The sequence below is a fragment of the Pinus tabuliformis genome, chromosome 5_1, assembly GCF_031772625.1.
Source record: "Pinus tabuliformis cultivar Carrire ecotype Pingquan chromosome 5_1, CPIR1, whole genome shotgun sequence".
Lineage (NCBI taxonomy): Eukaryota > Viridiplantae > Streptophyta > Pinopsida > Pinales > Pinaceae > Pinus > Pinus tabuliformis.
The window spans coordinates 570,458,787-570,530,875 of NC_142305.1; positions in this window are offsets into that span (position 1 = coordinate 570,458,787).

Below are 72,089 nucleotides of genomic sequence, written 5' to 3' on the forward strand. Positions count from 1 at the left end.
GTTTTCTTCTTTAAATGATTGTAACACCAAAAATATATATGTTGGTGATGATAGATCTCTTAGTGTTGTAGGAAATGGAACTGTTCATATAGAAAATGGTCAATTTAATGATGTATTATGTGTTCCAACCTTATCCTGCAAACTTCTATTTGTATATCAGATAACTCATTCAGGTGAAGGTAAAACCGTTGAATTTTCACCTCACGATGTTGTAATTAAGGACCTATTGTGACCAGCAACAACCCCCCTTCTCATTTAAGTGTCATCCGAAATACTAAATGTGTGGGGACCCTTAGTTAAAATTTAGGAAAAGCAAAAGTAGTGCTTAAATTCCTTTTCCGCAAATAAAGTTACCATCGTAAGCTTAGGAAACTCCTTGGAATACTTAAAACCTAAGTTTATGATAAGGGAAAAATCTTTAAAAAATCGCATCGTAAAATGGTAGTAGGACGCCACCATTCAAGTGCAATCCCGGCATGTGCGAGATTGTGGTATTGAACAAATATCGCGTCGCAATAAGTAAAACTTATAAGAAATACTTCAGAATTTACCGATTTGCGATGACGCCGATCGCAAGATCGCATATCGCAGGAAACAGGTTAACGAAATTTGTCATACATAAAACTTCTGCGATCTGCGATATTGCGATATCGCGATAAAGCGATGGTTGCGATGTTAGGCCAGATCAATGCTGCGATGTTATGTTTGTGCGATTTTACGATATTGCGACGTTGCGATATGCGATGGTGCGATCTGCGATGTTGCGAAGCAAATCGCAAAATCGCTCCATCGCAGATCTTTCGGGCACGATATTCAAGAAAAGCTATTTTCCATAAGCTGACACATGATTATGCGCTTTAAATGCTAATAAAGGAGTTAGTTGTCAGTTATTAATAAAATATGAATGCATGCTTTTCGAAGAATCACTTCACGTAAGGTGGTGTATTTGGTATGTCTGTGGCATTTAAAATTCTCCCATCACCCTTCCTGGTCATTCATTTCTACTTCACTTGTGAATTGTAGGAATGGAGTACGGAGGACGATACAAAGCAATACGCAGGTTGAAATGGGAAAGAAAAACAAAGCCCCGAGCTCCGAAGAAAAGGAAATGGCACCTTTGTATACAGACACGGCTTGTAACAGAGACGCGGGAATAGCTACGTGGGAAGGCATGTACAGGCTACTCGAAGAGGAGAACCCCAGAGTAATGGAAGTTACTACTGTTGCTAGCTCACAGAGTTCTTCTAAAGCAACCCTAATAGAGCTAGCCTGCTCATTCTTACATCGGATAGCAGCGAGGCCAAAAATTCTCCCATACACAGATATGGTCAAGTGGATACTTGATAGCGCAGAAATCAAAAATAGACAGTTCAAGGTTCATGGTCAAGGGCTCAGCGGGTCATTCACTGCACAAGATTTAAAGCTCATGTATCATCTGCCTGAACCACGGGCAACTTATAACATGCAATTCATAGAGAAATTCGTGAAGGAGAACCAGAACATGTCAGAAACCACCAAAGACTGGTCCAGAAAAGACGAACCACTCAAGAAAGATAAACACGGTATGTACAGTACTGGTTCCCTCACCTCCCCATATTGCTTTGCTGCTGCCATGCTCTGTAGAATATTTGGGATGCCAGATATCAATAAATTTTCATCCGAATGGTTACCATTACTAGATGCTGCCACAAATGCTACTATTGTAGATTGGGCCAAAATTTTATCTGATAACCTAATCACGGCTATTGTCAGTTACCGGTCCAAAAGGGCCACGTCTCAAAGGATTTATCCTCCTTTTTACCTAGCTGCATATATTATGGATTCAATATGTTATGTTTCTAAATTCCCTGTTATGGGTTGGAAGTGGACAACTCAAGACCCCTTACCCATCCATGTCTATCATAAGGAATTGTGGGACTCTCAGTTCACTCCATACTTCTCCCAAATTTGTCATGGAATTATGCTGCCCTTGTATAGAATGCTGTATGATAAAGATCATCCGAGGTGCTCACCTGAAGCACAGGTAGACATCCTCCCTGTCACAAGATGGTTCGGAGAGGAATTGTTCACTTATGTTAGGGTATTTGGAAGTACTGCACCCCCTCATGTTCTACCTTTGTATATCCCTGATAAACTCCTAGCTCGGGAAATTGCATATCAAACTTGTGGAGAAGGTGGCCTAACTAAAGACTTAAAGGACAAAAAGAAGGCTATATGGCCACAGTTTCCTATAGCTTGTGGGGCCTTTTCGTTATTTGATGTAGGTCATGCGTTCACTGAAGTACAGAATATGACGTGTTTACAACTATTTAAATTCCCGGGAAGACCATTTGACCCGAATGAGGTTGCCCAGAATTTCACAACTACAGTCAAGATAAAAGTGTTCGTTGGGAAAAAGGATTTATTTGATGATATATTCCAATAGAAAAGCACACTTCAAGAGATTTTGCGCGAAGCCCAATTGCAATTGTCTCCAGAAGACTTTCAAAAGTTCATGGTATACAGAGAAAGAAGATTAGCCAGTATTCCTCTAGAGAAACTACGACTGTCCGCAAGAGAACCAACTCCAAGTGTTAGTCTCAGTGGGAGTTCAAGCACTAACAGATCTAAATCTAAATCGGAACAAGAAATGCCCGAACACTCTAAAAGATCCGGAAATGACCAGGATAGGAGCGAAGAGTCAGCTAAAGATATTGCTCAGTCAATGGAACTTCTACAACAGCAGGTTATTGCCTCCCCGCAAAGAGATCCTCCTCCTCTCATCATTGAAGCACCACCAGTCACGACCGAATTAGACAAGGAATGGGAAACCTTCAACGAACTAATCAATCTTGAAGGATAAGCCCTAAAAACACCTGTGAGCAATACACAGGTAGCACAAGAAGTAGTCACAATAATAGTCAGCGATGTCTCAGATACGGAGCATATTCCTGTTGCCCCATCTTCTGAGCTTATACTCAACATTGAAGAAATTCCCCCTCTGGATATATTTTATAGTCCCCAACATAAAGCAGTGGTAAGAAGACAAAGAAAGAAAAGGAAATTGGAAAATACACTCTCTCAAGCTGCAGAACAATTAGACGTCTTGTGGAAAGATCCCACCAGCAATCCTACTGAAAATCTCACCAAACTATCTCAGATCGCAGGAGCATACGCCTCTGCTACTATTGATAAAGCATCGGAAGTACAACAGTTGTTAAAAGAACGGGAAGATTAGATACAAGTATTGCAACAACAATTGCAACAAGCCAACACCAACAATGAAGCACAGAAACAACTTGAAAGGTTGCAACAAGACTTCCAGCAAATGCAGATAGGATATCAGAAAAGTTTGGATGAGAAAGGAAAGCAGTTACAGGATTTACAAGAGATGCACAAAGACGACCCTAAGCTCATAGAGTTTATTTCGGAATCTATTTCCTTGAATGAACAATTAATGCAGCAGCAAGAAGTGTTGGGCCAAAAGATATCACAGTGGAGTTATTATTGCGAAATGAGTGATAAGATCACTAATCAAGTGGTCGATTTACGAAGTGACTATGATCTGATTGACAAACAGGTGACTGAGTACTTGGCTTGGCAGGATGAAGACGAGGGAAAAAGAGCAGGCGCACCAAGGATAAATGAGAACCATAAAGAGCTGCTCTTTAACAAGTGGGACGATCAAATCAGGGAGGCAGAACAAGCGGCAGAAACAGCAGCCACGCCAGCAAGCAGTCTTATTGATTGTGTAAATGAGAATTTGCACAAGGCAAATTTGATCGCGGAAACCACCCTAGGATATTTACCGAACAAACTACAACTAGAGGCAGAATGGAAACAGAGAGCGCAAGAAAAGGCAAGAGCAATTCAAGCGCTGAACAGGTTAAATTGGGAATATTACTGGGCATACTTGGTAAAGCCGCATAGTCAGTGGATGACCGTGAAGTGTATCATAAATGCGGTCGAAAAGATGGCAACAGCTCTCATCGATTCCGTTTTCTCAGCTCATCTCAAAGCAGAATTCAGCCAGCCGACTCTCCTTAAACCAATGCTGCATACATGCAATTTTAAAGACCAGATACAAAAGTAGTTTAGTTCTGAATTCATTTTCACTTTAAATTTTTCTTAGAAAAAGGGCGGTCATTTAAACCGCATCCTGAATTTTTGTAAATAAGTTATTATTAGATTTAGGAAGTAGTATTTAAACCCTTCTCATGCATTTAGAGAGGGGTCCAGAAATTTATCAAAAACTTGTCCTCGGAACATGCACTTTTGCACCCTCAGAGGAGGTTTTGGTGAATGAATGGATCAAGATTTGTTGATGTTTGCATTTGATATCTGCTACTGATGTTGCACTTCTGTACTCTTAGTGGATGTTAGAGCAAGGAGAGATAAATCATTGTTGCTTGAAGCTTATGAGTAGGACTAGTCATAAATGGTACTTTGATCTCTTGACCATTTCTGCTTATATGTTAAAGTGATATACAGTTTTTAGTTGTTTATGTATTATTGCATGAATGCTTGAGTTATCATTTGGCACTTTTGTACGGTGATAGCTATTTATTTATGCCTAATGTATGAATAGCTCATTATGTGATATGTTTTTCACAACTGTTTTGTCTAACTTTTTATGCAAAATGGTTCATCTCTATTGATTTCTTTTCTTATAATCGCTTAATGATCTTTATTACCAATTGTTATTTGAAATCTCTTTAGGTCGCATAATAGAAGAATTACATACCGGGTTAGTATAGATTTAGATGTGTTGTTTATTAGATTACAAATAGCATAGAATTAGATTAAAGTTTGAATTAGAATATCTTAAATAGGAATTGTTAGATCAGCAACATCAAATTCTACACACACACACTCATAGATTGGGAAACTGGTCCCATTATCCCTAGTCGGACCCGCTATACCAAATGGATAAGGAGCTGCCAACCAAGGTCCGGACCAGGCGGGTATCCCCCTTGTTGTCGACCCTATTTTCTTGGCTTCAACAAGACCTAAGAGATCCTAGATAGATTTTAGCCACTGGCATTGCTGATGATTCTACAAGGTTGTATAAGCTTAGCAACTTTGGGTCATCAAATCTTCCCATGGTATTTGTTGCTCATAATGATGAAGTGAGAAAACTTTGGCATGAGCAATTTAGTCACTTAAACTATCGCTCCCTTCAGAATCTATGTAAAGAAAATATGGTCACAGGTCTTCCAATGGTATCTTGCAGAGATGGTGTTTGCCCCGGATGTGTACTCAAAAAACATCATTGAGATAGTTTTGAAAAACACGCCTCTTGGCATGCCTCAGCCAGTTTACAGCTTGTGCATAGTGATTTATGTGGTCCACTTCCAGTTGTTTCATTCTCTGGTTATAAGTATTTCTTAACTTTCATTGATGATTTCTCCAAATGCACTTGGATATACTTCTTAAAACTCAAGAGTAAAGTATTTAACATGTTTTTGGCATTTAAGGCCTTTGTTGAAAAACAATCTGGCCATCAAATTCTTAAGCTAAGATCTGATAATTGCGGAGAATATGTTAACAACAAATTCATCAACTTTTGCATTGAGAATGGAATTCAAATGCAGCATACTATTCCATATACTCCGCAACAAAATGGTATAGCTGAAAGGAAGAATCACACCTTAAGGGAAATGGCTAATTGTATGCTTCATCTAAAGGACTTAGTCTTATTTTTTGGGCAAAAGCAATTAACTGTGAAAATTACATAATAAATCGCACTCCTACTAAGGTTTTAAAGAATATCACTCCAGAAGAAGCATGGAGCTCAATTAAACCAGATGTAAGTCACTTTCATGTTTTTGGAAGTGAAGCATGGGCCGATATTCCAGATGAGAAACATAAAGCTTTAGAACCTAAGAGTGAAAAATGTATTTTTGTTGGATATTCTGAAGATGTCAAAGATATATACTTATTCCACTTAAGTCCAAAAATGTTATCATTAGAAGAGATGTAAATTTTGCTGAAAATATATCAGCCTACGAGCCTAGTTCGGGGAATGTGCAACCTCTCGCTATCTCTTCTACTTTTAAAAATATTTCTTCTTCAAATGATGAAAGTGAGGATGACAATCCTCCCCCACCTTCTCAGGATCCTTCTTCAGCTCCTCAGCTTCCAAAATGGGTCTGTGCTACTCGGGATGCAGCAGGTGCTCTTGTCAGTGATCCTATAAACCAGCGACGTACACATTCTCAGTTCGATAGAGCCTCTTCTTTACTAGCTCAAGCTTCAGCGAATTATGATCCTGACACCTTTGCAGAAGCTTCAGGCCATCTAGATTAGGACACAACTATGAATGAAGAATATCGTTCATTATTGGAAAATGATACATGGGATCTTGTTCCTCTACCAAAGGGATGAAAATTTGTTAGATGCAAATGGGTTTACAGAACCAAGTATGGACCAGATGGGGAAGTTGATAAACATAGAGCTCGTGTTGTTGCTAAGGGTTTTTCACAAGTTGAATGCATTGACTATACTGAAACCGTCTGCCCTATTGCCAAAATCAACTCTATCCACCTTGTTCTTTCCCTTGCTGCCTCTTTCAAATGGGAAGTACATCAGATAGATGTTAAATCTACCTTCTTGCATGGGGACTTGCATGAAGAAATCTATATGGAACAACCTACTAGCTTTATACAAACAAACTCCAGCCTTGTATTTCAGCTTAAGAAATCCCTTTATGGTCTCAAGCAAGCTCCTCGGGCTTGGTATGCCAAAATGGATAGCTTTATTTTAGAAACTGGCTTTTCTAGGTGTCATTCTGACAATACTGTCTACACCAAGAAAATGGGCAAGTCTCTTATAATTAGTGTTCTTTATGTTGATGATCTTATCCTCATTGGTAGTGATCCCAACCTTATAAACCTTGTGAAGTCCAACCTTCAAAAGACGTTTGAAATGACAGACTTAGGATAGTTGCAATATTTTCTTGGTCTTCAAGTCTTGCAATCCAAGGAAGGTATTTCCCTTTCCTAGTCCAAGTATGCATGTGATCTTCTATGCAGTTTTCATATGGAAGACTGTAAGCCAGTCCGTTCTCCCTTTCAGTCTAGAGCCAAAATTTCAATCACTTGTACTTCCCTTGAAGTTGATGCTACCTTATACCATCAACTTGTAGGAAAAATTTTGTATCCGACCCATGCTCGTCTTGACCTTTCCTTTGATGTTGGCCTTATTGCTCTGTTTATTCAAAACCCACATGAAAGTCATTGGAAAGCAACTAAAAGAATACTTCATTATGTTCGAGGTATATTTCATTTTGGAATTCATTACAGTGCAGAAGCATCTCCTCTATTGGTTGGTTTCACTGATTCTGATTGCGCTGGTGACCTTGATGATCGAAAGTCTACTGCAGGTTATGTGTTCACTCTTGGTTCAAGACCTATTACATGGGTTTGCAAAAAACAAAGTGCCATTTCTCTTTCTTCAGTAGAAGCAGAGTATCATGGTGTCGTAGAAGCTAGTAAGGAAGCCCTGTGGCTTCGTCAAATCCTGTCAAAGTTTAGCTTTCAGCAGCAACATCCAACTACACTCTGGAGTGATAATCAAAGTGCCATTCAACTATGCAAAGATCCAGTCCAACATCAGCGTAGAAAACACATTGAACTGCACATGCACTTCATCGGAAAGCTCATTCACGACCATGTTTGTGAAGTATAATATTGTTCAATAGATGATCAAGTTGCAAACATCTTTACAAAGGCTCTCACAGAGGCGAAGTTTACTCAACTTTGATTTATGGTTGGAGTTCATGAAGTTGTCACTAAGGGGGGATAGGCTCTAATGCCTCCTTCCTTTTCCTATTCTATCATATTTGTACATCCTTCAATCCTATCCCAGGTTGTTCTTAAGGGGGGGTGTTAGGATATTCTGACACATAGGAAATAGTTAAGTATAACTTGGTCTAGTGTAGAGTTAGGTAAAGTGTGTTTGTTTACTATGTACCTTTGTAAGTTACAATCCGACGGTCATGATATGTAGTGATCAGACGGTTCATTCTCTCCTCAGTATTACCGACACTTGATTCGTGGCTTAACACCCAATTGGTCCATGTTCTCTATTTAAAGAGTATGGAAGGTCAATTGTAGGGTAACCATTCATGAGAGAAGCTTTTGTAAATTTTCATTCTTTTATTAATAAATTGCCTGAAGTGGCTGCATTGGCTCAGGCCGTGGATCTTTTCCCTCTTTGATGGTTTTAACCACGTTAATAATACTGGTGTATTGATCTGTGATCTATTTGTGAGCGGTGTCCTTTGGTGTTCTGTCTGAGGAACTTACCCTGTAAATTCCTACATTTGTGCTAATTAATAACTGCAGTTCCGGGTCTTGACAGGCTCTAAATTTAAATTTCTATGGTGGATAAAAAAATACCAGATTCAATCTCCGAATCCTGGTGACACATCACAAGACCCACAAAAAATCCAATCTTACTAAAATAATGCAAGTTGCAACTATGGTTAGAGAGGCCAATGTGTCAAATTTATCTGTGCGTTTAAATTTGGGAAAAACAGTTTCTCGCGCTTATCCAATGGCGGTTACTATTAATTTCTATTGTTGGAAGTCGGATCAGTTACTGTTAGATTTTTATCGTCGCAAGTCTAGTTAATCTAATATTCTGTCTTTTGATTGTAAATTTGATGGAATAAATAAAACCATAGATAGTCCCCACAAAATCAGTTGAGCATTGGATATGATGACACACATGGCAGCTTTTTAGAGAGTGGTGGTTTCGATTCAAACCATGGGTGTGTGAAATATTATCGCATATCCTCACAAAATGGACTCGTCTAACAGGAGACGGAGGAATTGCTTGGACAATCAAAAATGGTCGGAATTCGGCGAAAAAAATTTCAAATTTTTTTGTAAAGGCAGTATTTGAATCATGCTTTTGATGGTGGCAATGGATTCAACACCATCAAAAACGTCTGAAAAACTTAAAATTCTATCTTTTGGCTATAAAATTGACAAAATAAATAAAACCAGAGACACAGCATAGCACAATCTTATTTGACATTACCAATAATGGAACAAAAGGAGAAGTCAAAAAGTCTAGTACTGTAAGTTTAGTGGGAGAGAAATACCACTTAAATCCTTTTTCCAGAGCCACCGTTTATGATTTAACGGGTCAGTTTCTTTAAAAGAGTCATTGGGAAATGGCGAACACTTGAAGACGGTGAGCCTTAGACACTATAACTTAAAATTAAAATGAAAATTTTAGATAATTTATTTTCTTTGATGTACTTTTCTGATGATAGTATCTAATTGAGACAAAAATAGCCAAAACATCTTTGAAATCCTTGAGTGAATCTCCTCTGCAACTCTCAATATTGGTGGAACCTTTGTGAGAACAAAATTAAAAGGCATTATGGAACCATTCTTTGGACATAAATTGTATTTTCAATTTATCCATATTTATCTCCTGTAGTTTCTTTTTTTCCTTAAGGCAATGAATTCCAAGGCATATTGACATTTTCATTAAATTTTTATGCATCAAGCATTTTCATTATCAATTTAACTCCATGGAATAATTTTTTTCCAGGCCAATCAATTCCATGGCATATGAACATTTTCATTAATTTTTTATGCATTAGGCATCTTTATTATCAATTGAACTCAATGGCATACATTTTCACCAGGCCAATCAATTCCATGGGATATTTACATTTTCATTAATTTTTTAAAATTTCATGAAGCCTAATCAATTCCATGGTATATTGATATATTCATTAGATTTAGCAAAAAATATATATATATCGGCCAATAAATTCCATAGCATATTCAGGGAGTTGTCTAAAGAAGCAGAGGAATTGACCGGATGGTCAAAAGTGGCCGGAATTTTGGCAAAAAAATTTCAAAAATTTGTGTAGAAATAGTGCTTGAATCATGTTTTTGATGGTGGAAATGGATTCAGCACCATCAAAAATGTCTAGGACACCTAAAATTTTGAAGTTTAATACCTATAAATTGGATTTACAAAAATCGTCACCGGATTTTCTCTAAATATGCCCGGAAATTCCATAACTTTCTAGGCAATTCCTCCGGCTAGTTAGACTACACCCATATTCTGTGGTAGCATTAAAATAAATCCTATCCTATTTGATCAGATTGAACTCCATGGCATATTCGTGACAGCATCAAAATAAAGCCAATTTTGTTTGACCTTTCAGTTTGTCACCTATAAACCAAAAAAATACTTCCAGGCTTTGTTTATATTGTTTTGTTGCATGCAACATTTTATTGTGGACTATTGATGAAGGAGAATTGCCATTAGTAGAAATAGAACGAATTTGCAATCTTAATCAGATTTATGTTGTTTATATGTGTACCCGCATCTGTCCTTGCAAGTTTCAGTAAGCAAGAATAATTATTACACCAAACATTATGATAATAGGGAAGACCAATTCTTATTTCTTAGTGCTGCTTTTATTGGAAAAAAAAATCTTTCTATACCTGGTTTAAAATTGCAAAATGTAAAATATGTCATAGGATCTGGATATCTTGCTATTATTTTACATAGAAATACTCACACAAATTAAATTAAAGAAAAACATAGGTAGGCAAAGCAAGAAAGCATACTCTCCAAGTCACTAATAAGTTGAGCATTAAGAAAACCCAAGTTACCACTTACCAGTAAGCCTAACATAAAATAGAGGAAAGCCAAGCAAGATAACATACTCTTCAGGTCACTAATAAGTTGAGAATTAAGAAAACCTAAGTTACCAGTCACCAGTAAACCTAACATTCAAGGAGTGAGAAAAAAGCCTAGTTGTAGTTAGATGTTCTACATGTTTCCGTAGTTGCAATAAAAAGGTACCATGACAAAAGAATATATTATGCTATATGCATCTCTGCTGCAAGATTAAAAGCCATAAAGACTACAGAACTTGAATCTTCGCTCAATTCACCAATTTTGAGCACATCTTGATGATGTGCTTGATACATCTGAAGCTTATTCTTGTTATGAGAGTACACCATATACCTAAATTTTTTTTCCTACTTAATTGATATATTTAAGCTTCTTTCCAGTAACAAATTTTACTCATTTGTTTAAACTTTCTCAAAACGTATTGAATATCTTATGCAAATTTATTATGCAATACTCAATGAGTAACTTGTGCAGATTTATTGTCATAAGAAAAGCTACCATTGATTTGTGTTTAGAACTTGCACTCGCTCAGTCTTAGTGGTTCATTTTTGGAACTTACTAGGTTATTGGAGTATTGAATTCACGGCGTAGCGAAGCTCATAGTGAGGAAAATCATCAGAAAAATAGAGGTAGCAAGAAGTGGTTGAGAAAGAACATTTGTAGCATCTGTGCAACTGATTGAAGGTATGGCTTCCTGCAATATTTGTACTTCTATATTCTCTTTGGTTTCCTTTTGTGCAGTTTCCTCGTTGTCACTTTTTTCTTGTGTTGTTGTGTGTGTTTTAGATTTTAAGATGAATATGTCTCATCCTATCAATGTTTATACATTTATTTAGTTTAATTCACTAGGTTTTAATTTGCTTTTGGTTAGCAATGGATAGTATTGTTCATTGACAAGAAGAGATGGTAGGAAGATTGTAGTTCCAATTTCCATCCCCTTGCTTTCAGTCTAGATGATTATGGTGGAAAAGATTGCGTCTCTATTGTAAATCGTCTATGTTTTATTGTTGCATAAACGAATTCATACATTAATGTATCCTTATTTAATATTTAGGAATGAAGAATTTTTTCCATGTCTGTCAAAATCCTGCGGCAAATTGGAAGTCATAGAATGATTTTTAACCTATCTGTTACCACATGAATTGTCACCAAATAGTGCAAGATGTGCATCTAAAAGAAATTTTGTGGAACTTGGAAAATAAACCAATATCACCTTAATTTATCTTCCCACTCTTCGGGATGGTCCAAGATCGCTACAGGGGCTTCCCTGTAAAATATTTCTCTTCTATGGCCTATGGTGCCCAACAACAAAAGGGATTGTTGATCCAAGTCTTACAATCAGACATAATATGATGATGATCTATTCTAGTCAAGCTGAAAATAAATATATTCAATAGAACGGAAAGCAAACTCACCAAGAATGGATCTATATTCATGGCCTACACATTATGTGTAATCACGCTGTTACAAAGTCTTGCTTTATGTGAATTAGAACCATCTCACTTAACTTGTATTTCTTGTCATCAACATCGTTTCTCTTCTCGATAGTTTTCTAAAGTACATGGATTTTGTGATTTCCTCATGATATTCCTTTCTTTAGGTTCCTTCATGCTTTCGTTGTATGTCATAAGCTATTGGTTTGACATATAGAAACTTATATGGCAACTTCATTGTTTTCTTTTGTAGAGCCTCCTTACAAATACATGGGAGTAAGAATGTCAAGTTAGGTGCATGTTCTATTCCACTTTTCTCCTGCTTTTGTTTCATTGTAATTACAACTTCCCTATCCTATTCCAAATTCCCCAATCTTCCAACAACAAGACAATTGCATCTAACTAGCCAATTTCAACAAAATAATTCACAAAATAGTAATATAAACATGCCTAAAATAACTGATGTTGATAGTTACAAACCAAAAAAACAATGTGGCAATGATGTGACTATTGATGATATCTTAAACACCAACAACCTTTTTAGACTCGAATAATTTTCATACAGTGCATGTGATTGTATTTTCAATGCAATTGAAGTCCTTTTGCATTTTCGATATACGTCCACTGAATTGTGAAATGGCACAATCGACCACCTCTTGATGTGCCTTGAACAAGGTCACATAGAAGCACTAGAATCATTCAATTACGAGCTAGAACCTAATATCTTGTATCAGCTTCATGGAATTTGTGACATCGAAACATATTTGCGAAGAATGCATCTTCCGACTTCAAATGTTCCTATTGAGAATGAACGAGGACTATGGAGAGAGACATTTTTCATACCTTGGCTAGTGAAATGGTTGAATTTATCAATAGGAATTTGGTCGTTAACAAAAAAAAAGGTATTTTCTATGCAATTCAAACAAATCAACAAATCCATTGCATATATTGTTCCATGATGAGAACCCATTTAATGGGCACTATGAACCATTCTTATACAAAAAAATAGCTCAATCAATTGTAATATGCAATGAATACCTTTCTCCTGCCTGCAAAGATCTACAAACCTATTGGGAAATAATGAATGATAAAATGCAAGGCCATAGATTGCATAAATCAACAAACACTATATCCATTTGTGGAGATAGCATGCTCTTTGCACATTTTCATTTGATTGCACCTGACTTTTATGTAGAATCCTTAAGACTTTACATTGTGCAATCATTCTACAATTCGATCATGTGCAATGCAAATAGTGCATTGCATTTTCTACAGAAATATCTATCAAAAGATGTCATAAAAACTCAAAAAAAGGTTGAAAATTAGAAAACATATCTTACCAATATGGAAATGCCATATGAAAAATGTTGAATAGAAGGTGGGTCGTTTTGTTTGCAAGGGGAAGCAATATTATTCAAAATAAACATATAGGAATGGTCCTCTGTAACTAGGACAATTGTCAATTACTACCAATGAAACAAGTTTTCAAGTCAAACATACAATATAGTGTCATTTGAAATAGATGCATTTCACACCCATTACGCACCTTTGTCAATAGATGAACATAACAATAGCAGCAATGTACATTGTCAAATTATTCCAATAGAAACAATGTCATTGCACATGCAACGTGGACCTATGTCAAAAAATGCACATATGCATGAAGACAAATTGCAATATGATATTACGCCGATGATAGAAGACAGAAATAATAGGGTCAATGTTGTATATTAAAACAACTATCATGATTACAGACAAAAAAATATAAAAAATTATGCAAAAAAATTCACATAATAAACATAATTGCTTATCCAAGAAAAACCCTATAACAATTTACCTAGCCAACATAGAGAAGACACCTAAGCAAAATGTCCAATATGTAAACAATTGCAGTTTCACAAGAGTATGGAGAGGATTGGAAAATACTTTGAACAAATATATGTCAATTTATCTAAAACACATAGAAATATGCCCAAGAAAGTAATTTGCAAGGTTTGCAAAACAACACTTCGAAATGGAAAATTGCCACAATTTGTTGTACCTAAGAGCATTAGGTGAAACAAACCATTGCAAATTGTAGCCACACTCTGAGAACTTGAAGAAAAGCTTGTTGCATTAAGAATTACATTTGCACAAATAAGATAATGGGGCCACAAAAAATCACAAATGGTTTTAACATGATCGATCATCAATGTTCCTGTCTAAACAGACATTGTTGAAACTGCACTGCCACAATCTAGGGAAAATACAACAACAGTTGTTGTTGCAATGAAAAGACAATTGGAATATAAAATTGCATTTCAAACGGGAAAAGTCCATGTGCATATTGTCAATGTGACAACATTGAAGGAACTATGTTCTCGACACCTTTATATAGTTGAAAACATAGACATAAATAAAAATTGGGATAGAAACCTAAAATCAACTACCTCAAGCACTCCAAATGAAAATAGTGACATTGAAGACAAAGATCAAACAAGTAGTGATTCATAAAATGAAATGCCAACTGAAACATTAGTGCACAGATACATAGGATCCCAATGCATCCATGATTTACAAGACAAGCTGATTGAAATTGCTCCAACTGAAGGCCAACGTCCCCTTGGAATTTTCAGAGACAAATATGCAAAAGAAATGAACTTTCCAACCCTCGTTTTTGGAGACCCATGTGATGCTGACATTGTAGAAAGATTTCGCTGCCAAAAAATTGCACAATGGGAGTTAATGCACCATAGTGGTGACTTCTCTTACCACACAACAAATTTGTTTTTCAAAATGTTGCAAATAATAATTGAAAAATTCCTTGCATGCATTTCAATAAGAATTAGAAAAGGGAAATTAAAAGGAAGAAAGTTACTAGCAAAAGATGTTAAATATAAACCAAACTTGGACAATATTCTTAAAAGTGACATTGGTTACATTGATTTTAAGCACATAAGAATTTCTCCTGATTACCTACAACAAATGAAGAAAAATATATTTTCCATGATACATCAACAAGGCCCTCCAATGTTCTTCATCGCATTTACAAGTGCTAAACATCGATGGGCTCCATTGGTCAATACATTGACCAAATTACATAGCAAGAGGAAAAAAAGAAAACATATTGAAACAATAGAAGACTATAACATCGACTATCTCATAAGAAAGAATCCAGTAACTTGTACTCGTTATTATAGGCATAGAATTAATGCATTAAAAAAAATGATATCTAAAGAAAAAACATTCTTCAGAGAGATAGTTGATTACTACTTTGTAACTAAATTTCAAAATAGAGGAAGCGAACATGAACATGGATTATTATGGGTAAAAAATGCACCAATATATGGAGTCAATAGTAATTCTGACATTCAAAACTTCGTTGACAATTACTTGACTTGTAGCACAGATCACCTTGATCCAGAGCTTGCAAAAATACATGAACACCACCATACAAGAAGTTGCAAAAAGAGGAAAAACTCACATTGCAGATACAACTTCCCAATGCCACCCATGAGAAGCACAAAAGTTCTTGAACCAATTGCGTTGGTAGATGAGACATTAAATGAAAAAGAAAAATTCATATATAACATCTTGGAAAAGAAACAATATAATAGCAACAACACATTTGATGAGTTTTTGGATGAATTGCATTTAACTAAAACTGATTACATCTTGGAAATACAAAGTACATTGAAGCAACCAATGATTTTATTGCAACGAAAACCCTCACACACTTGGAATAATAGCTTTTCCAAGAATATGCCAAAGCTATGGAATGCAAATATTGATGCCCAATTTGTCCTTAATGCATATGCAGTTGCATCATATTGCACTTCTTACATGACAAAAGTTGACAAATTAATGACAAATGCATTTAAAAGGATAAGAAGAGAACATGAAAAGATCAAGCTGAATGCTATTGAAATGATACACTCATTGGCCAATGCTTGCTTAATCTCCAACAGATTTCAGCTCAGCAAGTAGTCCATATAACACTTTCTCTTCCATTGAATCATAGTTCACGAGAATGCATATTCATAAACACAACGACAATGGACGAACATACATTTGTCCTCAAACCATCATTCTTAGTAGAACAGGAAGATGACAACTCCAAAAATGTCATGTATAGTTCCATTATTGATTATTATATCAATCGACCTAATGCTATTAAACATATATGCCTTGTTGAGTTTGCTTCAATTTAAAACAAAAATGGCAAACCCATTTCAAAAAGAAAAAAGCCAATAGTAATACGATTCATGAAATACAAAAAACACATTGACTATGAAAACTATTTTAGAGAAAATATTTTGCTATATGTGCCATTTGAAAAAAGTGAAAGAACATTGATAAAAAAAACTTGCTATCATGGGAAGCTGCTTATATGTTACATGACAACACAATAAAAACAAATGAGTCCAATTTCACTTATAATATCAACCCATTATGGGGTGATTTAGAAAATGCCATTCAAGACATCAAAAATAGCACCATAGATGCCACTGATACAATGAAAAATCAAAGAACCATTGAAAAAATTAGTGAAAAATATGACTTGAAAATAGATTTACAACATTCCCATCACCGTGAAAGAAAAAGACAACTAAATATTGGATTCCAGTTATCAGAGCATCCATTTCTGCTCACAAATCCATAATATTGTAGATTAAGAAGAATGGTCAATAGAGAACAACAAGCAATTACCAAAGACATTGCAATGAAGAAGTGTATGGACATGTACAAAGCACTATATTTATTCTAAATTGGAGGAGATGGAACTGGAAAAACATTCACATCAAAAGTAATCTTCCAAATGCCCATGCGAATTTATGATGCACATCATTCAACTAATCCTTTGAAACCAAAGGGTTTGATACTAGAATATATAGGCAAAGATGCATATAATGCAGGTGGTACAATAGTCCACTCTGCTCTGCTTATGCCTTTTAACAAGCCTGCCCCCACACCGCTTAGCAATGAAACATTCGATGCACTTGGAAAACTTTATGAGGAATTGAGACTAGCTTTCATTGATGAGGTTTCCCTACATCGAATTCGATTCTTATTTTGGATTGATGATCAATTGAAGGATATAAAACATGTCCAAACAAAATATTTCGGAAATGACGATATCATTTTTTATCGTGATCTCTATCAAGCACAACCTATACAAGATTCCTTGACATTCAAACTACCTATTCTCAAGAAACAACCAGTTCCATATGACTTTTGGCAAGAAAATGTAAAGTGCTATGAATTGCATATTACAATGCGTCAAACAGATGAGAAATTCATCTCAATATTGAATAGAATGAGAACAAACACTCAAACAGAAGATGATTTGAAATATTTGAATATAAATTTTGTTAGACATGCACCTATAGACCCCACTTTTCCCTATCTTTTTTTATAAAAATAAAGATGTCACTTTGCACAACTATAAAATGTTGTGAATTGTTCCTGGAGGCGAGATTTTTATCAATGCAATCGATTAAGAATAAGAAAACCATGGTGATTTCCCTTCTCATTTACATATAACAACATTGCCTTCACATATAGTTGTAAAATTAAACATGTTAGTTGAGATATATGCTGGAAATTATGATTCACAAGATGGCCTTGTTAATGGAGCAGATGGAATCATTAAATCCTATACAAAAACAAATGAAATTGATATCATATGGATCAACTTCTTCGATGCAAACATAGGGCATTGCCAAGCAAAAAAATTGGCTCACTTCTATATTCAAGGAATTTCCAAAGATTGGATCCCCATATTGCGAATAGAAAAACCAATAACAGCACAAGCAAAAACAGGCTATATAAAAATACAAAAACAATTTCCTATTCAATTGGCATGTGCTCGAACAATCCATAGATCACAAGGCCTTACTCTAGACAACCTTTCATTTGATCCTACTGGAATATGAACTCATGGATTAGTCTATACAACCTTGTCTCATGTTAGAAACATGCAATCCTTTTTCCTATTAAAACCACTAAAGAAAGAAAATTTCAAAGTCAAGCAGAAAATAGCAGCTGAAATGGACCGTCTACGACAATTTGCAAAATGGGAACTAGATTACAATTATCAATCTTTGCATAGACATTTATGCACATCAATTTTCTCTCTAAACACTCGCAACCTAGAAACTTATATCAATGATGTCCTCAATGACTATGATCTAATGGACATTGATATTCTGTGTTTACATGAAACACATTTGAAACAAGAAATATTGCAAAAAAAGTTCAAAACATTTAATTGTGTATCAAGCCATTATAAATATGGATTTCTCACATGTTTTAAACAAAATATAAGAATTGTTGAGCATATGCAATTTCAAGAAGACAATGTAGAATCATTGATGAAAAATATCATTCTACATGGAATGCAAATTACAATTGTTAATGTTTACGTAACACCCTATGCCACATTGCCCAATATACTAGATATTCTTGAAAAAACATTTTGCAATATATCTATTAGTAAACCAATAATCATCGTAGGAGATTTCAATGTTAACATGCATTAACATAACACTAGAACAAAGATAGTAAAAGACTATATGCATAGACACAACCTCCATTTCCTATTAGATACAAATAGCTATGTGCACACATCACACATTGATCATGTATGGTCTAACATAACAAACAACTACAAGATTTACAAGCAAGATACATATTGGTCAGATCATGACACAATATGTCTCATAATGGACAATGTGCATGCAGATGAATCACAAAACACATCGAGCTCTTTCCATATCTGTAATTAATATCATTTCTTTCCCCTTTTATTGTCATTCAAACTTAACCATTCGTTACTCTTCTTTTGCAAGCATATGTTGTATCCATATCCAAAGAAACTAATGCAATTTCCTTTTGTCTTATACACCTAAAATGGATCAAAGCTCCAAAGAGCAAAAATCCAGAAGGCAAGTACATACGTATATTATTCAAAATATCAATTCACCATATATATATATATATATATATATATATATATATATATATATATATATATATATATATATATATATATATATATATATATATATATATATATATATATATATATATATATATAATTGCTTTTCATGTCTCCAATATCACTAGTTCCATTTTCCAATCATTATCGTTTACAATGAAACAAATACCTTGCAGTGTTAAACAACAAATCAACACAACATTGGAGCAAGAAAAACAACTAACAAAAGAAGCAACAAGGCAAGTCAAGCCATGCCCATCACTTATTTGCACTTGTCACATTGTAATATACACATCAACATTGTTTCATTGTAATTGACTCTAATTTACTTCATATGTACAGAGTTCAAATGCACCATCAACAATTCCAATATCAATCGTAGAATTGAACATCCGTAAAACTCGAAAATTATTTCATGGTGATGTAATGGTCGTCTACAACACATTTCTTGACAAAGCACAAAAAACTCATCAAATATTGTGTGCAGATATAACTGATCAATAGGGATTGATGACAGTCACATTGGTTGTTCCAAATGAACTCATCAAAAAACATAATCAAAAGATCTTTCCAGGAAAAGGAATTGCACTGACAAATTTCCAGATTCTACCAAAAACAAATTATAACCGTGGTGACTGTGATCACATTTTTTTATTAGACAACACAAGCATTGTAGAAAACATCAGCCCAATTTGTACAGAATACAAATTTGTTCCAAATTCAACAATAAAACAATTGGGATAAAACATAGAACATTCCCAATAGCAACAGTTGCAGAACTTGTAACAATAGCTCAAAAAGTTGGCATGCAATATACATTGCAAACTAAAGATGGAAGTTCTCAAGATGATATGGCCTTAGTAAGATGCTCTGTCTTACATCATTCACCCATAAGTTTTATGAATATTTATTTATTTCCTTTATGCAATAACATGATTTCTTCTTTTTGTATTTATGTCACAGCTGCAACTATTTGAAAACTTTCTACCTATCTAGAATGAAATTGAACAGAGACTTTGTTATCACCATTGTGTCAACTCTACTTTCAAGGAGGTCTACAAGTCATTTTATGTTTTAATGGGTAGGTGATGGGGTAAGAGTCTCAAAAGTCTCATTTTCATATCCAAATAAAGCATAGCAACCTTATTCCATGTCTTAGAAGTCTCACATTCTGTTTAGAACTCATATCTTAAACCCTTTTGAATTTTTTTTTTGGAATTAGCCCTGAAACCACGTTTTCATAGCGCAGATAGTGCAAATTGTCTATTTTGCGCTACGAAAATGCTACTCTTTTCGTAGCGCTTTTCCCTGCGCGCTACGAAAGCACGGATTCATAATAACAGTCTTGTCAAACATCAATCCATTAAAATTCCGTTAAAATTTTGATTATTAGGTGTTAGCTAGGAGTCAGTGCTTAAGCCTGCCACTGCTCCAAACTCATCATTTTGAATTTAGGGTTCATTATGAAAGATAATTTTAAAATTTGAAAGTGGTTGGCTAGCCTTATTGTTTTAGTTTTCATGTAAGCCCTTGAAACAGAATTGTTTTCGAACAATAAACTCTGGTAATTGTTCACAAAGGTTTTCTTCATTCAACATTCAGGCGAGGCTGACCACCTTTGGCAAGTGAGGCTGATCAATTGGGTTTCAAAGGAGGTTGGTTTTGTCCTTGAAATTCAGGAGAAAGGATGGCAGAGGAGAAGAAACAACACAGGTCTGGTCATTGCTTGAGAACAAAGCCTGAAAGCACTGAGGTCCTTATCAGAGACAAAGCAGTTATGGAAGCCTTCAAGAAAGTAGGATGTTGAAAGTTTTGTAAGAAGTTGCAAGGAGGGCATACCCAGGTGACAAAGGATTTTGCACTCCATTTCAGTGGCTTAAGTACCAAGGTTGGAATGCTTAATTTGCAAGTTTCTCCAGAGGTCATAGCATTGGTGACAGAAATTCCTAGGGGGCAAGAGACATGGTTCAAAAACTTTAGATTCAACATGGAACCATGTAAGGTGTTCCTGAAGCCACATTTTTTAGAAACTGACTTAACCAAGGTAGTTCCCAAAGACTACATCAAGGACAACTATACCAACATGCTCTTCAACATTTAGCGTTATTTCACATGTGAAGGCAGATATCAAAAGGTCTATTCATATCATTTTAAACTCATTTTACATTTTAGTGGTATGATTTCTCTAGATTTTCCTTACTTCTTATTTCGAAGTATAGCTAAGATGGTAGATAAAGTGCAGTTAAAATCCCAAGGATGTGAGACCTCCCTGTTTCATCATGGCCTAATTAAATTGATAGTTCTACATGAGCTCAAAAGGGTCAACAAATATTGGTCTTTGTTTTTGTTTGTATATGATTTTGGAACAGGAAAACAAAGTGCAGATACTAGCCCTATTGTTAAAGGAACTCCATCAGCAAAAACCAGCAAGTCTGTAATGTCCAGGGCAAAAAGGTATGTTAAGTTGAAGCCTAGGAAGTAGGTGAAAGAACAAGCAATCAAAGAACCTGTAGTCATCCTTGAAACTCCTAAATCTACAAAGGAAAAGATGCCTAAGGTTGAGGGAATGACACAAGAACAGTCAACCAGCTAACCAGTTCAAAAGAGATTGACTAGAAGTCAAATTGCAAAGGAGAAAGGTAAAACAATGATCTCGGGAAAAGGTTCCAGCTTGAAGAGTGATTTAAATGATATTTTAAAAGCCATTGATATTGCAGAATCCCCTTTGGTGCAGGCGGATGTGATAAAATCTAATCAAGGAAAGTCAAAGAAAATGAAACCCTCCAAGAAATTGGAATTTGAGGAGGATGTCTCAGCATTTGTTTTCAAACCCAGAAAACCCTTAACCGGGCAATCCAAGAAGATGCAAGATTCCAATATTGAGCTAGGGAGAATAGAAGAAACATCTATTTTTCGAAAAGATATGATTGACATTCCATCTCCAAGACCTGAAGGTGACAAAAGCACAGTTCCTGCCACTCAAACATAAAAATTCAGTTATGAGCTTATGGAAGAAAGGTTAAAGGTTGCCAACAATGAAATTGGTAGACTAAGAGCAAGAGAAAGAGAGCATGCAGCTGGAAGGAAAAATTTCAAGAGGATGAAGGCTCTCTGGGAAGCTGGAAAGGTGTCCAAACCAGAAATAGTAAGTAGTGAAACTCAATACTTTACCTCGACTATTCCTGCAATCAAACAAGCCAAATTTGTAAGGAAGATTAATGCTCAATTGAAAGCTACAAATAGGGGATTGAAGAGGCAAATTGAAGATCTAGAAATACAACTAACCAAATCTGGAAAAGGGTCTACAACAATAATGAAACAGGGTGTTGAAAAGGGGCAGTGAAGGAGATATATCAAAAACAGTTTTGGCATATAAAAGGAAGAACAACTGTGAAGAAGAACATCTATAAGGGTAAGTGATTTTGATTTTTGGTTGATCATATCAGTCTTCATGGAATTTTGAAAACAACTCCCAAACTACAGATTTTTGAAGGTCATGTTGAAAAAGAGCATACACAACAGTTTCGTAGCACGCTACGAAACTGCTGAAGATGATAATTTAGCACTTATGGATGCTTTTCGGACAACTGAAGTTGGATTTCAAAAAAATGAGAGAGGATTTTCTTATAAACATTCTTATCTACAAAAACCTCTTCCAATTTTGTAACAGCTACCAGGGATCAAAAGGTATAAGCTCTGTCTCAACACCTATTTTTCAGATAAAAACAGTGCAGAAAACGATTAATTTATAGGTTAGTTTTTCATTAAGGTGAAGACCAAATTTTGAGGAAAAACACTTTTGAAGGTCAATTTTTTATGATTTTTTATGATTGACACCAATCCTTGAAGAATTTTAAATATCTTCAAACTGTAAATTTCTGAAAATTGTGTTAAAGGGAGCATACACAAGAAACTGCTGAAGGTGAATTTTGGGCATTTTATTCATGTATTTGGTGGTAAAGACTGCTGGTTTTCAGATTTTGGTGTTGCTGATGGAAAAATTAAGATCACAGATGAAGACTTGTATTGAAAAGTAGAAGAAAGAATGGTCAAAGAAGTGTTTTACAGTGGTAGATAAAAACCCTGCTATGTATGCTCTTTTTTCTGCTTTTAGAAGTCAACTTCCAAGGGGGTTCCTGAGAAATATAAAATTCATTTGTGAAAACTAAAAGAGTTTGTTCTTCCTAATATACATAGCTACAAAAACCTCTCTCATTTTTGTTAAATTAATTATGAGGTGGGAGAAATTGATGACCCAAATTGCGCTACAAAACTGCTCAAAGTCATTGAGAGAAAAACTTTGTTTTCTGGTTTTAGTAGTTCACTTCATGATCCGTTTCTAGCCAAATGAAAATTTATTTTAGAATTCTGAAAGATTTTTCTCTTCATAAAATCCCCAGCTACAATAACCTCTCTCACTTTCCTCAAAAGTGTTACCAGTTGAGAGAAACAAGGCTTTCTTTGAAGCCATATTTTCAGAAAATCAGAATTTTCCAGTTTTACACAGGTTGTTCAAAGACAGTTTATGGACAGTTAGGTCACGGATCAGCAGGCTTGGTAACAAAGCTGGAGGCATCATAAAGGTCAAATACATGGATTAGAAGCTATCAAAGAAAGTATGTAAAGTCTTAGATAAGGTTGCTGAAACATGTTTTAGGAGTTTTACTCCTATTTGTATTAGGACTCCTAAAAGACAATTAGTTGTTAGTTTGTAATTAAGAGTTTGTTTTATGAGTAGATAGGTGTCAAATTTGAATTCTCCTAAGGATGGATCATAGAATCCATGGCTATAAAGACTCTATATGAAGCATTAGGTCGAATTCCTTAAGTTTGGCATTTATATTAGCAAAAGAATCTATGTTATGTGAACAGACTATGTGTTTTTCAAACTTAATACATAGATCAGTTTTACTACTCAAGATTCACAAGGGGTTTATGTGTTTGATGTTCTTATGGCCTTTTCAATTACTTATTTGTAGTGGTATGAGCTTGTGATACTTAGAATTCATTGGAAAATGCTCTAACTTCCTTCACATGCTTATAAACTGTGTTGATTCACTGTGTTATTGTTTTACTTGTTAACCTAAACTCCAAGTGCCTTGACTTCCATGTTTTGTTGATCATGTTGTTTCATTGAAGACTATTTTGACTCCATAGCCCAATAGATATTTTCTAATCATAGTTTCAACAAGTCAACTAGTTATACTTTTGTTCATTTTGTTCCTAGAGTTAGCCATCTAGTCATTAATTAAAAACCCTAAACCTAGTGAGAGAGTCCTCTCAGGTTGAGGAGGCTAAGACTCAACCAAAAGATTGGTTTGAAAGAGTTACTTAGAGTCTACCTGATCAGCAGCCTATCAAGGTCAGATTTTGTGATAACAGACTGCAAAATGGAGAAATGCCAATTATGCTCTTCAAAAACATAACAAAAAGAAAACACCTCAAGGAAAAAACATTTCATACAATGTAGGCCACATTCATCACAAATTTGAATACTGAAATAGAACAAGATCACAAAAAACTAATAGACAGAAAAAGCCAGGTACGTACATATACAATAATCTGTTTATTTTTAATTACACAATTACTTATTTTCCATTATACATTTACTCACTAGTATTCTTTTCTAGTAGGTGCAAGGAACACTGCTAGTTGAAAATGCATATTCCACACCATTTGAACATGTGTGTACACTTTGCAGTTGCCCAATCTCATCAAATGTAATGATAGAATACATGTCAACATTTGGCACTAAATGCAAACAAAATACTCTTCTTCTCTTTCTACATTGTATCAACTGCAATATAAGAACTCCTGCTAACAACACATTACGATGTTACCTTAGGAACATACTAGTTTTAAAGTAGTTGTTGCCAACATTAGCCCAAATGTCTTACCAAAAATATTTGCAGGAAAAAAAAACAGCAATAACAACAACAATTTATATGTTGCGCAATCTCCAAGTTCAAGTTATCTTCACTCTAAATGGTGACAATGATATTTTAGATACCGACTACGTAAACAAGAAAAACAAAATCTCAACTAGCAAGTTTGTCTTCTCTCCCAAGATAACAACTTCATTCTTTGACTTTCAGTCCTTAGTCATATAACAAAATTCTTCAGTTTTTATTTATGCAAGCAGAATAAGCATTTTGTATTATCTCTCTCATTTCAGGGTTGGCCATTGTTCAAAAAGAAGGCTCCGTGATATCACAGAACTTAACAACCCAATGCTGAAAGGAAAATGAACATGATAGTGAACAATTTCAAGTTTTCTTGTTCCAAAATTGATAAAACAATAGAGATGCTTTTACTGATACTATGTCAATAAAAAAGATTTACTTTTTTTTTTTTTACATTGATATTACTACAAAACATTTATAACTTCTTCATTACATATATGTTTTGAAAAATTCTAGTTTCAATTTGGTGTCTATAAATAATAGTTATCTGCATTTTCTTGTTTTGTGTTATGTTCTGTAAACTAAAAAAAAAAGCATGTTGCCTATAATCTTATTTTGATTTTTATTGTTTCTATTGAGCTACAATCTACTTCTTCTACACTTTAGTTTTTTTTCAATTACCTAATATGGCATCACATTTCTCCGTAAAGGTTGATTATTCAATGGTTGTGGCTTTTATTTTTCCTAGAGAAGAAGCAATCACGTGATAGAAAGAATAAATATTGACCAACCTTTTGAAATTTCCACATTTGTCGAGGCCCTTGAAGTTAGCTTCATTGAATTAAATGCAAACTTTGACGAAATGAGTTATAAATCATCCCCACATACAACAATGCAAACTAGGCATTATTCTGTCCAAAGTCCAAAATCAACCAAGTACACAAGTAAACCACCAAGCTTACATAACTAGTATCATCACAGTTGTGAGAGAAAAACATAGTAGCGTATTAAATACATTATTAAAAATAATACTTGATTTGGTGATAGCTTTATATGTCTATTTGTTTCAGCTTTATTTTGGTTTTAATCTCTCAAGTTGAACTCCATTTTTTAGTTCAAAGCAATTTTTGTTCGACTTTGTGGCATGTTTCTCTTTCTATAATGAATGCCTAATAGGTAGATGAGCAGATTATTGTGATTGGTAGCTTGGACACAAACTTGTTTAACTTCTGCTTGTCTAGGTCTTCTTTAGAAATTTAATGTTTCTTTATTTTAATTGTTAGTGTGGGAAAATAGCCATTTCAGCTGTGATCTTAATAGGAAAATCCGATCTGAAAGTAAAAGCTTTTTCCAAATTTAAAGGTGTGCTCACATTAGGAAAAGTTTCATAACAACAATGATTCCATAAAAACGAAATGTTGGACAACTTGATCACATCCCACATGCTTCTGCTAAACCACCGGATCATCCACTTGTTCCTAATCATAATCCAGTATTTTAACTTGAATGTGGCTAAAAAAGATATCACAAGAATATCCAGTATATTGACAGTTTGTAGCATGCAATTGGTAGTATCATAATCGCATTATGTTTATCACTCATGTTTCATCACAAATGATTGGAACAAAAAATTGTACTATGTGATGTAATTTATCTTCTGAATGGGGCCCTTTATTTTTAGATCTTGGCTCCATAGTCACCAGGTATTGCTAGCCTCTTCATTGCATGGAAAAGGCATGTTTTATCCATTCACTGCCAATTGTATTCAAGCTTTCTAAAATAAACTATGCAACCTCTTCCATGTGGTCAACCATACAGTCCCACATTTATCCCATTGCATTATTTGGGGGCAGATTTGTTCCTCAGCTTTGTTTTTGGATCTCGTGTATGAAATCTTTTTTTTATCATTTGCATACTTTTGTAATTATATGAATCCTTCATTTAGATATATTTTTTGTTTTTGAAAATTCTTCATTTTTTTTATAAAATTTAATTCCATGTATTTCAAGAACAACATATCTAGATGCCACAGCACTCTTGCACCAAATTCCCCTGCTTACATAAGAAAGGAGGGCTAGCATATCTGCCTTAGCTCCAACTGAAAAAGGGGTTGTATGATTATGAAAATGGCCATTTTGGTTGTGGTCTTAATAGCCAAATCTGGTATGAATGTAAAAGATTTTTCCCAAATTGGGAAAAGTTGCATAACAATGGTGATTCCATAAAAAGGAAATGCTAATCAACCTTATCACATCCCACATGCTTCTGCTAAACCGTCATCCACTTGTTCCTAATCATAATCCAGTATTTTAACTGGAATGTGGCTAAAAATGGTATCACAAGAATATCCAGTATCTTGATAGTTTGTAGCATGTAATTGGCAGTATCATAATCGGACTAAGTTTATCACTCATGTTTAATCACAAATGATTTGAGTTAAAAATTTTATTGTGTGATGTAATTTTTCTTTTGAATGGAGCCCTTAATTTTTAGATCTTAGCTCCATACGTCACCAGGTATTGTTAGCCTCTTCATTGCATGGAAAAGGCATGTTTTATCCCTTCACTGCCAATCGTATTCAATCTTTCTAAAATAAACCATGGAACCTCTTCCATGTGGTCAGCCATACACTCCCACATTTATCCCATTGCATTATTTTGGGGCAGATTTTTTGGTCACCTTTGTTTTCAGATGCCATATATGAAATCTTTTTTTTTTATCTTCTGCATACTTTCCTAATTATCTTCATCCTTCATTTAGATATACTTTTTGTTTTTGAAAATGCAACTGTTATAATCAGTTTCATGGAAGGACTAAAATCAAATAAAATACCCCCTTCCCTGTATAGACGAGCAGATCTTAATAAAATACCCCCTTCCCTGTATAGACAAGCTTTTTGACCAAGTGAAGTGCGCAACTGTCTTCTCAAAGATCGGTCTCCATTCTGGTTATCATCATATCAGAATCAAGGAAGAAGATATTGAAAAAACTGCTTTCAGGACACGTTATGGTCATCATGAGTTTGTGGTTTTACCTTCTGGGCTAACCAATGCCTTAGCTACCTTCATGTGTCTCATGAATATCATTTTCCATTAGTTCTTAGATAAATTTGTATTAATCTTCATCGATGACATACTGATCTACTCTCGGAATATGCAGGGGCATAAGGAACATCTCTGCATTGTACTTCAGGTCCTAAGTGAACATCAATTGTATGATAAGTATAGTAAATGTGACTTCTTTAAGTAGGAGATCCAATAATTTGGACATGTCATCACCAAGTACAGAATTGCGATTGATCTGGAAAATATAAGAACCATTATGGAGTGGCCAACGCCAAAGGATGTGGCCGATATAAGATCATTTATGGGCCTGGTTGGTTACTACCGAAGGTTTGTGGAGGGATTCTCTAGAGTGGCATATCCTATTACCTCCTTACAAAAGAAAGGAAGAACTTTCAAGTGGACCCCTGATTGTCAAAGGAGCTTTGATTAGCTCAAGCATCTTCTTACCACCGCACCCTTTCTGAGCATTGTTGATCCCAACAGGAATATGTGGTTTGTACAAATGCTAGTAAGGACAGAGTGGGTGGCGTATTTATGCAAGAAGGTAGGGTGGTGGCTTATGAATCTAGGAAACTCAAAGAATATGAACAAAGATATTCAACATGTGATTTAGAATTGAAAGTGTTCATTCATGCCTTAAAAATGTGGCGACATTACCTATTAGGTAAGATATTTTTATTAATGATTGACCACCATAGTCTCATTAATTATTTCAAGTAGCCAACTTTAAATGGCGTGCAAGCTCGTTGGGTAGACTTCCTGAGTGAATTCAACTTCGATATCGAACACATAAAAGGGAAGGAAAATCAAGTGGCAGATGCTTTAAGTCTAAAGGTAAGCTGTTTATATGAAATTTCTTTTAGTGAATCACAAACAACTTTTTTTGGGCAAATTCAAGAATCATCCATGCAGGATTCTACATATAGATAATTATGGCAGCAAGAAAAAATTTCTAACAGCCATGGACAACAACTGGGTTATGAAATAAATGGAGAAAATTTACTAGTTTATAGGAAACGAATATATGTGCCCAACCAGCAGCATCTCAAATATTTAATTTTGGATTAATATCCCAAGATTCCTTATGCAGGTCATCCCAGATACCAAAAGATGATTTCTTCCCTGTGGAAGGAATCTTTTTGGCATGGTATGAAGAAGGAAGTGGCAGAATATTTAGCCAAATGTTTGGAATGCCAGCAAGTGAAAGTTGAGCATCAACATCCAGGAGGGTTACTCCACCCTCTACCTATTCTAGAATGGAAATGGGAAAATATATCTACAAATTTTATTACTGAGCTGCCTAAATCAAGGAAGCAAAATGACTCCATCATGGCGGTCGTGGACAAATTGAGCAAATCTTCTCATTTCATACCTATTTAATCAACTTATAGAGCAGTCCAAATTGCTAATATTTTTATGCAAAACATTTTTCAACTACATGGAATCCCTAAGATGATTATTTCTGAACGAGATGTAAAATTTACATCAGTCTTCTGGGAATCCCTCTTTGAGGGATTGGGCACATAACTGCACTTCAATACAGCTAAACATTCGCGAACGGACAAGCAGACCGAAAGGGTAAACCAAGTTGTTGAAGACATGTTGCGAACATATGTAATGTAGCAGCCCACAAAATGGGAAGATTATTTGCACTTGGTGGAGTTCGCATATAATAGCGGGTACTGTGCATCCCTTCACATGAGCCCCTTTGAAGTTTTATATGGACGTAAGTGCAGGACACCTTTAAGTTGGAGTGGACCAGAGGAAAAATTGTTACTAGGATCAGACATGTTGGAGGAAAAGGAAGAAATGATGAAAAAGGTACAGATTAATTTAAAGGCTACTCAAGACCGGCAAAAGAACTTTGCCGATCGGAAGAGAAGTTTCTGAGAATTCTAGGTAGGAGATCATGTCTACATTCAATTGTGAGCCCAAAAAAAGCACCTTACAATGGGCCAGGTGTGATAAACTAGCACCTCGATATTGCAGGCCATTTCAAATCTTGGCTCGAATAGAACCGATGGCCTATCAACTTGCCTTACCCAGTCATATTCATGTACACAACGTCTTTCACGTCTCTCTACTTAAGGAATATGTATATGACGCTGAACACATAATCCAATGGCAAGATATCCAGGTAAGGTATATAAATATGTGTAGATATACTATACAAATGTGTTTAATAACTAGTTAATGACTTAACATTTTTGTCACAATGTTCAGGTTGAACTCGAATGCGAGTTCTTGGTCGAATCTCTGGTTATAATAGATCATAGAGAAGTAACGTTGTAGAAATGAGTCATCACCTAGGTTTAAGTGCAATGGCAGCACTACAGGCTGAAGGAGGCCACCTGGGAAGATCAATAGGTCATGGGAGAAAACTTTCCAGGTTTATTTGCAGGAGGATAACATCGGGACGATGTTCCATTTTAGGGGGGGATGATGTAATATCCCCCATTAATGTAAATATTTATTTTAATTTTATTGCAACCAAACAGATTATTACTATTTACTTGAATTATAAGCTATTTTTGGAATTCAGTTATTAAAGGATAATATTTTACAGTTATGGGTAAATACTATTCTTTTTTTACTAGGTAATTAGTTATGAAAACAGTTATCTGTTCCAAAACTAAATCCTAGAGTATATTACGTAAAATGATCAAGAGGATGGGGATCTAAGATCAGGAAAAAAATTAGAGGTTGTGCAGAAGGGTCAGATAGTCTGAGAAGGTTATTTCTGGTAAGGATCACATAGCCAGTAAACTTTTGATCTCTGAGAAAGAGAAGTCCTGAAGCCAGGAGTAGCAGGGGGGGTAATATTGACCAAATATGGTAATATCATGGTAGGGAGGAATTAAGTGCAGTTCTTGATTTTTGAATCAATCCAGAGTAGCGTAAATAGATAAGTAAAAAAAAAATCTCTTGTATAAGTTATTTTTTTTGCATTCTAGCTTATCTGTAAGGTTGTGTTAATAAATAAAGACTGTAAGTGACTACTGTAAAACTTATCGAAAGGGTATCTGTTATTTTAAAGTGTGGCGTGAATATCTTAGGATCATTTTCATTTCCAAATCATTTCGTTGAAGAATAAAGCAGAGTAAAGATAGAGAAACTAGAAGAAAATCCTCTATGTAACTATAGAAGAACTATTAAGAGATATCTTGATTGTCACTATTGTACTTGGATGTAAAAGTAATTTAAAAATTTCCTAAATACATGATAAAACTGGGAATAACAGAAGTCCCTGTACATAGAGTAAAGAAAACAGAAAGAAGATAAGTAAATTCCTATAACATGTAGTAAATTAACAAATGACAAAAATAAATTCCTGTAAAAGATAGGATTCTTGTAATCATGACTTGCACATTAATGAATAGAATTAAATTTTATTCAAACAGGAGAAATAGTTAGAATAGTCATTTAAACAAGGGTATTTTTCTCAAGACAAGAAGAAACCAAATATATCACAGTTTTACTCGGTTCCCAAATGGGATATTATAGTCCAATTCCATGTAACATAAGTCCATGAGGAGCAATTACTTCATCTACTTGCTTAAAGCCTCACACCTACAAATATAAAATCTTATGACTACAACCAGAATGACAGGAATTAGAAAAAACTTATCTTACAAGCATAAACGAATTTACAGTTTTAACCTAGAAACCCTGAGTATGTCCAAAGATCAGTCAAGAAGTATTTTTGTTTATATTTTCTTAAAACAAATAGCAAGAATAGACGAGATTCACATCTAGAAACTAAGTAGGCAAATTGAGGGTTCACTCTGAATGATAATAAACTTGTTTTGGATAACTTTTGATATTCCAAAGGCTCTGCATTACACAAAAGAAAATGAAAAGAAAACCTTGCTATTAAAATAAGAAAGTCTTTGTCTCCAAAGTATTTCCATAAAATAGTTCATGCGACAAACAATCTAGTGACTTGAGTATATAAGGGTGACCAAACTTCATAAGTGCCAAACCCCTCACCTTCGACCGAAGCCATAAGGTTCTTTTAAACTTAAAACAACATTCAGTACAAAACTAACCACGGAGTTTTGACTCTTGCAGTCTCAAGTTTCCAATTGAGAACTAGTACAAACCCATTATTACCCATTTAAAATAACTATCACAGAGTTTTAGCTTAACAGTGAGATCTTGAACAACCTGTGCTAATTTTATAACTAGAAGAGATCCAGAATACTTGGAATGGATGCAGAGATTACAGCTAGTTGAAGAGTTTGCCGCAGACCCAAACCAAACCCCTGTTTCTGGAGATCTTTGCCTTTCACTATGACAGGGAAATAGTGTTATAACCAGTGACTGAGCCAAGCATACCAGGGATTGACTATAACACTGTAAAATCAAAACGAAACTATGAATAAAATCTTAATAATTATTACCTAAAGAAGATATGCATGTATTCCCTTGCCTCTATCTCCTATGTTCCAGAATAATGACGGACTCTCATAACCGTCCGTGAGTGATCACCATGCCAAAATGAGGAGAGAATAGTGCGGAGCTATTGAACTGCAAGTGTTGATGTATAAAAGGTGTCTTTTTAACTCCTATTTATCCTACATTAATTATCAATCCAGGAATGATTTTCTATTTCAAGAGTGTACTCAGTCTGAGGCGGCAATTTAATCCAAGAGTAATGTTTTCCAATTTGTAGTACAGTGTTTCAATACAAGAGTAAACGGATGTTGAAATAAAACCTATTTGCAATTAACAGAAATTCAACGTTCTGAAACTAAATCATTCATTCAAGAAATTAACAGCAATTGTTGGTCAAGGATATAGTAGCAATAACTCTTTCCTTTCGAAACTAATGAAAATGAAATCAAATAGAAACAAGATCTTCAATCTGAGAATTCTGACAATAGTAGCCAATGTTCTTTACAGTTGTTGATCTCACACTCCACACTAAAGAAACTTAATTGGAAATGACAAGGAATCAAATCAACAATGCTGCTAGTAGAAAATGGAATAAATGCAGTAATTGTAATGATACTAAAAGGCAAAACCAAATACTTGCAGAAAAGAAATGAATAACAATGTGATCTAGTAGAAACGAACATCAATGTTATTCAATAGAAATGAATTGCAATCTTATTCAACAGAAACGAACAACAATCTGCAATGAACAACAAAGTCAGTTTACTAGAATGAACAACAAAGCTTTAAAATTGAAATGATCAACATAACAATATAGTTTCTCAAGATAATAATCTGGTTATGATAAAAAGGAACGGCAACGCAATTCAGTTACAGCATATACAGTAAAATAATTCATAAACTATGGAAACAAAGAACAGTAAAGTATTGCGATGTAAATGAATGAAAACCAAACCAAACCATCACATGACTGTGATTGAAAGTAATGGTACAGATAGCAAGTGGATCCACTAGGGCCAGGCCCTTAGTCGCTAGTGAAGCACCGCTGAACTACTTCAGTATAAACAAACGGAACAACAACCGACTTATGAATTAATCATATGAAAATGTTACAGGAAATCATACTCTGTTTTAATCAACGAGAGTCGATAATCAAGGTAGAAATACAATAGCAATTTCTGAATAATGATAAGTGATAATCCCCTAATCTTTACAAGCTTTGTCCCTTTTATAATGGACAGGCGGATAAAACAAGGAATAGCCGATAAATTGTAAAACAACGATCCATCAAGATCAAGAAATCCTGAGGGATACGCTCCATCTTCTAACTCCAGTCAATCCTTTTGTCTTCTTATGCTGATGTTGCAATTTTCCATCCTTATCCTTAAATATGCACTTCGATCTTGATCTGTTTGTCTGGATACGGCTTCCTAGTGAAGGAACAACAGTTACTCTATTTTGTCTTTTCCTTCAAAATGGAAGTTTTCCATTTCTTCTATTTTCTGCATGGAAAAAGACAATAATTAACGAATTCACAATAATCAATAAATCCCCAATTTTCACTATAATTCTTTGATATACTATCATCTTAAGAATAAAAGGAGTTATGATAAAAGAAAAATATAAGGAAATAAATGGAAAATTCATACCTTTTCCATAGCTCAACACACCCCCCTGCTTACCCTTTTTCATGGCCTCATGAAAACCATGTAATTTGCATGCAAAGCAGTCAAAGAATAGGCTGGAGAGGGATTGTCATGCAGTGGTCTAAAACCATGATTTGTAGCTAAGACATTAAAGATGGGCCCTGTCTGCCCCTCAAGCAATTCATATATGGCCTTATATCCTTCTGCAAGATACCAGATAATAAGACTTTGAAATCTACAACCAAGCAAATACGGACCTTCCCTCAAAATGAGGTTACTATAGGTAACTAGGCGATCTGTAGCTAGCTAGAAATTCTTGAATTGAATGGCTCTATGTCTTGGATATTCTGATTGGAAGTCTTCCATCTGAATTTAGCTACTGCCAAGGAATTTTCATTGATAGAGAGGAAATACTCTACCCCTTGCTGGACAATTTCTTTGTGGATGGGTCCCATGGTTTGGATCTCTCTTTCCTTTTCATTAGGCTTTTATGTTTAGCCAGCATCTGTAATGGGTTTTTCGGTTCACCCCTAACCCAAAGTTCTAACCCATTTTCTTGTCTCTAAAAAGTATTATGGGCCTTAAGCCACTTTAACTGGTTAACGGCAAATGAAATAAATGCTTGAAACTGTACATCACCCACAAAAGGACTGGGATTCTTCTCCATTTCCTCTTCCAATATAAAATTATGTAAATAAAACTCACAGAGTAATCGGTGAACTTTTACTCCATGGTGTTTACAGCAATTTATAAAATCATCAACAGTTTTTAATTCTATAGATTTCCCTGCCTTAACAGCGTTAATTTTTAACTGTAAATATCTTTCTAACAGAAATAAAGCATATTTTTTGGCAGGTGACCTACATGCTCGAACATATGTATATAAAGAACAGAGAGTATCCTTTTGGTTCCTGACTGTTTTCAGGTTGTTCTTTACCTCTTCAACTCTTTCTTCTGCCCTTCGATATTTATCGAAGGCTTCGTTCTCTCATGCATTAATGTTCCTTAATTGTTGCTATAATTCTTGGTATTTCTTTTGAGGAATAGTCTCTTCCTCAAGCTTCTCTATAATCTGCTAAGCTTTTGCTAGATCCTCTTGGAGTTTTGTTATACCAGGGTGGTTGTTTATCAAAACATCTTTGGGTTGAAGATTTATTTGGGTACTTTTATCACAATTCTGAGTGCCCATAGTCTGTGTCTCTTTATCACGAAATGTCTAGGTGGCCTTATTGCTGGAGGATAGTGCCTCTGTTTAAACATCTTTATCGCATACATATGCATTTTCTGTTTGGGCAGCTGCATCTGTAATAGCTGCATGTTGTTCCTTACCATCTTGAATGCATATGGGCTTGGTTTGAGTCTTCGTAGCCTTTGGATCAGGGGGTCCATTTTGTAAGGCTGCATCCAGTATTTTCGGGGATCTCCTTGAGATTTTCCCCCTTTTTAGTGCCCTTATTTACCATCTAAGTTGTTTTACTAAATTTTGTAGTTTTTGTTGTTCCTTTCGTAGCCTCTTAATTTCACCTTTCTTCTTCTTCTTCTCCAGAGGAACATCTATTTCCCTAACTGTCTCTATTTATTCTAGGCTCGGTCGTTCAGTTGGATTTTTCTCTTCAAGGGTTGTGCCTTTGCCCTGGCTGGTTTCCATATCCTTTGTTTAGAGCATCTCTTCAGTGTTTTCAATATATGGACTAGGTTCCTCTAGAGAAGTAACCCTAGTTTGGTCTGCCACTTCTTGTGTGGCTTTTTCTCCTAATTCTTCTTCATTATTTATTTCTTCTCATGAATTCTTGGTGCGGGCAGAGTGTTCCTATGATTGCTCTGCCTCAATATTGAGGTTGAGTGGACTTTGGGGCTGAATATACTCACTCATATTGGCCAAAATTTGGGCCAATTTGTCCTCCTGCAATGGGTTTTGTGGTGGACTTGCGCTGGGGTTTAAAGGTAGTTCAGTTCCTTCCCTCTCTTCTTCACTAGATTGTTCAGTTTCTTCCTCCAATTCTGACTCTTGGTTACCTCTCCCTTCGGTTTGTGAGGGTTGCTCGTTTTCAGAACTGTGTAATTCTAAGGGTTGGCTACTGCTACCCTGGAGGCTCTTGAACATTCCCCTGCATATTCTTAATCTGGAGGAGTGTCTGCGTTTCAAAGGCCTGCTTGCTGTGTTGGTGGTTCCTTTTCTTTTTGGGGCTAGTAAGGCTAGTCCCTCGTCTATGGAAAACACCAATTCTTCCCAACTGGTCTGTTGTTGAGCAAGGCTATAACTTAATATTAATTGAATTAAACAATGTTGGCTTACTACAATACCTATATGACAGGATTTCTTTATGCTTTCAGTAGCATCATAAGGATAAAAATTTAGATATGCAGGCAAATTTACAGCACATTTATGCTTTAATACTGATAATGATTTGAGGTGGCATGGCCTTACCACATCCTTTCTCCCGTCGCATGTAATGTAGCTCTGCACTACTCTAGCTAGTTCCGTCCATGGTTCCCCCAGAGATGAAGGCTGGACTCCTTTTCCTTTAACGATCAGGTTCTGTCCCTCGTCCCAAAAGGTGGCCATGGCATCTTACAGTCTTACTTTCTTATGTGTCCATATGGGACCAACCGCTGGTAGTCCAAATACTTCTGTAATTACTGTATTTGTCACTTTTATTCACCTTCCTCTTACTATGGAATGATCGTCCTGAAAATTCTACAGAAATTCAATAACCACAGTTTCATGGGGCTGCTATAATCGTGTAAAATAGGTGATATTGCTGAAATCGAAGCTTATGATGGAAATCGTGAATAGATATGCAGATGCTAAGGAGTGATGCGAAAAACGGAAAAGGACAGCTGACGTAGGTAAAATGCTTATGCGGTCCACATCCCACTTAAACCATTATGATTGATTTTTTTAAACGATATTCATGCATAAAAGGTTCAAAAAGGAATTTGGGAACATAACCTGTTTTGAAATAAATATAAAGAAATAAGAAAAGGGATCATAATTGCTATTGGTGTTGAAAAATATGACTCCAATACCATTAGTAGAACTCTGTTGCCCACAGGTGTTATAACCTTGACAAAGTTGCTTTTTCACCCTTGGAACCATAATACTTTATATATGCCTAGGAAAGTGCTTTGTGATGTTAGAATGGAGGCCATTGTGTTGGCTTGGTAACCAGTTGGATCACAATGCCATTCACCAGGAAGGATTGAAAGGTGGGTAGGTCGGCTCGTGATGAGACCTCCTATTCCAAGGAATTTTATTTTTCCTGATGTGCCCATTGGATCATATCCTTGGTGTGGTGGCTGTTAGTGTCAATGCTTTCACACTGCCATCAGTGATCAAATTTATCTTTTGCACTTCATATTAGGTGTCCCATTCTGATGAGTTGCACTCCATTAGGTCATGGATCAACTGATGGTAGGGTTTCATTTCATTTTTCCTTCATGCTATATACCTGTTGGCCTATTTCACATATTTTTTTTCATTCATTCATAGTCATTCCCGTTCACTTCGTTTATAAAAATCAGAGTTAGACTTTAGTTTCACTAGGTCTTAGGGTTTTTCACCATGGTCTTTCAAAAGAGTAATAAATGTCAACAGACACATGAGGGGGTAATAAAGTTCAACAAATCATAAATTTCCTTTTTGTAAGCTAAATAAAGCTCTTTAACCTCAATACCTGTTTTTAGGTAAAACAGAGCATTTGTATTTTATTTTTTTATTTCCATGTAATTTGATGTAATTTTATAGTTTCTATATGTAATAAGTACTCATTAGCTGCTCCTGGTCACCTTGCCAACTCCTACCACTACAAAAAAACACATTCAAGACATCAATTCATCGGGTTTCCAGGGAAAAAGAGTCAAATTTCAATACAAAAAATAGAGCATTTGAAAAAGTCATGTAAACTTTATAAAAGTGGGTTTTGAAAAGATAAAATTAAAGTGAGAAGGTATATAAGGTTCATTCATTGTTATGTGTCATTTCACTTTGAAAATTTGAAGTGTGGAGCAGAAAAACATGATTTGGAGCATTCGCTGGGCAACAGAGAGAAAAATTTAGCAATTTGTGAGAAATTTGCTGGCGTTACGCATCAAGCAGTTGGCGCTGCACATTGGGTAGGCGCTGCGTATCAGAGCAGTTTTGCCTGTGGAAAGTTGAACTAGCATTGCACATTGGGCTGGCGATGCGCATCTGCTGGGTGGTGCTGCACATTGGATGTGGAGCTGCCAAAACCCCTAAAATCATCTTCAATCACTGCAATTGCCTCATGTCACTTCCTATCAAGTAAGTAGAGCCTCTTTTCAGTTGAAGCTAGGGTTTACATGAATTTTTATGGTTTATACCTCTCTAAAAACTAAACCCTAATTTGTCTCTAAATTACCACATACATTTTAGACCACAGCAGTTTATCATTCTCCTTTTAAACCTATCTCCTAATCCCATCTTCCCTAAGTCCTATTCCCTTCCACCATTCTCGTAAAACCCTAACCCCTTTATGAAACCCTAAACCCCTTTATGAAACCCTAAACCCCTCATACCTCAAACCCTATTTCCCATATCAATTCTACTCACCCCATCATTATTTTTCCTCTTACAAATCTTTTCATACTCATCTTTTCCCCCATCTATTAATCCACCATTCATCACATCATCCAAAAGAGACAAACATGGAGAGGGACAGTGAGCCTGATTTTGAGGAGGACACCCTAGGTGATAGCTCTAGGGAAAGGATTTTGCAACAAATAAAACCTCACAAATGTGGCAAGATTATCAGGGAGGAGCCCATCAGTATGAGTGAACTGCTTTATTGCCCATTACCCACCTCATGCTTTAGACATCAGTCATGTTTTGATTTTTGTGAGATGGTAGAGAGAGTTAAATTCCACCATGAGCTAGCAAGATTGTTTGTGACAAACTTGGACAACAATGTGGTACATCTTGCCGGAGTTACATTTACTCTATCATCCATCATCATTGCAGAGGCCACAGGAATTCCAGATGTAGGGGAGAAACGGAACGAAAGGAAACATATTAACAGGGAGTATTATGAGCCTTACATCAAGGCTAAATACCATGGTAGAATCAGTAGAGTATTTCCTTTCAGATTTTTGGAGGACCGGTATGCTCCACTCATGAAGCTCATCATTGAGTATTTTACTTGTGAGGGTAGGTTCTTCAGATTATATGCCTACCATATCAGATTGTTGATGGATTTCACTAGGGTGAAAATGATGAATATTCCTTATTTTATATGCAAAAACATAGAGAAAATGACAGTTATTGCAAAGAGGCAACCATATCCATAGCAGCTCAACAGTATTTACCATTTCTCTGTTATTAAAATTATTGTTTTACATCAGCTCAATCAGTTTGGAATGCCATGGGAAACCTTCACTTCTCATGAGGTGTTCAAAGGACCTCAAATATTCTCATCAGTGCATCAGGAGGAAGGTGAACCTTCAAGACAACAAAAGGTTCAAGAAACTGAAACTCTGGGGGTACCTGTGTTTTTTACTTATGAGAGAGGCACTAGGATTCTCTTTGCAGTTTCCAAACGAGTACTATCTCCACAAGGAGTGGAAGGGGATCACCTTCATCTACAGGCCACAGGAAAATGCTATCTCCACAAGGAGTGGAAGGGGCTTTGCCTTCTTCTTCAGCAAAACATGTACATATTGGGTAGCACAGCAAGGACCAAGGTAAAGCAAAAGGAAAAATGAAAGAGGTGGATCCTAATGATGAGAAAGAGAGGGACTTTGACCTAGTTGTTCATGAGGAAATACAAGGAATTGATGTCATTGATTTAGAGACCCAAAGTGCTAAGGATACCATCAAGAAACAAGAGGTTGACATTCAAGCCTTGTCAATCAATTTGGAAAGGGAAAAGTGGATCATCAATTACCTTGAGCAGGAAAACAAGCAATTAACTGACAAGAAGATTATCATGGAGTTGCAAATGCTTAGAGAAGAGAGTAAAAAGGCAAAGAAGGCAAAGGTCAAGATGGCCTCCAATGAGCAAGAAATTGAAAATGACCGAGAAACTTGGTTAGAGAGGGTGAACATCCACCTTGATAATTTGCTAGAGAAGGCCAATAAGCTGGATCCACTCCCATACCACTGGATCGAGGACCCTCACCATATGAATAGTGAGTGACTCCATCCCTTTAGGGGGCTCGACTGTTAAGGACCTTTAGGTGCTCGACTGTTAAGGATGCATAAGCAGGCTCGACCATAGCCCCCCCAGGTCACGTAGGGCGATGCCGGGCACACCCGCGGAACGGAATCAATTTCCGGAGTTTGAAGAAACTTTGTCAATTTCAATTTTTTGAATTTTGAAAAACAGGAAATTCTGGTGGAGTGCATCCTTAGGAGAAATGGTTTATAGATTTGGATTTGAAATCAAGAGGGCATTAATCCCTGAAAGTTTCATCTCATTTGGAGCAAAACTAGGTCACCTAAATCGCAAAAAACACTCAAAAATTGCCCTCTCTGCCAGTTTTTGCACCGACAGGAAGCAGTCTTGGGAGAATTCATTTTTGAAGGGGAAAACGACCTCCAAATCAGGAAATTCAAGATGTTTCAGAAACTAGATAGACAAAGCTTTCCAACAAGCTATCTTGGGCCTGATTTGGTGGAGTGGAAGCCCTCCAAAAGTAGGCTTGAAGCGATGCTGAGCATTGGGCTGATGGTGCTATGCATAGGGTAGATTTTGCCAGTTTTGCTGAGAACTTCAAATTTCTCCTATTTTGACTACTAGTTGACTTTTTCTCTCTTCCTTGGTAAATTTATGACTATAAATGATGTAATGCAATGTAAATATGAATGTAAAATGACTTGAGGGGGTAGATACATTAGTTAAAAGTGGTTTGGAAGTGAATGTATCAATTTCCATGGTTTTAGAAGCAAGTTGTTCCACTGTCTATTTTCTTATTCTCAGTTTAGATATGGTTGAAATAGTCCCTTATCTCTTGGATTCGACCCCTTATAGATAGAATAGGTGGTTTGGATGTCTATATCATGTGTTTTTTCAGTCATTAGCAAAGGTTGGACTCTTTTGGAAGTGGTGCACACATTGTATACTTGTATCAGCAGATTGGGGAGGAATAAAACCAGGTTTTGTAGCTATTTTTGTGGGATTCTTGTGATACTGTGTTTTTGTATTGTTTCTTCTTCTGTAATGAGTTATTCTTATGTGTTATGTGTCTCAGAATCTTTTCCATTCTTCTAAACTAAATGAATCAATATAAATAGGCAAAATACATTAATAACAGTGCTTTGCCTTGGGAATGCATTTAGTTTTTAATGTTTTCAGCAGTTTGAAGAGGATTCATGGTCTCCACATGCCCTTCTTAGCCCCTCGTCAGTCTTAAAACAACCATCTCACTCAATTACTTGTGCATAAACACTTATCTATCTCTCTCCACAGAACATGTTTGCATCCCTGATTTGATTTCCCGGACCTAAGTTGCCTGCTCCATTTGATCCAGCAACCAACCATCAAAATAAACCAAAAACCATAGGGCTAGTATACCTAGCCTAAAATCTATATTTGAATCAGTCATCTCAACTGAGATTGATAAGGAGATATCCCTCTCCTAACCTGGTAGGGCTATCTACCAGGTTAAGCGTGGTTTATGGTTACCCTAGAATTGCCTCCCTTCAGCCTGAGGTCAATTTAGGCTCTAATAGTGGCCATAGTGGGAATGCCACTTCACTGCTTTCTTATGATCATGGTAGGCTGGCTCTTGATGAGACCCCCTATCCTCCATCTGAAAAATCATAGAATTGTTAGTAATCATATAGATATATATTTTTTCTTTCTTTTTCCTTTCTTTTATATAGCACTTCCTATTTATACATAGAGGATGGCTCAACACTCCTTAAGAGTAGGGATGGTGGAAGAAATCCAAACATCTCAATAAGGGAAAATATGCCCTTGTTCTTATTCAATAATAATAATCAAAGAGAATTATGAGGATTATGGAAGAACCAACATGATAACAATAATCAATCAATTTAAGTTTAAGTGAAGATAAAGATAGCAAAGTGATATAGATAGTTGTGTCCTTTCCTTTTTCTTACCAATACAAAGTAGTCTCTTTAAAAATGAAAATTTTTCTTTGATTTTCTTATTTCAGTAACTTCTAATTTTTGTGTCCTTGCATGTATTTGTATCTTTGCCTTGAAAGGATCATGAAAACTCTCAAAAAAATTGTTGTTCTTTAAGAGAAACAACGAAAAATGCACTCAAAAAGTGTTGTTCCTTAGATGGAACAGCTCTTGTTCCTTAAGAGGAACAACAAAAAGAACATCTTCACCCAAAACTGTGGTTCCTTTAAGAAGAACGACAAAAAAAAGAAACAAATTACACGCGAAATTGTTGTTCCTTAAGAGGAACAACAGTTGTTCCTTAAGCGGAAGAGAAAGTAAAGAAAACGTAAAATAAAGTGTTGATCCTTTGGCGAAACAACAAAAAAAAAAACACTCCAAATCGAAACTGTTGTTCCTTAGAAGGAACGACGGAAAGTAAAAAAGTAGCAAAACTGTTGTTCCCTTAAAAGGAACAGCAGTTGTTCCTTAAGAGGAACAATGCAAATGTAAGCAGGTAGTATTGATGTTCCTTAAATGGAATGGCTATTGTTCCTTAAGAGGAACAACAGCTGTTCATTTAATGGAACAACTAAAAGAAATACATGCGGGTTGTTGTTCCATAAGAGGAACGGCTGTTGTTCCTTAAGAGGAGCAATAGTTGTTCCTTAAATGGAACAACGAAAATATGAATCACACAAAGCTGTTGTTCCTTAGGAGGGACAATTGTTGTTCCTTAAGAGGAACAACAAAAAAATAGAGACACACGTAGTGATGTCCCTTAAGAGGAATGGCAGCTGTTACTTATGAGGAACAGCAGCTGTTACTTATGAGGAACAGCAGCTGTTCCTTAAGATGAACAGCGAAAATACATGTTCCTTAAGAGGAACAGCGAAAATACAATCATGTGAAAGTGTTGTTCCTTAAGAGAAACGGTTTTTGTTCCTTAAGAGAAACAACACTTGTTCCTTTAAAATGAACAACAAAAATAAACATGCAGGAGTGTTGTTCCTTAAGAGGAATGGCTGTTGTTCCTTAAGAGGAATGGCTGTTGTTCCTTAAGAGGAACAGTGGTTGTTCCTTTAAAAGGAACAACAAAAATAAACATGTGGAAGTGTTGTTCCTTAAGAGGAATAGCAAAAATGCAAACACACAAAAGTGTTGTTCCTTAAGAGGAATGACTGTTGTTCCTTAGGAGGAACAGCAACTATTCCTTTAAAAGAAACAGCAAAAATATAAACACAAAGAAGTGCTATTTCTTAAGAGGAATGGATGTTGTTCCTTAGGAGGAACAAAAACTATTCCTTAAGAGGAACAGTACAAAAAATAAAATAATGAAATCATTGGCCACTCCCTAAATGGAACAGCTATTGTTCCTTAAGAGGAACAACAATTGTTCCTTAAGAGGAACAACAATTGTTCCTTAAATGGAATAGCAGTAAAAATTTGTGCAAAAAAGCAGCTTATACAAGTAAAATTTGAAAAAAAAAAAGTTTATATACAAAATTTAAAAACAAAGGAATTGTTCAGTGAATTGATGTTGAGGAGGGGTTATCTTCCTCAACAAGAATCTGCATAGTGGAATCTTCCCGTAATTGTTAGTAAAAGGATTCCCGAGTAAGCGGTTTGTGATACAGTCGCACTCGATGACCATTTGCTTTGAAATAATGTCCAGATCCGTCAATTGTAGTCAATGTAATGGTGCCATTGTCATTTACTTTTTGTATCTCATAAGATCCAAACCATCGTGTCTGGAGTTTTCTGGGAAAATCCTGAAACCTGGAATCGTATAGGAGTGCCCAATCTCCTTCGTGGAAGATAGTCTTTTTAATAAGGGCATCATACCATTTTTCTCTCTGATGTTGAATTAATGCGGTGTGTAGAAGAGTTGAGAGCCTGATTTCATCTAACTCATTGACTTGTTGTAATCTATTAGTCTGGGCCTCATTCAAATTCAATCCCACCTCCGGCGTTGTTCTTAATGTTTGAATTTCGAATTCGATTGGACAGATGGGTTATTTTCCCAATACTAATTGATATGGTGAATACTCGGTGGTGTTTATCCACGTTGTTCGGTATGCCCACAAGGCTTCCCGCAATCTTGAAGCCCAGTCACGTCTATGTGATGCAACTATTTTTGTCAGTATTGCCTCAATTAACTTATTAGGGCTTTCTACTTGGCCATTTGCCTGTGGGTGGTATGGAGTTGTAATTTTGTGCCAAATGTGGTAATTTTTTAATGTTGCAACGATTTTATTACCTATAAATTGCAGTCCTCCATCTATAATTATCTCCCTTAGGAGGCCATATCACACAAATAATTGAAAAAGAAAATGTATTACAGAATCCTCTGTAGCTCTTGGCAATGCATCTGCTTCAACCCATTTGGTAACATATTTTGTTGCAACCAATATATATGTTTTCTGATTTGATGATGGGTTAATAGGACTAATAAAATCGAGCACCCAAAGCTCAAATGGCTCGATTACTAACTATGGGTTGAGAGGCATTTCATCAAATTGTCCAGGGCATCCTAACCTATGACAACTATCACAGGCTTGAACAAACTTTTTAACATCTTTAAAAATAGTGGGCCAGTAATAGCTTATTTGTAAAACTTTATGACCGGTCTTGCGGTCTGCAAAATGTCTGCCACACGGCCCATCGTGGCATGCTTTCAAAATGTAAAATATTTCATCTTCTCAGACGCATCTTCTGATATGCATATCTGCCCCTGTATGAAATAAGTAGCCCCCAATCCAAGAGAATTGGGTACTGCGTTGCACTATCTGTTTTCATTCATTAGGCGTTAAATGCTTAGGTAATTTGCCTACTACTAAGTAATTTTCAATGTCGGTAAACCATGGGGTTCTAACAGTAAGAGAAAACAAATGTTCATCTAGAAATTGATTTTCGACTACTGCTGCATTCGCTGGCTTTGGCATTCATGAGAGAAAATCAACTACAAATTTCTCTTTTCCTGGTCGATCCTTAACTATGATGTCAAATTCCTACAAGAGAATCAACAATCTTGTTGCTCTTCCATTTGTAACTGGTTTATTTGCTAAATATTTTATGGTAGAGTGATATGTGAATAAAACTACAGGATACCCAGTTATATAATCTCTAAATTTATTTACAGCATGTATTACAGCTAAAAATTCTTTTTTAGTCACAGTATAGTTTAATTCAGTAGGAGATAGATTCTTGCTAATATAATAAATTTCATATGGCTTTTTATCTTCTACCTTCCCAAGAACTACTCCAATTGTTGATTATGAAGCATCAGATGAAATTTGGAATGGAAAATCCCAATTTGGGCCCCTAAGCACTGGGGTCGTTGATATAAGCTTTTTCAAATCCTCAAAAGCACGGCCACACTTATCTGTCCAAATGAAATCAACATTCCCTGTTAGTGCATATAAAGGTGCAGCAATTTGAGAAAAATGCTTTATGAATCTTCTCTAATAACCAGAAAATTCCAGAAAACTGCATACCTCTGTTTGTGTGGTAGGAGTAGGTATTAACAAAATTATCTGGATTTTAGCTGGATCTACCTGTATTCCAACTACTGAGATATAATGACCTAAGATTAATCCTTCGGTCATCATCATATGACACTTTTCATGGCTCAAACAGAGCCTGGTGGCAATACATCTTTGCAACACTTTTTCCAATGTTTGTAATGCTGGCTCAAAATCATCTCCATAAGGTGTGAAATCATCCATATATACTTCGAGCCCTTCATTTATTAGATCTAAAAAAATGTTGAGGATGGCCCTCTGAAATGTGGCAAGAGCATTGCATAACCCAAAGGGTAAGACTCTATAAGCAAATGTTCCCCAAGGACAGGTAAAAGTGGTTTTATCCTGATCTTCAGGGGCAATCTTAATCTGATTGTATCCATTGAAGCCATTTAGGAAAGAAAAGAATTTCTTTCCTGCTAATGTGTCTAATACTTGATCAATGAATGGAAGGGGAAAGTGGTTTTCTGGGTTACTTTTTTCAATTCTTTGTAGTCTACACATATGCATCACTTCCCATTCTTCTTTGGCACCACTACTAGTGGAGAGACCCACTTGTTGTCAGATATTGGGTAAATAAAGTTTACATCCAAAATTTTTTGTAATTCAGCTTTCACAATATCCTTAAGATGAGGGTTTAATCTCCGTTGGGGTTGGCGAATAGGTCTAGCATCCTTTTCTGTATAAATGTGGTGTGTACACAACTGGGGATCAATTCCTTTCATGTCTGGATAATCCCATGCAAAAGCTTCCTTATATTTTCTCAGTAGTTGGACCAGCTTTTCTTCTTGTTCAGCAGTCAAATTTTTGTTAATGTTCAAAGTTTTTCCTGGTTCAATTTCTATAGTTTTGCTATTGTAAACAGAGGTAGTAGGTATTGATTGATCATGAGTGTCTTTCAGGGGATCTTCTTCTACATCATTATCAAATGCTGCCTCAATCATGTGACATTGTAAATGGGATCTGGTTTCTGGTTGGTTAATGAAGCTGTTAATGATGTCGTCCTCTGTTTGGTCTTTAAATTTGAGGGCATCTTCTATGGTTAATGGTGATCTAATGTTTTCTATCAGGTATGATACAGGTTGTTTCTTTGTTTTAATTATTGTGAGGCTAGGCTGGGCTGGAGGGTATAAGGCTAAATTCTTGACATTACTCCCTCTTGCTATAGTCATGCTGCCTTGTTGACAGCCAATGTAAGCATCAATAGTTTCCAGCCAAGGTCTACCTAAGATTAAAGGGTGTCCATCTAGTCGGTTTTTGGGATTAATAATCAGAAAGTCTGTAGGGTATTCCCAGGAGTCTACAGATACCATTACATCATGTAGTGTACCTTCTGGTCTGACTATCGATCGGTCAGCCAACTCCAATAAGGTTGTGGTTGGGTCTAATGATGTAATGCCAAGCTTTTGACAAGTGGTGGTTGTTAAAATATTAATTGCAGCTCCTAAATCAACTAAGGCATTTGGGAAGGAGCATCCATTGATTTGCACCGTAACTATAGGATTCCCTGGGTCCTCATATTTTACAAGTGCTTCTCTTCCTGATAGTAAGTCAGATAGGGTGCCGACTACTTGGACAGTTGGGTTAGTTGTTATTCTCCTCTTTGGCTTTTTTATACATAATTCTTTGATGGTTTTTGCATAAATTGGGATATCTTAGATAGCCTAAAGCAGTGGTATTTTTATACACAAATTGTTTAATTCTCCCAGAAGATCAAAGTTAGGATGTTCTACTGGGCGAGGTATGATTAATCGTTTTGGGAATGGAGGAGAAGAGGTGGTTGCTTGTTCATGAGTTTGTTGTCTAACCAAATTCTCCTCTTGCAGTGTTTGTTCTAAAGGTAACGAATTTTCAACTTGACCATTTTTGTCTCCATCTGTTTCTATTATGCGCCTGGATCTTAATTGAATGCCATTGCACTCCCTTAACTCAGTCTCTAGTTCTGGTGCTTCGATTATTTGAACAGATTGAACCATTCTATTTTTGGGGTTCAGGCTGGGTTGGGCTAGGAATTGCAATATTAAGTTGGTCTGGGTATTTTGTTGCAATGTATAAGGTGCTGACAGTGTAGGTTGAGGGAGAGGAATTGTTCCAGCTAGCTGATTTATCGGTCTTTGCCAGTTCGACTGCCAGGTTTGACTCTGCAAGGTGGAGGGTGACCATTGTGTTGGATATGCATTGTTTTTCCAAAATGGTGGACAGTAAGGAAAGTTCGGCCAATTGGTTTGATTTGGCCATGATGATATGGGAAATGGCTGTTGTGACCAGCTAGGGAAAGGTGGCTGATTCTGCCACATTCCATTATATTGCTAAGCATTATATTGAGGAGGCTAAAAAGAAGAGGATGGATCAACGGGCATACCTATTTGTCGTGGCTGCCACTGGCAACGCTGATTGAGTAGGTAAACTGGTTCTGTTTCTTCTTCTGCTTCCTTGTAAACTGCTTTCAATCCCGGGAGTGAGGGGCAGCTTTCTGTGGAGTGATCTTTCGTGTAGATGGCACAGACTTGGACTGTATCCAGCGGGCACTCTTTGTGGCTGTGTTTCTTTCTGCATCTGGGGCAGAATATTGCCAAATTTTTCTCTGCTTCTACTTGCTTTTGTTTAGCTTGCATGATGTTGAACTGTGTTGTCAGAGTCCCTAGAATATTAGTCTTAAAAATATTTTAGTAGATTTCCAATTTCTGCATGGGTTATACCTCCGCTGGGGACCTTACTATCCCTTGTGATCATATCACGTTATGTTGGCTTAAGTCTTGTGCTGCCTCTCGAACTCCTGATACATAAATCAATGATGTCAGCAAAATTTTCCTGATATATGTCACATTTTCCCATAATGTTTAATGTTTTAACCCATTGTTCTTTCTTCCCTTTAATTAATGTAGTTTTTAACACATTTTCAAGGAAGGGTAAAAATGCATAAGGAGATCTCTGAAGATTGTATTGAAATCGTTCTACATATTCCTCTAGTGTTTCATTAGGTCTAGCTGTCATTTGAGATATTTCATCCTTTAATTCTCTAGACCTATAATAATCCTGATATTTCTTTAGAAAAGAACCTTTCATCTGATCCCAATAATTTATAACACCTCCACCTAGCCCCATAAACCATCGTAAAGCTGCTCCTTTTAATGTGGAGGGAAATAGTTTTAGTTTTTTGGGATCGGTGGTATAGTCATACCCCCCACACAATACATCAAATTCAAACAGAAATGCATCTAGATCTTCTGATGTTAGGCCATGGAATGTAGGAATATGCTGGAGAGGGAATGGCCTTCATAGGTTCATTAACAGCAGTGTCAACAATGGGATATTGCAGTGTGGAGGTTTGAGGTGGTTGATGGTTCTAGGCCATTTGATCAAATATGTGCCAATATCCTTTTGGGATTTCTACGGAGTTATTCCTAGGCTGACTAGAAGGAGTAGGAATGGCCTTGACAACACTTCCTTGGTCTGGGATCTGGGGGGATCTTGGCTCTTTAGGTTCTTCTGTTTTGTTTTGGATGACCTTAATAGCACTCCCCTTATCTGGGCTGCTGAGTGTTTGAATTATTTCGAGAGGGCATTTTGGCTCTTCTATTTCCCTTGTTTCTCCTCCTCCTTCGCGGAGATTACTAGAGTTCCCTTCTTGAAAAGAAATTGGGTGAGAATTCTCAATTTCTTGAAAATCTTGCTCAGTCTCTTATGTTTTGTTGTGCACCTCAGCAAAGGCTACAGATGGTGAAACTGTGGCCTGAAGGGAGCCAGTAGGTTGTCTAGAAGCAACTTTTCTAGGGCCCACTGATGGCTGAGATTCGACTTGCTTAATGATTTCGTCTATGAAGGTTGATCGACCAAGGGTCACCGGTCCCTTAGCTTTGTCAGGTTTGGGTAGCGGTTTAGGAGTATTTTCAAGCTTTTTCTTCATAGTCATACACACAATTCAAATGTTGATTTCTACCCTAAAAAATTAACAAATCTGGTGGAAAGCGGGTGGGGAAACAGGGTTGTTACATGCTCCGTACCCAGGTTCTTACCTTTCATTTTTAATACCCCATTCTTTCCTAGCAGAAACTCCTTAGATGCACACTACACTCTGAAAGAAAAAAAATGGCTACACTTTGCTTGGCAACAACGCCAAAATGTTGAGGTATAAAATGTGTCTTTTTAACTCCTATTTATCCTACATTAATTATCAATCCAAGAATGATTTTTTATTTCAATAGTATACTCAGTCTGAGGCGGCAATTTAATCCAAAAGTAATGTTTTCCAATTTGCAGTACAGTGTTTCAATACAAGAGTAAACAGATGCTGAAATAAAACCTATTTGCAATTAACAGAAACTCAACGTTCTAAAACTAAATCATTCATTCAAGAAATTAACAGCAACTGTCAGTCAATGATGTAGTAGCAATAACTCTTTCCTTTGGAAACTGATGAAAATGCAATCAAATAGAAGCAAGATCTTCAATCTTAAAATTCTGACAATAGTAGCCAATGTTCTTTACAGTGGTTGATCTCACACTCCACACTAAAGTGACTTAATTGGAAATGACAAGGAATCAAATCAACAATGTTGCAAGTAGAAAATGGAATAAATGTGCTAACTATAATGGTACTAAAAGGCAAAACCAAATACTTGCAGAAAATAAATGAACAACAATGTGATCTAGTAGAAACGAACAATAATGTTATTCAATAGAAATGAACAACAATATTATTCAACAGAAACGAACAGCAATCTGCAATGAACAACAAATTCAGTTTACTAGAATGAACGACGAAGCTTTAAAATTGAAATGAGCAGCATAACAATACAATTTCTCAAGATAATAATCTTGTTATGATAAAAAGGAATGGCAACGCAATTCAGTTACAGTATATACAGTAAAACAATTCATAAACTCTGGAAACAAAGAACAGTGAAGTAATGCAATGTAAATGAATGAAAACCAAACCAAACCATCACACCACTGCGATTGAAAGTAATGGTACAAATACCAAGTGGATCCACCAGGGCCAGGCCCTTAGCCGCTAGTGAAGCACCGCTCAACTACTTCAGTATAAACGAACAGAACAACAACCAACTTATGTATTAATCATATGAAAATGTTACAAGAAATCGTACTCTGTTTTAATCAATGAGAGTCAATAATCAAAGTAGAAATACAACAACGAGTTCTGAATAATGATAAGTGATAATCCCCTAATATTTACAAGCGTTGTCCCTTTTATAATGGACAAGCGAATAAAACAAGGAATAACCAATAAATTGTAAAACAGTAATCCCTCGGGATCTCTTGATCCTGAGGGATATGCTCCATATTCTAACTCCAGTCAATCCTTTTGTCTTCTTGCGCTAATGCTGCAATTTTCGATCCTTATCCTTAACTATGTGCTCCGATCTTGATCTGCTTGTCTAGATACAGTTTCCTAGTGAAGGAACAATAGTTACTCTGTTTTGTCTTTTCCTTCAAAATGGTAGTTCTCTGTTTCTTCTATTTTCTGCATGGAAAAAGACAATAATTAACGAATTCGCAATAATCAATAACTCCCTAATTTTCACTATAATTCTTTGATATATTATCATCTTAGAAATAAAAGGAGTTATGATAAAAGAAAAAAATAAGGAAATAAATAGAAAATTCATACATGTTCCATAGCTCAACAACAAGCGGGAGCCTAGAACCCTCGAAGCGAAACAATGACCAAATGAGACACCTCAGCGGAGAAATGAATGCTAGACAACCGGTGAACCATTCGATTCGGCCAGTTGCAAAAAGTCGTCGATGGAGGAGCCAGATTCTGAAAAACATTGTTGAAAGAAGGATAGACGGAAAGCCCTCAGGTAGCTAACAAGCCCCAAATATCGGAGGTTTAATACGCACGTGATCCATGGAAGAGATCGAAGCAAGGTCCTATACATCTCACGCCTGGGCCAGCCACGTACCCAATGCAAATTAATCCGTCAGCGAACCAACATTAATGTCAGAGATTTAATTCGTATCTCTGAAATCTTCATTAAATGCACATCGTACTTAAACGATACACTATTGTGTTCAATATGATTTCGACAATAGTTTTGTAATTATATAAACAAATCCTTCGAAGTTGGATTAATAGTTGAAAAGTACTTTAGCCATAATCATATGGTAATTCGGGTCAAAATATATGTATATAAATTATTTTTGTTTGTTGTTTTTATACTTGTTATTCATGGAGGTGTTACAAGAGTAGAGTTTTAATTAATGCATTTACAAAAAATTAGATAAATTTGAATTGGAAAATGAAAATATGATTTTATAATAAATATTTAGAATAAAATAAAATTATTATAAGTAATTAGTTTGGAAATTTGAAATAGTAGAATTTTGTTTATAATTTGTAAAATATCAGATTTTTACCTTTTTTTTTTCAAAATTTATTATCATCTTATCATATACTAAATTTGCATTGGGGTGCAACTTCAATAATTCCTGAAATTTATGTTAGTTTTATATTAAAATTTGTGAGAGGATATTAGTATTATAAATGATTACACGTGTATGCATTGATATTTAATATTTTTTTATTTTAATTTTAATTTTTATTCAATGTATTTATAATTTAATATTTAATAAAATATAAAATATAAAGTTAATAAAGATAGTATATGTAAATTTAAAAAAAAAAATTCAAATAAAAAAATGAATATAATATTTATTAAGAAAAAAATACTAAATTTGAAAAATATATTGAGTTTTAATTTATATTGGTAATTTATTTAGGTTATGGTAATGGAGTTGATAATTTTAAAATTATTCCACCTAATATTAAGAGTAAATGGAAATCAAATTTTATTAACTTACCAACCATTAAAATGGTGATATCTTTCAAAAAGATATGTAAGTCCAATTAAAGGTTGAAATAACAGTTTTATAAATATTAAAAAACTTAAAAGATAGAAGATAAAAAAAAATAGCTAGACTAATTTGATTTTTAAAGAAAAGTTTGAAATAAACCACATTTGTTGGTTTGAAACACGTCAGCCAAAAAATTCTCTCATGTGATTTCTACCGAAAGACTTTGTTTAATTCATTATGGATCACAGAAGCTTGAATATAGAAATTTTGTAAATATTAAAAAAACTTAAAAAGATAGAAAATTTAGCTAGACTAATTTGATTTTTAAAGAAAATAGGAGTTTTGTTTCAATCATTAATTTTCATTTAAAGTTTTATTAGAATTTTTTTGTTTTATTGGAAAAAGTAATTGTACACGAAGTCTATTCCTTGACCTTTATGTTTAACTATAGTGAAGAACACGTGGGAAGGCTATGAAAAGGGCATTACAAAATCATCACCCAAAACATAAGTATTATGATTATTTTTTAAATGCTTCTAGGTGGCCATTCAAGTTAGTGCTTTTCCCAATAACATAAATTGGTCCCCCTCTGCATCTGTTCATCTAGAATATGGATCACTTATGTTCAATTTGGTTCCAAATAAACCACCCTTTGTGGTGAAGGTATTTCCCTATTATAACAAAATAATAAACTTGTATTTCATGTTGACAGGTGCTCTTCATTTGGTATCCATTACCTAGTCCACTATACGTTGCACAATATAATCAAGGGTTATCTTTGTATTCTACTATAGCTCACACAATACAATCAAGGTTCATTTTTTTAGTGCCAATGTACAATGCTCAAATAGGGTGCCCAAAAAAGGTGAAAAGAATGATCAAATCAATGTCACATTACAAAAGGTAAGTCAAGGAAGGGTAAAAGGTCCAATTCAAAGTATTTCTCATTTTGAACATATGGTTCACAATTTATGAATTTGTAAGTATACATTATCATTGACTTGAAACATCTATCGAACCAATGTTGATCATGACTCGTCATGTATATTGCTTTTTTATATGAAATATTACAAACTTGTTTGATGTAATGCAACCTTCACTTGATTCTAACCATGGGATGACTCTTTATCTATTGATACAATGAGTAAAGTTACATGTATTAGGGTCAATAGATGGAACTTTAGGAGCACTTAAAAAGGATCATGACAAATACCACCCTCATGATTTTTTTTATACTAGTGTTGAAAGTACCATGTATGTGACATTTGGAGTTTTACATTATGAGGGTGTGTACGATCTTCATGTTGATCATGTTTGTTTTTTGTTTTCCATATGTTTGTGAAAATAAAAACCATTAAAAAACTCAACATGTAAAAATATAGAATGTGACCCAACTATCACAGATAATTTTAGATTTTAAAGTTCACGATTTGGCTAATTTACTATATTTTTACGATAATATCTCCAAACATATTATATTTATCATTTTTAATCTAGTAATATTTGTCAAGTTTCTAAATTATAATGATGTACGGAACTTTAAAATTTTATCTCTCAATAGTTAGCCATAATAGTAGTTGATTTTTTTGTTGAAGCAAGAGTAGGACCTTCTTTACCATTAATAATATATAAAATTTACAAAAAGCCACTCTGAAAAGTGGCGAAGGAGATCAGCTTCCCAACGGAACCGAGAACGGGCCTCGGCAGAAGACTCGGCATAAAAAACTTACCTTTAAACACATCAAAGCTAAACAGGAAAAAGCCAAAAATGAACCTAAGAAGTGGACGGACCAGAGAGAAAGAAAAAAGGGCCCCACCAGCCTTCCAAGACCTGGAGAGAACCGAGCCCCACAGAAACCATACAACAAAGAGGGGTCGACGCTAAACCCGCCGAAAAACAAATCTTTCATCAGAATCTGCAATGAAGAACCGTCGGGCCCTATCCAACGACTCCAAACCAAATCGCAAAGGAGAGAAGCATGCCGCTTAACTAGCATCGCCTCCAACCTACTCAACCTATCGCCGTCGTTGATTTGTAAAATTGGATCCGACAGTCAAGGGCCATATCGCACCCACCAAGAATGCCAGACATTAGCGTGTGATGGGGCCCCACCAAGCTGCTCGTTCGATCCCGAGTGTTGATTTCCCTTGCTCCATCGGATGGCTGAGCTGAAAATCGCATGCCCGAAGTCATTGCCCTTTAGGGAGCGAAGAGAGTGGTTTTTGGATCAGGCCCTCCACCATGTGTCCTGCTCTCTATGGCATCGCTGCCAAAAAATTAAAACCACTTTTGACATAAAAGTGGTGCGATTGCTACGAAACCGCTCCTTGGGCGGAATTAACATTAGCTAATGAAAAAATTGGGTGATCTGGAAGTTTAGATGCTGCTTTCTTCGGTCAGGGAAACTCTGTTGCCAGTTGCAGAGAATATTCCTGATCGTGGTCAACAATGCCGCCAACTTTGTCTTACCTCCCATCGTGTACCTTTCAGTCCAACCTTGTGAAGCCCTCTGACCACTGTCCAAAACTAGTTGGATTCTATCTTTTTGCTTCTATACTCTTCTTTGTCCTCCTCCACCTGGTTATGACAGAGTTTTTTCAGATCGCTCTACGCCATTGTGCTCCACCTCCTTAAAATTGTGTTGTCCTTGCAGCTGACACCTTGATTGGCTAGAATGTCTGCCAATTTGTTGGCCTTTCTCCTCACATGAATAAATCTGAGAGTACGAAGTTCCTGTAGATGTACTTGAATCCTATGTAGAACCTGAGTTAACCTCCAGTGTTTTGTGACCTTTTCCGGCCCTGTTCCATTACTGATTCTCTTGGCTGCATTTATGACTAACTCTGAATCCGCTTCTATTATGACATTTTGACAATTGTTCTGTATCAAAAATTCTAAGCATTGTTCCAAGGCCATTAGTTCTGCCATGTTGTTAGTGGCTTTTCCTAAGTGTCCATGGAAGAGGGAGATTATGCTACTTGTATCATCCCTTAGAACTCCCCCAAAGCCAGCCACCCCCAGGTTGCCTTTGGAAGCTCCATCAATGTTGTACTTTAAAAACCTTCAGGGGGAGGATGCTAGAATTCCTCCACCTTATCTCTCATGCTTGCTTTCCTGTCTAGACCTTGAGTAATAAGCCCCTGCATGTCTATTAGCTGGAGGATTCTTAACGCATCTACTGAGGGAGGATTTTTGGGGAGATTCCTAATTGTGGTGCCAACTATCTCCTTAATTTGTTTTACGATCAGCTTCACCAGGCTAAGTGAGTCAGTCTTTACCTCTTTGAATATTCTTTTGTTCATTTCTTTCCACACATTCCAAATAATGAAGCTCGGCAAGAGATCCTAGGCTGTATTGAGAACTTCATTATCAGAAAAATTATTCCTCCAATTGTTAAGAGTGTTAGCAATACTTTCTTTGTCTCTATCAGACTGTTTGAAGATGTTGGTAAAAAAATCCCATATCCTGTCGGTGTAAATACAGTTGTTGAGAAGATGTTCGATATACTCCTCATGGGTCTCACAGAGATGACATCTGGAGGGTCCCAGCATGCCCCTTTTTTTAATGTTGTCCCAAGTTAAAATTTTCCTGTGGTGAACTAACCACATGAAGAGTTTGATTTTCATCCAACCTTTGTGTCTCCAAAGCTTCTGCCAAGTTTTATTTGGAGCTTGGGGTTCCTGATCAAGGAGAAAACCTTTATCTTCCTTAATATTAAAATTGCCCTCTTTGTTGTTACCCCATCTCAGTTGGTCCTGCCCTTCCATTACTAAAATTATTCGCTGATCTAGCATTCTCTTAAGGGACTCTGCTTTACTGTTGAGGGTCCTATCCTCTCTGCCCTCTATTTTTTTCCAAATTCTCCATTTTCCAACATTATGTGGATTCTCCCAAAAGTCTTTCACCTTTACTAAACCTTGATTGTCAGTCTCATGATTGAGGCCTAAAAATTCTTCCTTTAGTATATTAGGTTCTTGTTGCGTTTGTCCTCCCTTAAAAGTGCCAGATCTCCCTCTCTGATTTCCCAGAAACTATTTTTTTAAACCACTTCTCTATTCTCCCAGACCTTGTTCCATATGGGGGAGCCTTTCACTGTTCCAGTCATATGTATGATTCCAGAAGCCAGCTAGGCATTGGCATATTTTTCCTTCCATGTGCTTGTCCATTGAGCTTTAGGATCCTTAACCCACCTCCACCAAAGTTTGGCTCCAAGAACCTTGTTGAGAATCTCAAGATTGTCCAAACCCAGGCCTCCTTGGTTCTTGGGTTTGCAGATCTTTTCCCATGAGACTAAAGCCCATTTTTTCCTTGTTTCCTCTTTGCCCCAAAGAAAATCTTGTTGAATATTCCGAAATTGTTGTAAGACTCCTATTGGAGCTGGGAGGGCTGATAGCATAAAGATTGGGATCGCTTGGAGAATTGCTTTAGTAAGAACCAATCTACCAACTAAATTTAAAGATCTATTTGTCCATTTCCTGACTTTGTCTTGCATTTTAGTTACTAGAGGATCCCATATACTCTTGTGTTGGGGTTTAGCTGTAAGAGTAACTCCCAAATACTTAGAGGGAAGGGATTCTCTTTGAAGCCTAAAATTCTGGAGACATTTCTCTGGATGGCAATATGAGTGTTAAAGAAAAATATTTTTGATTTGGAAAGCTTTAATTCCATACTTGTAGCCTTCACGAAGTCATTCAAAATTTGTTTGTAAGCAAGTGCTTCTTTAACTATGGGAATTCCCTGTAACATGGTATCATCTACAAACTGTTGATGAGTCAAAACTTGCCCATTCTCTGAAAGTTGGAGTCCTTGAACTTTTCCCATTAATCTTGCATGCTTGATGGACCGCCCCAGCCCTTCCATCATGAGGATGAAGAGAAAAGGAGAAAGCAGATCTCCCTGTCTAAGACCCCTGGAAGGGAGAAAAAATTCAGAAGGAGAGCCATTCACTAAAATTGAAAAGCTGGAAGAAGTCACAAGGGCCATGACCCATCTAACCCAATTATGATCGAAACCAAATGTTGTGAGCACTTTTTTGATGTACATTGTTATGAAACCGGCTCACAAAAAGATAGAAAAGAGAGATCAACACCTTAGAATTTAGCCTCTTCGAGGGGGAAACCTCCTTTACATTACACAAATGAACAATTCTTCGATGATACAAATGAAAAGACCTCCTTTCTATATATAGGAGTCTAAGGGGTCATAACATACTCAGAGCCGACATAACAATAATAATGTAAGGGCACAATAATAACAATAGTGGGCTTCTATGTGGCACAATAGTAACAATATGGGCACTACATGGGTACATCAATATAATAAGTGGGTTGTACTAATAACAATAAGGGGTTACACTAGTAGTATAGGGCCTAACATGCCCCTATCCTTCAAAAAGCGTTGTCCTCAACGGTTGAGTAGTTCTTGATGCTTTTGTATAAAATTCTTGTCCTCCCATGTGGAATCTTCAGCAGGTAAGTTCTTCCACTTGATGAGATACTCTGAAATTGATCGATTTCGTCGTTGTCGGGTTCTTGTTTCTGTGACTGCTCTAGGTTCCAGGATTTTTCCTTCCTCTTCAATTTCTGGCAATATTGTTTGAATTGGGATCTTTTGCAAGTTTTGAATAAGTGGCCATACTTCTTCGTCCTTCTTCCATTCATCCCTTTCTTCATTTATCCAATCTAGTTGGATAATAGAAATAGCACAAAACAATGCTTCCACATCCTCATCCTTGAAGAGTCTTCCCATTCGGTAAGGTCGCCATTTTTTAAGTGCATGTAGTATTGCCAACATTTCCTTCTCATAAATATCTTGCTTGAGATGTAGCAGTAAAAATACCCAATCACCTGAATCAAAACATTTTTCACTACGATGTTGATCTACCTGTTGTTTCGTTTGATTTTTCAACGAAGTGGCGTTATCCTTTAAAATTTGGAGAACTTGTTGTTGATGCTCGATGTGATCTTTCACTGCTTGAACCTTTTTCTTCTTGATATGTCCTTCTATCTTTGGAGTTTGAGGAGTGGTAACTTCTTCCAATGCTTTACAAGATATGGTCAAATTCATTTCTTGATGCTCGATGTGATCTTTCACTTCTTGAACATTTTTCTTCATGATATGTCCTTTTATCTTGATAGTTTGAGGAGTGATAATTTCGACCAATGAATTACAAGATATGGTTGGATTCATTTCTTCTTTCTTGATGTGATCTTTCACTTCTTGCACCTTTTTCTTCTTGATATGTCCTTCTATCTTGAGAGTTTGAGGAGTGGTAATTCTTGCCAATGCTTTACAAGATATGGTCTGATTCATTTCTTCTTTCTCTGGGGTGGGGTCCTGGTGTATATCTTCTTCTTTTGATGTTTCTTGATCCTTTTCTTCCTCCTCTTCATATTCTATGTAAAATAATTTCTTCTCAGCACACTTATGACCTTTAGTGCATTTGCTATCACAATTGTAACAAAGCCCTTTTTCTCTTTTTTCTTCCAATTGTTGTGGTGTAACCCTTGTAGGTTGTGGAAGGCTAGGAGAAACAACACTTCCATCTTTATAGTTGTGAGGGGTATGCTTCCTGGTTTCCATAATTTTTCTTTCCACTATGTCACAAAGCCCTTTTACTCTTTCCAATTGTTGTGGTGTTTCTCTAAAGAAGGTGTTTCTCTTTGTATCCTCATAATGTGCTATCATTTCCTCCGTGAAAATTGACCACGTAACAAGTTGTTTATGAGAAAAAATCCCTTCATACCATAAAAATTGATCTGGTTCTAAATATGAAGATGCAATACATACCTTTTGTAACAGTGGTACACCATGTAGATCAAAATATTGCTCCATCTGAAGTATCCAATTTACCGAATCCTTGCCATCAAACTTCCTCATCTTGCTTTTTCTTGATTTTAGGAGCTCGATCTTAAAACGACTGTAACTCTGTACTTTCAGATCTTTAAGTTCTAAAATTGCGATCTGTGGTAGCCCTCTGTGTTCTCTTTCCAATGCCACTAGTCTGATCCAAATTGGATTCTCCAAGAAAGAGTTATGCACAATCTCCCAAGATGACCTGATTATAGACCTTTCCAGAAGATCGAACTTGTATGAAGTGCCACGTGTCACTGTTTTGACCTTTGGCTCTGAAAAATATCTACAAGAAACTACAGTCTGTCCTCTTTCTGTACCTTCTTACGAAATTTCAATCTGATGCTCAGAGAGAAAGTTATGACGATTTTCCCCAGGTCACCTGTTTGGAATGTAATTCAGGAGTCTGCAAAAAGACAAACTTCCTCAGATCATATCTCCGCAAATATAGCACGAAAAGCTCTGAAATTTGGACCCAAGCTTCAGTGCGATCTCATCTCAAATGGGTTTTTTTTTTAGCTTCTGAAACATCGCAGAAAAAAAGTTATAGCGAAAATTCCACGATGACCTGTTTGGAGCAGCGAAACCCTAGAATCCAAAGCTCTGATACCAAATGTTATGAAACCAGCTCACAAAAAGATAGAAAAGAGAGATCAACGCCTTAGAATTCAGCCTCTTCGAGGGGGCAACCTCCTTTACATTACACAAATGAACAATTCTTCGATGATACAAATGAAAAGACCTCCTTTCTATATATAGAAGTCTAAGGGGTCATAACATAACCAGAGCCGACATAACAATAATAATGTAAGGGCACAATAATAACAATAGTGGGCTTCTATGTGGCACAATAGTGACAATATGGGCACTACATGGGTACATCAATATAATAAGTGGGTTGTACTAATAACAATAAGGGGTTACACTTGTAGTATAGGGGCCTAACATACATCCAATTTACTTTGTCATATGATTTGGCTATGTCCAGTTGCATGATAATGACCGCTCTCTTGTTGCAATTTAACGAGTGAACCACCTCGTGAGCTTGAATTATGTTGTCCAGAATTTGTCTTCCTTCTACGTACCCTGTTTGTTCCCCTGAGATGAGCGTGGGCAGCAGGGGTTTGAGTCTGTTAGCCACAACCTTGGAAACTATCTTATAGACAACATTGCATAAGGCGATGGGCATGTATCTCTCTGGTGTTTGAGCATTATCCTGTTTTGGAATAAGGGCAATAAAGGAGGTATTGAGAGCTTTCAAAATGGTCTTGTTCCGCCTGGAGTCTTCGACAATCTCGACAATATCCCTTTTAACAATATTCCAGCAGGCTTTGGAGAAATCTACATTAAATCCATCCAGACCTGGTGCCTTGCCATTTTGCATTTCCTTGAGGACCTCACTAATCTCCTGTTCAGTCACAGGTCTGCTGAGATTACAATTATCCTCTCTAGATACCAGTTTAGGAATATGTTTAATTAAGTTGTTAATGAAAGGTTCTCTTCCTGAAAAGTTTTCCTTGGCAATGTCCCGAAAATTCTTTACTAACACTGCATCTATCTCCTCATGGGATTGAAGAATTTGGCCGTTCTCATCCTTGATCGAAGAGATTCTATTGTGAGTTATGTTCGCAATGGTAGATCTGTGGAAAAATTTAGTATTTCATTCTCCTTATTTTAGCCATAGAACCCTGGATTTTTGTTTCCAAAAAATTTCTTCTTGTTTACATAGCATTTCCCATTCTTGGTGATATTTCTCTGCTTGATCATTTTTGTCTTTATCAAAGCCATTCTTGATCAGAGCTTGGTTAAGCTCTAGGATTTTGTTTTCCACAATTTTTTTACTTGTGAAAATATTGCCAAATTCCTTCTGGTTCCATTCCTTTAGCTTCTGCTTGATGTGTTTTAATCTCTTATGTAGTAGGAACATGGATGATCCCTGAATCTGCAAGTCTTCAGCCCACCATTTTCCAATGTTGCTGATGAAATCCAGGTGTGAAAGCCAAATATTTTCAAACCTAAATGGTTTGTTTCTTGGGGTTCCAATGCCCTTGATCTCCATTTGAATCGGCCAGTGATCCAAGCCTCCAAAAGGAAGAATATCTGCTATTATTTCCTTGTCTAGAAGCATGAGCTCTTCAGAAATCGTGAATCTGTCTAGCTTGGAAGCTACCTGGGAATCCCCTCCTCTTTTATTGTTCCAAGTGCAAAGACCATTATTTGTCTCAATGTCTACCAGCTTCATGTTTTCTGAAAAACATTGGAAAGCTGAGGAATCTTTGTTTAGTTCTCTTGTGCCCCCCTTTTTCTCCGAGAGAGATCTAATCATGTTGAAATCTCCTCCTCTAACCAATGGTAGCCCTGCAAATCTGTTTCGAAGGTCCACTAAGGACTCAATAAACTTGATTTTGTCATCTAACCTTTGAGGGCCATAAACATTTGTTACAAGATAAGTGTCCCTGTCTCCTACTAGCTGTATAACAACTGATAAATAATTCCTTGATGCCTCCGCATCAATAATACCTACTTTTTGGGGTTTCCAAAGGATGAGGATACCCCCTGCTGTATTTTCTTCTTTGACTTCTATAAACTTATATCTTCTAAGCCACTTACTATGGCTTTTTCTTATCTTTTGAACAGAGCATTTCATTTCTTGGACAAAAATTATATCCGGAGCTACCTGTTTCATTCTATTATTCAGCATTCTCTATTTTCTTTTGCTTCCTAGTCCTCTGATGTTCCAAGTTGTAAACTTCATATTTAATGATTGGTAAAGGAGTAACTGGTTAGGTCTTTCATTTTACCTAAGTCTATCATGAGCTTTCCACATTCCATTAATAGCTCGTTCTACTTTTTTATGCCCCTTTTTTTCCCCGGGTTTCTTGGAGCCAATCCTGGAGTTGATTTTACCGCTTTCATTCCTTGCTTGCTCTGTCTTTCAATGTTGTTATCTTCTCCCAAGCCCTTTGTCTCAGTTTTCCATAAGAATAACTGCTTTATTCGATTGCATTCCTCTTGTGGTAGAGATTCTACTCCACTTGTTGTTCCCTTACTCAAGAACCCTTCTAGATCTAGGTTTTCTCTGTCGAGAATATCTTGTAACTCATTGTCTTCCATTTCCATCTCACTCTGGGTCATTCCTCTGATTCACTCATCATGATCCCTTTCTATTTTTCCTTTACCTGTTCCTGATCTTGTTCTTCTTCCTTTTCCTGCTTATCATCTCCATCCTTCATAACTTGATTTTCAACTGCTCAAGAACATGGAACTGATTTGGCCTCACTTTTTGGTCTCCACTTTGGTGATGTTTTGGCCCTTTTTTGTCATTTTTACCTTTCTGAGCTACTTTGTGAAAGCCATATGTTTCTTTCATTGTGTTAGGTTTGCTTTTGTTCTCTGCCTTACTGAGAGGATAGTCTCTGAGAAGGTGCCTGTGTTCATGACATTTTCGACATCTAAATGGAATATGCTCATAGTCAACTGTCTACACCCATTCCTCATCATAAACCTCCAATATGACCTCGTCCAGAAGTGCTCCAGATAGGTCCATCTCTACACAAATCCTAGCAAAGGAGGTATATTTTCCCCTTCTTGTGGCTTCAGAAGTTTTGACATACCTCCCTAATTTATTTCCTATGGCTGTTAGTGATTCTATTTGCCAATAATCCAGAGGTAGCAAATAGAGTCTTACCCAAACCGGGACTGAGGTAAAGGTTTCCCGCTCTGGCACGAAGTTCATCATCCACGGCCGCATGTAGAGCCCTGCTGCTGCATAGAAGTAGGGCCCACCTTCAAACACTCTGTCTTTGTCCTCAATGTTCGCAAACACCACAGTGAAAAAACCCTTTGATCCTAGATGAAGATCAATGCTTCCTTTAGGCTTCCAGTGGTATCTGATCCATGTTTGTAAAGCCTTTTCGGTGGGCCATAGTCCCATGAATTTTCATATGATTGCATAAGTTTGCATGTGCTCCCTATGGGCCTACAACTCAGGGTTATTTAAGATTACTCTGGGAGTGACTTCAGCTTTGGGCTTGCACGGTCCCTATTGTTTCCTGTCTTTTGTTCGCTGTTTTTTGTCATTTTCCTCTTTGTCCTTTGTGCCATCCTTCTCCTTCTCCTTGTTACTTTCTGTTTCCTCTTCCCAATTTTTTCCTCCTTCCATCATGTTACCTCTGCCTGAAATTGGAGGTGTCTTGCTCTTGTTAACTACTTCCCCACTATAGGAGGGAGTGGAGCTCCCTCCTCTACATCCGTCCATGGAGAAAATCCCACGCAGAAACCCTCAACCCTGGTTTTCCGCTCTTCTGCTCTCTTCACCAAAATGATCAGCGTCAACCATAATAGTAGTTGATAACGAAGTGAAACTTAGCCAAAATCCAATCTCAATGGGACCAAAATAGAATACTTATATGAACTATACCTAGAAATAGTCAATTGGAACCTATTGAGCATGTGTGTATCTAATTAAATCACTTTTTCCCATTTTAATATATAGGTCTTATTTACTTCATACATTTCATTCAAATTGATTGTAAAATAAACCTAAATTATTAACTTTATAATATTTTTAGTTTTAGTTTTTTAAAGTTATGTTGGAATAGGAGGTTATGCAAATTCATCATAATTTTAGAACTTCTAGAGATGATGAAATAATGATCAATAGCAAATGAGTATTCAATTGAATGGTCAACAAAGCATTTGACTAGTTAGACGAGTTAACTAAAATAATTGGTTATCACATAGAATGAAATATATTCAAGGAATATATTAAGCACCCTTGTGATTTTATATGGATTATATATTTTTCACTTCAAAGAAATAATTTACATCATGGTGCTAGAAGAGGATGGCCCTATGGATCAATATAACAAAAACAAATGAATAAATGTCAAATGTGGTCTAATGAATTATGATTCATTCTTCATGTATTCAGTTATGTTATCTTCTGCTTAAGATTTGTAATGGTGTCTCTCAACACTGCCTCTTCTTGAAACTTGTTCTCTTTCATCTACCTAACTCCCTAGTCACTAACATGGTATTAGAACTACTGCTCTAAATACTTGGCTATTGTCTCTAAAATTTTTGGAAGAGGTCATTCATATCACTCTTATTGAGTCATAACTATATAGTGATCGACTTAGGCTTTCAACTTATAAAAATAATGTGTTCTAGGGTATAACTTATAATGATCTTATTGTAAATAATAATGGAATATGGCCACAATATATAAAGACCTTCCTAGATATTAAGGAACTCTAGTAGATTATAAAGAAAATTATCTTAGATATAAATGATGATCAATAGAAGTTTCTCATCAATGAGAAGAAGAGTGGGATAGCAAGATTCATTGCCACATACATTTTGTTGAAGATTCACTTTTATTTTGAGGGTGAAAGTGTAGAAAATCCTGTAAATTCACAAGCTCATGCAATGTACTAAAGCACAAGACAAGAAACTATTTCTACTTTCAACCACCGGAAGCCAATAGATTGATGAAAACAATAAGAACAAGAATATAATTCAATGGCACATGACACAAGATGTATTTGGAGAAACCCACTGCTCAAAACCCTGCTATCTGTATTTCATATATCATAAATATCAGTGAATATACAAATCTTGTTCTCACTATAATAATTCCGCAAAAGTATGATCAACTCTCTCATCTCACAAGCGAGCTCTTGGCCAACACTTAGACAATTCTGCAGATCTCCAAGCCCCTAATCCCTTGCATAATTTCTAGGATGAATAGCCTGTATTTAAAGGGAATTCATGCTTCCAAAACTACGCAATCCAAACATAGGTCCTTCTCTAATTGCATGCATGATATTTACAACTCAGTAAATCACACAACTGATAGTACACTGTCCCTACTGTTAGCCTCCTGCTGCGGCAGGTTAATCATCTTTCATGATCGACATTTTTACATGCCAAATATGTCATACTTTGCTTGCTGCAATGCTCCATATTTGCTACAGATGACCAGAGAAGTATCCATGAGAGTGTGCTAGTCTAAATGCCACTGTTGTGTTCCATTTTTGATGAGTTGATCCATTTTGATGAGTTTTCAGCTAAGGGAGGTCCAAACAGATTAATCTTGGTCTCCCTAGGTTTCAATTTTCTGTTTTAGAATATAGAGAATAAACATCTGTCCAAACAGCTTAATCTTGGCAGATTTGTAGTTAGGTAGAGAAACAAGGGTGCTCAACAGCGTAATCTGAGCCCCTGGCTGAAATAAGTGTAGAAGTAGATAGGAGCACAAGCAACAAGAAAGAATGAAAAGCTGGGTATGCTAGTTCAAGTGCACCCAAACCAAAAAGAAGAGAAATGCTAGGTGAGTAGGTTGGGTAGGTAGCTTTGTGGTTGCAGAATCATGGCTTGTGATCCATTTCATATTGTCAAGTGTTATATCTATCATATCACAAGTTGAAGGCAGTTGTTCAGTTGGAGGACTTCAAGTGAGGCATGAATAACTTCCCCTTCTTCCTTTTTCCCCAAATCACTCACTAACTTCCCCTAAAGAGGTCAAGATCTGCTTGATACCTCTTAGATTCATCATTCTCCATATCATTTGCCTTGGTGGAGATCTGCTTCACTCAAGGAATGTTCACACTTCTTCTATCAGTCATTTTCCCCCATTGATAGCCTAAGACATCATTCTTAGCGCTTTTTCTCATCATTATCATATTAACTACTAACTTTATTATGTAACTCCCTATCTATTTCCCCTTCCCCTACTAAAACTATGTATATAACTCCCCTGTATACTTATCCCTTCCCCCCTGGTTGAAAAATAACCATATACATCCTTGGGAATTGCTAAGTTTATCAGAAACTCAGCAAGAACCCACACTGCCCCCCTCTAACCATCTTCCAGATGCATTTCGGACTCCTTCCGATGCATAAAGTCCTTCATCACTCCATAAAACCCTTCTAATGCTTTTTGATTCCTTCACAAAGCATAAATTCCCTTCATATGTATAAAAAACCATCTTTTGGCCTTGTTCCTACCTTTTCCAAGGCACAAATCCTTTTAAAGGCCTAAAATCCTTCTCATATCCATTGAAATCCTCCCAAGTGCCTTTGGACTCCTTCCAAGGCATAAGAATACAAAAACCATGCAAAAACCATGTAAAAACCCTCAAAATCCATGAAAATCCCCCACATAGCTTAAAATTCCTCCTTTTTGGTCATCGGACCCCTTCCAATGGCTAATAAACCAAGCAAAAGCATAAAGGTTACCCCCTCCGAATTCAAAAGACTTTCATTTTTGTATAAATAATGGCTCCGATGAGAAATGGGTCATTTTGGTCCCCCTCCGACGCGAAATCGCTATCGGGAGGGGCAGTGGCATATTAGTAACATATATGGCAACTCTCCAAAGGCATGTGCCCTACCTCCGACACGATATCGCTGTCAGAGGTCGGGCGATATAATGTGTTAACTTTATTGTGCATCGCCGAAAGCCTCCAAGCCGATGGCCCATCGTCGATCGCATATCGGCGATCGGGCCTCGTGCATTACATATCACATATGGCCCCAGGCCGGACCCAATTTCAAATAAAGAAAGGGCCAATAAAGCATTTCGGGTCCGGTGGCGTTTCGGCGATTTTATGTGGCCATCCCCATGCTCCCCGCCGACGCGAAATGCCGACTCAATCTCAGCCGTCCATCGCCCTGCCCTGATCAACGGCCCATATTTAATCGGAAATCACCCCTTGTATAAGGCTCCGACCAGCGGAGCCGAAATATTATAAAGGCGCAGCTTATGAGGTTTTCGGGTCCGTAAGGGCCCCTTGTGCAGCGAAAGGAAGGCTCCCGACGAGCCGGAGCCGAAATGGTATGTAAATACAGTGTTAAGGGTTTCGGGTCCGCGAACCTATTTCAATTGTAAATCCGCCGATATGAGGGTCCCGATGGGTCGGACCCAAAAAGAGATAAAGTGGGTCTGTAAAGGATTTCGGGTCCGCCATTTTTCGGCGATCACACAGATGCTACCCCCGGTCCCTCCGACTGCCGATATGCGATTTAGCGCCAGCCGTCGGATCGGGCCCCCAGATCAATGGCCCTGATTTAATCGCAGCACTCCCCATGTATCGCTCCGACTGGCGGAGCCAAAATAACAATAAAGCATGGTATATTAGCATTTCGGGTCCGCAAACCAAATTCTTGTAAATCCGCCGATATGACATCGCCGATGGGCCGGACGCGATTCCAAATAAAAGGAAGGGCCTATAGCATATCGGGTCCGTGCAGTTTCGGCGATTGTTTATGTGCCACCCCCTGGTCCACCCCGATGCGATATAGCGATGAAATCTGGGCCATTGGATCAGCCCGCGCCGGATCCAACGACCACAATTTAAAGAGATGAACAGTTTTCTGCTTGCACCCAATTTCGAGGATTTCTTACGTTTAAAGGCATTTTTGCCTACTTTGAAGAAAAAGGGCCATTTTTATATGCGGTGCCCGTGCCCGCCCAGTTGCAAAGGAACGATGCGTTCCTTTGCTATTTTGAAATCACTTGAGGCCCATAATACATCCAAATGAAGGGTTGCTCTTCGGTGGTCTGTGGGCGATCCCTTTTTCATCACTTTGCAACATTTTATCATTTTAAAGAATATTTTCTGATCGACAAAGACTGATAACGACTCCAAAGGCGGCAGAAGGCCGAGCAGCGGCCATAAATGGGTGATTGGACAGTTCAAAGGCATTCGGAGGTCAAGAAAGGACCAGGTGCATGCCAAAGAGTATCAGGAAAGCGGCAGAGAGTATCAGTATTGCGGTTCAAAGCAGATGAATTCAAAATGGCCCCAGCAGATCTAGCAAGCCGTCATTGAGCCGTATAGCTCACCAACTCACAGATTTTGGCCATTTAAGGCAACAGGACCACTTGAAGGTAGATTAAAGGATTTCAATGCAGATTTATGACAAGTGCAATGGTCCCAGTCACATTTTGGAGCAGCGCTGCTTCCTTAATTGTGCAGTTATCACACAGAGGACAGCGCGTGGCTCAAGGCACTCTTTCAGTCCATTTTTGAAGCTGCAGGACCCTGTGCAGCCCTAAAGAGCCATTTTGATGAGGCTGCTCCCTCATGCGCAGCTGTTTTAAGTTATTTTATGCATTCATTTCCAGCAGAACTTAGCATTAGAAGCAGTTATTGCACAGATCTTTTTTGATCTATTTTGATAGATATTTTGTAGACATTTCCTCTATATATACCACCCTCTGCACTGTTTTAAGGGTTGGTTGGTTGTATGACTCCTCTAGAGACTCGCTCTGTATCTGATATGATTTCTTTAATCAAAGACTGCTAAAAGCTTGGAGGATGGACTGTTTGAAGTGTTTTTAATGGTTGAAGAGTGAATGATGGAATTCATGTGCTGCTATATGGATCAATAAGTGTTTCTCACCTCTGTTATTTCAATTTCATACATGCTCAAGTCACAAAACAAAAGATTGGTTTAGAATTTGCTTAGCTGCACTCTATGCTCAGTTTCTGTGGCTTCTTAATGTTTTCCTCTTGATTTAGGCATAAATATGAATTCCTTTATGGCTCATGTTTGATCTATTTCACATATGAATGACTGTTGTTTAAGAATTCTTAGCTGCTCCTAGATAGAGCTCATTCATCTTCCCTCTGTTAAGCTGAGTGAGAGATTCTTTGTTGCCTCTCATTCCTTAGCCCTCATTCTATCCTTTTAAACTTAAGTGTTGTTTCATGAGCATCTACCTTGCTCCTCATTCCTCTTGTGACCAAGAAAACGCACCAACAGTCCTACTCCATGACTCCATGCCCAATGGTTTGAAACTTACCACACTATGCATTGCCTCTCTACTTGAAAACATCCTCCTTCCCACCAAACATAAACAAAACCCCTTGAACTCAATAACTAGCCTAATATCATCTTCAACAAAGCTAAATCATAAAGAGAGAGCCCTCTCTGACTGCAGGTAGGCTAGGACCTGCAGTCCAAAGATTGGTTTGTGGTTACCTCGGCCGTATCCCTTTAAGGAGCTTTAGGGACAACCTGAGTGATAACATAATGGCGACTCCACTGGGGACATCCTCAGATAATTTCACAAATCAAGGTGGAAAGCTCCACTGGGAAAGAACCAGACCTTCAAAAGTTTCTTTCTAACCCATACATTCTTAGAAAATCCCCAAAAAACAAGCTAGAAGCTGGCTCCCAGGAAGAATTCACGCTATACAAGGTCAAATCCAGACCCAAATCCCACAGCTGCCTTTGAAAATCCGAATTTGATCCAAAGAAACCTCAGGAAATTAGAACTAAAGGAGGATTTTGCTGATTCTACTCCTGTGATAGTTCAGCCAAACTGTGGCCCAACCCCTGTCAAAGTTCTATTTCGTTCAACCCCTAGTTCCCCTTGTTCATCATCCACGTCTCAAAGCACTCCTTCCACACCTCCATTCACTGCACATACTACCACTACTACTCCTATTATCCCAGTTGTTCTAGCTGTTCCGTTTATCCCTGTTGTTCCACTTATCCCTGCCAACATGGTGAATAGATATGCACCTTTACAGCTGCCTGCTAATCCTGGAGCTATGCCTCAGGATTACCAAACTAAAATCACATATTTTGATGGCACAAGTGCCTGCACAGCCCTTCAGCATACAAAGAAAATGCAGGATTACTTTGAAAGCTATGAGATTGACGATGATGGTGTGAGAATGAAGATTTTTGTCCAAAGTTTGACAGGCGATGTCAGGACTTGGTTTAGAGCACTCCCAGCTAATTCCATAGCAGACCCAGAAGCCTTATACCAGTCATTTATCAACAGATGGGAGAAAAAGAAAGACCCCTTGCACATACTAGCTGAATACGATACAATTAAAAGAGGCCCTCAAGAGACTGTTTTGGACTACTGTGCAAGATTCAATAGCGTTTATAATGCTATCCCACAAAACTTAAGGCCTCCACCTGACCTTGCCTTGTATAAATTCCCTGATGGATTCGACCCAGATATGGCCTACCAGTTAAAAGAAAGAGCCCCTAACAACCTTGCAGACATGCAAAACGTGGCTGTCACTGTGGAGGCAAATTTAATTGCCAAAAGAAACAGAGCTAGAACTGAGAGAAGAACCACCTTCAAGGAAGAGCCCTCAGCCTTAGATCAAAAGCTAGATGCTATTATCAATGGCATGCACAGGCTGGGAGACAGAGTAGAGAGTGTTGAGAGGAAATCATCATGGGACGGGCAGCAAGCTAACACTGTCAGGAACCCGAATTTCAGGAAAAATCAAAATCCAAACGCTGGTAGGTCTAGCCCAGACCATGATATAAGACCTCCTTTTCAAGAAAACTACGCAGAGGCATCCACTTCTAATGAACCCATAGAAGACACTCACATGAACTTAATGGATTTGAAGGGTGAGCAACAAATTTTTCTAACCCAAGAAGACCAAGATGACCATGAGATAAATCAATTTCAGACTAACTCTAGTGAGTCTTTTGACTTTAAACAAGGTTATGATTCAGCTATTTATGAAGTCCACAAATAGTATAAGTTGAGGACAAGAACCATAGATGTGCCCGAAAAAGTTAAACCAAAGGAGGGCAAACAGCCCAACCAGATTAGAGGCAAGGCTATTATAACAGAAACAACTGATATAACTGTCCCAAACCCACACCAAGTGACTGTAGAGGACATAACAGACATACAACCTTCTGTTGATCAGCCTCTGCCACCTTCTTCCTCGAAAGAGAACTTGAACAGCGTTCCAAAAATCCCTCTTAAAACTGAAAAACCGCAAGCAATCAATTCCCATAACGTTGATAAACAAGAGCAAATCGCTGATAATTCAAATGAAAAAGAAAAAACTTCCGTCATCAACACCAAGACTCCATTGGAAAAGCCATTTAATTTAGAGGCAGAGATTGGAAAACTTAAAATATCCATCCCCCTCTCAGAACTTGCCAAACATGATGTGTATAGGCAACAAATTCAAAGATCACTTCAAATGCCAGAGGTCAAGGATGATGTAAATGTTTTAGATGATACCCCTGAGCTGTTGTTCGGTCCTGAAGTTAATGGAAAATCAACATATGGATCTGTTCCACCCTTTTATGTCAGTTTTCACATTCATGACAAAGTCTTGCACAATGCTATGTTTGACTCAGGTGCCTCACACAATTTTATGCCCAAAGCTGTAATGGAGAAACTAAACCTTGATGTCACAAGACCCTACAAATATCTATTCTCCTTTGACTCAAGTTAGGTCAAGTGTTTAGGCTTAATCAAAGACTTATGTGTCTCCTTAGTCCAATTTCCCAACAAGACAATCCTAATGGACGTGGTGGTTGCTGACATCCCACCAAAGTATGGCATGCTCTTATCAAGATCTTGGGGAGCAAAACTCCAAGGATCTCTCCAATTAGACCTCTCTTATGCCACTATATCAGTCTTTGGGCAACCTAAGAGACTGTATAGAGAAACACTGATGAAGTATGTGGTAAGTAGTGAGGAAAAGCCCCAAAACTTTCCAATTTACTCAATCCATTCTGATATGGATTCTTTTATTTTGTTTAATGATGAAACAAGTCCTCCAACTGATGATAAGCCTATGGCTTTAGTACAACAAGCACACATCAATGAAGAATCGGTTGCACATACCCATGAGACTGTCACAACAGCCAATGCAACCAGCACACAAGAAAAACCTCCCGAAACACAAGACTCAGGTCTGCCCAATCCTAA